The following is a 72,089-nucleotide window of genomic DNA, read 5'->3' on the forward strand; positions in this document are numbered from 1 at the left end:
TACTTTATTGTAAAGAGCTTTAAGTACATGGATCCAGATACCCTGGAGCCTGACCAAGAAAGTAGGCAGCCTTTCTTTTGTGGACACAGCTGGTCCTTATCTTCAGAAAATATCAACATTCTGTTGTGTTAACATTCCCCTTTGCTAAAAGGTCTTAACGCTTCTTGGAAAGGAAGATGAAGTTGTGGCTTCAATTACATCCTCCTACATGTCAAACCTGTAGCTCTGAGGGTGTCCAAACCACTTTTCCTTTCAGTGTCTGAAACTGAAAAAATCAAATTAATTCATTTTTTAAGGAATTAACTCTATCAGGTATGTTCTGAGAATCGCTACTCAAAACCCCAGGAGACAAAGGAGACAAATCCTTAGCTCCTTGATCTTTACTGGGAAAAACACAATATAGAAGCTGAGCTGATGCTGAAAAAAGAGAGTAATGCCTGAATATTTGCAGAAACAAAACTGTAGGTGTTCAATAGACTTAAATGAGTTTTCAGGTACTCTGAAGTGTACCATCCGCATTAGGTAGAACCTACGGGATTGCCAGTATTAAAATTCAGATATAGATGACAAAGTGAAGTCCTACTTTAGAAGTTTGAATCTTCTGTTTGATTTTAGTTGAATATTTGCTCATTTTTGTGGATCTCTAACACAGTAATAAAGAGAAAAACAATAACAGAAATTGAGACCGGGATTATGAATTACAAAATTTGACAGGATGAGTTCATGTAAGTTATCACAGAAAGAAAATTGATTTTTTTCCTTGTTGTTTTAATTTACTTAGTTTTGTAATGACAGTTAGGAAAGTTAGGAAAATCCATGGGGAAAAAAGTCATGAAGGAATCTCTTTTGCCTATTTTGTTAGAAATTGGGTATGTTAGGATCTTTTTATGGAAATCCATCAAATTTTTATTTGGCTTCTCAACAAGAAAAGTATCAAAAATGTAAAAAAAAAAAGAAAATAATTATATGTTGTAAAAATAAACAAAGGTTTATTTTCATAGTACCAGTTTAGCTTATATTATTTAAAAATTAAAATAGCCATAACACAAATGCAGAAAAAATAACAGTATTCAAGGACAGAAAAAGTGAAGATTGTCAATGTCATGAGCTTCACACTTTTATGAAATATCACTGTTAGTTTTGGGTCATAAGAATGATAGCTTCACTTGCAAAAGAGCAATGAATCATATGTAGAAGGCTTGGGGAAAAAAATGAGCTTTCATCTACACATTACTTTATTATTAACCAGAAAAGTTATTGCCTTATCTTGGAAACCTCCACTCCATCTGGAAGCTACTCCATGGTTGAAGGATCTATGAAGATGTGCTTCAGTGGAAGGAATACATTTATGTGAAAGCATCACACCTGATGTACGATGCACTAAGCTTTGATTTCATGGTCTCATGCAGACTGCACAAATATCACTCAGTACAGCTTTTACTAGGAAATGACAGTCAGGAATGGATGAATAGGAGCTAGATATGCTGTAATTTCAAAAGCTTACTGGCTGTATTTTAATTCACTCAGTTGTTTGGAAGTTTTACTTCTGATAGGATTAAAATCTTATTCTAAATGACAATATAATGATACAATTGAATATTTACCTCAAAGTTGTCTTTGGTGAAGAGTGAGTTCAATTTCCTTGAAAACACAGGCAGCAGTTGGATGCTCAAAAAATCTAGATATTTAAATCTCTGCATGAATGAAGAGAGCGATGCTTGGAGTTAACAGCTGAACTACATTTAAAAAAAACAACCAAACAAAAAACCCTACCAAACTAGTTTGGGTCTAAGGCATATATAATACTGATAAGCATTGAAATGAGAGAGAAATTATAGCAAAGTCCGTAATAGTATACCAGTTAATACTTTCACCCAGCTCCCTCATGAACATTGATTTTAAGCTCTACTGTTTTATCAAATTTTGGGTGACTTTTCACAGGATTGACACAAGCTCCCTTTTGACAACTCCCTGCCAAATTTCAGACAAAGGATTGGCAAACCACTTTTGTGAAGCCTCATAGCGCATGAACTTCCCTGTGTCCTTCACCAGAAACAAAGGAATCATCTGTACAGAAAATGCAGGTAACTAGGATGGGCTTATCCAAACAGCTAAACTTTGGAAAAGTTGCATACAAGTGAAAAAAGAGTCTTAAAAATTGGAAGTGCTGGGGTACAGTGCTTTGCCTTATTTATTTATCATGGGTACTACACAAATATAGCAGAATAAATTTATACAGATGCACTTCAGGACCCAAAATCAACACTTTGGGCCTAGCATGGTTTCAGATCAGGACATATAGATCCATACTGTATACCTCTCTTGTTGAAACAAATGAAGTAGGTTATTAATTCTTTATATGGAACAGTTACTAAAGCAGATAAAATGTGCATTTTGTGCCTGGCTTACTTGATTACTAGTTAAGTATAAATCAGATACTGAAGCTATTCCTATACTCTTTTTCTAGAAATAAAAGCTAGAAACCTTCCAGAAATATATTGCCAGGATAAAACATCACTAAAACATTGCTGTTGAAAGATGCAACAAAGCAATTAAGGCTTGGTGACATCACTGGCTTGGGGCCAGTATTCACAAGTCTTCTGATATATCCTTTTATAAACTGTGCTACACACTTCTTTAAACTGAGGGGAATGCTGCTTGGGTTACCTATAATAATATAATGTGATTTCTCTTAGCAGCCTGGAAAAGAGCTTGGATTTGAATCTGTGGTCTTTATCTTACTTTTAGAGCAGCATTTCTTCTCAGAGTTGAAAAGGATTAAACTTACTCTTCTGCCCTAGCTGGAGATCAAATTCTATGTGGAGCCTTGAATAAGTTCAACAGAGGTACAGTATACAAATACATTAAAACATAGAGTCTAAGGTTGCGGCCGTTATCCTTCTAATTATTTTGCTCAGAAAAGTAAAAGTAGTAAAATTTCAACAAATACCATTCATTGTTATAGAATTAGTCAGTTAATTGTGACTGTAATAATTTTAATTTTTCCTGTCTAAAGTATTGGAATGTGTTCTTCCAGTCTTTTCATGGCTTCTCTTTAGGCTTTATCTTAAGAGAAACATAATCATTAATGCAGTTATATTTGGAAAATGTCGTCTTCACTGTTATTGAAAAGTCACATATGGGTGACAGCTAGTTCTACCATAAGTTTGTATCTGGTTTGCTGATACTAAACTGTGATTTAATATCTAAGTCTATCTGACTTGACCGAATCTAGTTAAAGATGAGCAATAGCTTTTAAAGTGCATACAATTCTTAAAAGACTTTGTTGTGATAAATTCCTCCCTGTTTTTTCTATACACATATGGTTTTATCCTGTGTTGTGTTGACTGTCACTTGGAATCGACATCTTTATAGGTTGTGCCAGCCATATGATTTCTGAAAACTAGTGTTTCAGCTTTTATTAACATCACGTAAAAGCACTGAGAATGTGTTTAGGGAAAATTAATGATATGAAAAGTGTTCAATCTCACAGAGAGCATTTACTAAGAAAAAGCTAATAGTCATAGCAAATCTTCCAAATGAAAAAAAAAAAAAAAAGAAAAATTTAAAACACTCTATGTCCTAAAGTGCTATTGACTTTGTATAAATTTAGGAATTTATTCTTTTAAAGCAAGACTATAGTGTCATATGCCAGATTAACAGAGCAAAGTAGCAAATACACATTCTACATATGCTTAAACTAATGAATTAGTTTAAAAAATACAAACTTTTTGGTGATAAAGGCATTAATTTATGTATTGCTTACAGTGGAAACAGTGATATAGATCAGCTTTATCTCTGTTTTCCTTATTCTGTCATAATATCATGCCTTTTACTTTGATTTTCTAGTGAGTACAGAGAATGACACAAGTCTAATAGATGAATTAAGTCTACTGGAAACTTTGTCAGTTATTTTTCACTAGTAGAAAACAGAAAGAAATAATGTCAGGACTATATCACAATTATAATGTCATAATTACTTTCTATAAATGTTTTTTGATAATATTTTGTGCTGTGTTATCATAGTATGTTAGGCTAGCAGTTGAATGAAGTAGCTCGTGGAGGAACTAAATAGTTGTGGTAAGATTTAGAGCCAGTTGTATCTCGTTTTAATACCAGGTTATAATAATAATTATTATCAGTTCTTGCTCTTTTTTTTCTAATAGACACTACACAAGCTTTCCACAGTTGATATATTGATTTATATATCTAAAGAGGGCTGGCTAGAAATTTTAACAATAGATTATTACCTTTACGAGTACAAGTCTGTCAAATCTGAGACTTTTAGTTTTTTAATATGATAGTTTCAACAAAGCATTCATCAAAATCTCACTGGAATCTCTAGTCGAAGTCAGAAGTATTCAACACACTGATAGACTTCAGTGCTCTACATCCTGTAAGAATGCCATAGACACTAGCCTTTTTTTATTTGTGTCTGTCCTCTTCTTTCTTCTTTTAATACTGTTTTCCATCCAGCCTGCAACTGAGCCTGAATGAGCTTTGAAGTTGAAGTTGCCCATTCTCAAAGGCAGTGTTTGGTCACTTCTCTGTGTGCCTGTTTACCTTCTTTTGTTATTTCATTCTGAATTTCAGGTAAGCTATTTTACAGGTGGTAAACCACTTAGAAAGCAAACACACCCCCCTTTTTCCTAATCAGTCTGGAAATAATATCTTTCCCAAAAGGTATTTTAAAGGGCATAAGATCTCTATCATTCATCCTTAGAGTGTCTAACAGATCTGGATGTCCTTTAGTCCCTGAAGAAAAGGAACAGATCAATAGCATCTCCCTGAATGTGCACAGACATTTTCTAACTTCTTTCCAGTTGTGATGGGTAAGTAAACTTCTTATATTCAATAATCTGAAAATCAAGCAGCAATAGTATTAGTAAGGTGCTAAGAACCCTTAGTTTCCTGTGATGCTAAGCCCTTAATTGTTTTAAACACATTGTTTGCAGCCCATTAGCTGCAACTAAGTTTGAAGGCACTGTTGTATGAGAAACCATTTGTACTACAATAGTGAAAGATGTTTATTGAAAAGTATATCTCTGTTGTAAAAAGTTTGCCTTTTATCTGGATGGCATACCCTCTAATCAGGAATATCCCATTTGTAATTCTCTTTTACATCTCTATTGCCTAGCACTTCATGGAGTGTTTTATTCTTTCATTGCCACTGGGAAAATACAAAATGCTTCAGCAGTAGAAAGTCTAGCAGCTATCCTTTTTGATTTGGGGAAAAAATGTGTAAGAAACAATATAAAATTTCCTGTTCAACATAACTGACCACCAAAGCCTTTAAGCAGACTTAAGGTAAGGTAAATAATGTGACCAGCTGCTAACAGTCTTCCTAGTAACTCTTCTTGAACTATTTTAAGAATTGTTTTAAGAATTATTTAATGTGAGTCAAAGCATTTAATTAGATCATAAGCAAAAGGAAGAGAACACTCTATCTCACAAGGAATTCATGTGCTTAGTTAGCTGTTAAACATTTTTATGTACCAGAACATATGGTAGATAGTTTTTTGCCTTCATAAATTTGTTGTCATCTATCAAGAAGTAATAGTACTTTATAATAACAAGGTATTGTATGATGAGTCCTGCTTTTTGGCATGAGATGGCTGCAGTCTAAGAACGCTTAGAACACAGGTCTTCCAAGTCTATAAGATTTTTTTATCATTACTGATTTTTTTTTTTATTTCTTCTGTTTTGTAGCTAAGTCTTTAATTAAACATTACTATGCTTCATCTCATAAGGAAAATTTCTAAGCAAGCAGCATAGAAGTAGTAGATACAAGAAACTGGTCCTCATTAAAGAGAAACAAGACACATTCCTCCTGTAATGGAAAATGATTGCTTTTGTAAAATTCTTTCATGAAAGTCGTATTTCCTTGCATTTAGAATATTTTTTTCAAATATTTTACAGTTCTTTTCATTATTTGTACATTATATGAAATAAAGCAAACAAGTAAAGAATGGGGAAGAATGAGTCCAAGATTACTTAATACACTAAAAACATGTGAAATGCAATAAATACAAGCATATAAACATCATATTATACAAGCACAAGGCACCCATTTATTATTATTTTATTATTTTAAATAATATAAATTACTGTGATAATAGTTTCCAAACATGTAACAGCTGAGAACAAAACTAAAAAAAAAACCAAAACAAAACAAACAAAAAAAAAACCAGAAGAAAGTAGCATGTTACTTTAAAAAGGAAAATTAAAAGCTAGGAATGAGAAATCAATGCCCCAGTTATCACTGTGTACATGAGTGTTAAAGTTAATTAATTATAATTAATTCAACTTTAATTTATATTGAATTACTATTATTAATAATAATACAAGTTCTTTGAGTCAAATTAACATAATGCTCATATGTCAATAAACTCAAGAAGGCAAGAATGAAAATACCAAGGGAACTGTAAAGTTTCATTATTTTCTTTCCAAAGCTAGACAATAAATTTCAAGCACTGGTACTTTGAAACATTCTAGCTGTGTTTGTTTTGCACTATTTTTGACAGTAAATGTCAGTCCCATGCTTGCTGGCCTTTTGAATGCAAAATATTACTTTACAATTTCTGTTGTCAGGCCTCTTACAGCTGAAATAACTTACTAAACACTGACTTGTAGATATTCTTTTAATGCATAGAGTACATGGCTTGCCTTCCTTCAGATGTTCTCTGCAATGCACAGTGAACACAGCTGATGAGCATTGGCTTCAGACAGCTTCCCCTTCCCTATTGTAACTGAGACATGTCAGAGTCAAGAAAGTTACTGTGTCCTCTCTCCTTTTTTAAATGCTATTGAAGCCATCTTAGCCTGAACTGGGGTTAGAGCAGCCTTAATGTAAAGGTTTAGAGAAGTAACCTATAAGGCAAGTGAGACAAGTGAGAGGAGCTCCTCTCTTAGGTTCAGAAGAGAATCTGCTGATTTAGTTGCTGAGAAAATCAGAAGTATTCCTTCATCTTACCTTGTACTATTTTTCAGTCTTGGCTTAATGTGAAGTTTTGCTTAGCATGTGAATTGCTACCTAGCATGGTGTGAAAACAGAGTAACACTAGAAACATTTTCCCAAAGTATGGTTTTGTAGTGAGCAAATGTTCATTGCACTTCTTTCTGGAGGCTTTCTGCCCCCTCTTGGAGTAGTTTCTGTTACTATGTCACCTGGAGTTCAACAGCTCATTGTATTGAGGTGTACAAGAGTAGCAGCGATGAAAAGAAACAGTGGTTGTGGACAGGATTACCTAGGTTATTAGAGTTTCTTCTAATCTTTTTAAGATTATGAGTAACTTAATGTTACTCGAATACTGCATCATTCTTTCTGGAATCATTGAATTGGGTCTCAGATAAATGCTATCATTTGTATAATAAATAGGGCTCAGTAAATAACATGTATGTAATTTGAATGGAAATGCTTAGAGGAGAAAGCCTTGAGTTACTTTAGGACAGTTGCCATTACATTACACTGTGAGAAAATAAGAAATGTCATTTCCCTGGGAGCCATTGAAGGGCCCTTAGCTCTCATCATAGGTAGGTGCTGGGGATGATGTAAGTGCTATATTTAGAAAGACAAGGATTTAAAACAATGCGTTTAGTAAAAATAATGTAGAGTACATTTCAGGGAAATTCAAGACAGACGATTACTGTGAGAAAGTCTGCAAAGTAGTTTTAGCACAATAGTTATTATATTAATCCATGAAAAATATGGTATTTCATTCTTTCATGTTCCACTGAACCAAGGCAACACCTAGGGTCAGTGTTAGGATTATGGTTAGAGGTAAACAGACTAGAGATTATGGAATCATGCTAAACCTGATATTAGAAAGTGTACTCTGACTTGATTTTAGGATGGTGTTCAGGGGGGAAATAATTATGGCTCCTTAGCATGCCAGCCTGCCTAAGATTGCCTTCAGAGTTGGGGTATAAAGGATAAGGTTCTGTAAAGGAACGATACGTGAACTGTACTTGAGTGCCATTTTGGAAAGGACCAATAACTCTTTTTAGGCCAGTTCCCACTAGGTTACTTTGTAAGAAAACAAGAAAAGATTTTCAGATAGGTAAAGTATCTTATATGGACTTCTTACTGAAGTGCTAGTGGGAGGAATATCATTATATAATCATTAGGTTGTGTTCTTTGAGAACATAATGAATGCCACTCTATTGTGCCTTCAAACATAGTCTGAGTCTAAATATACAGTTTGGGCTTCCAAACAAGATACAATGGAGTAAGGAATAGTCACTAATTTTCAAAGCATGGATATAAAATTTGAGGCTTCTTAAATGTCCCTGAACCTTCAAGTCTTGCCTTGCAGACCTTAGTCTCAGCAGGTCTTACAGAGTTTTAGTAAGAAGGAAAAGTGCAATGTAGGTTGAACAGAGTCAGCATGCTCTGAAAAAAAGGTGGGACCTCCTTTTTTTAGGTACAGCTGACTAAGGACTGTGTCAGTTGCAGTCAGTTTATCCTGTAGCAGAGTGAATATGTCTAAGAGGAGTTCCTGTTTAACAAATGCACTCCATTTTTCCCTTTTGCAGGCAACACTGTTTCTCAGTTCACTATCATTCAGGAGGGTTCTCCTTATCACAGAGAAGTACTTTGAACTTCAAGCTAGACAAAAGGCTCCACTTCCATAAAAGGGACTTGACAACTTTTTTTTTTTTTTTTTTTTTAAATAGGAGAAACACTACGCTGTTTTATATTGCAAAATGAGGACAGGCCAGTGTTTGGCAAGGTTTATGCCAGAGCACCTCTGCTTCCCTTACTGAATGAGCACAGTGCTGAGAAGGGTCTGAGCCAAACAGTTTCTTCTCCAGTGCTGCACTGGGCTGACCTTGGCAGTCTTTGTCCTCATCATTGATAGGAGTAGGATACAGTAAGCAGTAGGAAAAGGCTAAGGTATCACAAAATAGTAGTGACTAAGAGTGGCTGCTGGAGGGGAGAGACCCAGTTAGGCTTTGGGCATCTCCTGTTGGGTTACTCCCAGAGAGAATAAAGAATGCTCTTCCTCTTTCTGCTGCTGAACTCCACCTCAGCCTAGGGTTAGGGTTTAGGGAAGTGTGAACTATGGAGTGTGAGAAAGCTTTGGGGGAAGAGTATACTAACCAGTTTGGGACCCATCCCATTAGATTGCTGTGAGAGAATTACAGGAACACTATTTATTCAGGTACGATTGAATCTTGTCTCAGACTTCGCGTAGGGATAGCCATAGGATGTCTAAATGAGACACCATGGTATGACATTGAGACTCATGTAAGGAAATCTACTCCCAGATAAGTTTAGTATAGTATTCTTTACATTTCTCAGGGAGATAAGGAATTGTGGTTTTCCTGTGTGCTCAGTTTCAGTTTGAAGTTAGAGTGTTCAAGTTCGTTAGAATATATGGAGTGTGAGTAGGTGTAACACAGCTCAGGAACCATCAGATTATTCAGTGTGTGAATTGCAAATGCCATTTGAGGGACTATCCTTGAACATTTTCTCTGTTGTGGATTAGGATTGAATAAAATTGTAACAATCGATAGTATGTACCCCAAATTACTGTAGGACAATAATCAATTGTTTTCTTGGGGAGAAACTAGATGTATAGCTTCTCAGTCTAAGGTAGATTCTGGGTCTACTCCTTGAAGTATCTGTCTTTTTGGAGGGTTCCCCACCACACCTGTACTGCTGAGAGTGCTCAGAACTGATCGGGTCTGTATTATGCAGATTTTGCTCTCTGAATGGGACAGACTGCCTGTGTACCAGGCACAGTCTTGCCCTATTATTTGAAAAGCAAAACAACAGGGCGCATGGCAGGGTCATACCTAGCAGTCCCTCCCTTGCTACTTTGCAGAAAATCTTACTCACAGGGTCTCTATACTGTTGTCTCTCCATGTTCTCTGGCAAGTAGAGGCCCAGACACCTTTCACCAAATGAAATGTATTCTGTCTGTCAAATGGTTTCAGCTCTCCCTGAGGGCACTTATCGCTCACTGTAAAAAAGGGCCCAATACAATGGCATATGACTTAAGAGGATTTCTCTGAGCTTCAAGCTGGAATGAAGGGTTCTGCTCCTTTGATGAGACTTTGAACCTGCAACTTTATGCTTGCAAAGCCTGTGCTAGCACCATCACCTCCTCCCCATGCTATGGGTGTGCTTCAGGGAGAGCTAATCCACATTCTCATGCCATGAATTTAAAACTAAGGGGGGCTTGCAGCAAGCGTTAAACTTTACCTTAGGTATTCAATAGTAAAAGAGCATCCATATGTCACTCTGGTTCCAAAAGTAGATAAGGCACTCAGCTGCATTCTTTAATGCAAATCCCTCTAAAACCTTATATGCTATTAGTAGTCTCCTAGTTATTTGATGAAAGAGAAAATTAACTTTTCAAAGAGCAAGGCAAAAAATAGAACTGAGTCTATTACACCAACCAATCCAATATTCTGCACAATGAGATAGTGTTTCTTTCTACTCATTATGCCTAGCAAAAGCAATCAACAGAAGCCTGAAATGATAATTGTACAGAAATGAGATCTGATTAAAAGTAGAGATCGGCAGGTATTGGAAATAACCTACCTATCTCTGAAAGAAAGTGCAGAGTCTATACAGTGCAAGTGTTGGATTGTTTAACTCAGCATTGCAGGCCTGGTTTTCTTTCTAGCTAAATTTGCTGTGGATTAAGACAACTGTGGTCATAATGGACACGTGTCAGTTTAAAATTGAAGTAAATAACATGAGAATTACAGCCATAATGTTAATTCAATTCAAAGACTAAAATGTATGTTAATGTTGTGATGTCTTTTCCACTTATTCTACCCCAAAGCGTTAAGTAAGCTACAGTAAATCAGAAGCTAATTCTGGGTTACACCAAGGTTAATTAGGGAGGATTAAAACGGTATTGGATTTGCCCATAAATTCTGTAGCAATAGTTATTAACCATTTGGTGTTAATTTAAAATTACCAGATAACACAAAACCGTGCCATTCAGGATCCTATATTATAGTTGCATTAAGTGGTGGGAGGGGGGAAGATATTTCAGATACTGTTATTCAGGAATTGCTGGTGAGTGGCAAACTGTCAGAGAAACTGCTCCTTTAAGAATAAATTGGAATAAATGGGAAAAGGTAAGTGTGAGACACTTGTGTGTACTTTTTCACATACCCGTAAGCAGGCTGGAGACTCAGCATGTTCAAGATTAATTTGATAAATAGCAGCTCCTTTTCCAGCACATGCTGCACTGAATCTGCTGAATATAGGAAGGGAAGGAGGGAAAATTCATCAGAGGGAAAAGACAAGAGGGTAGATCTAAAGTGTACCTAACACCTATCTTTCATAATGCAAGATAATTTATGTACACTCCATCTAAACTGTATGCAATGCCCCTTCTCTCTTCCAGCACAGTAACTGCACTTGGAAATGATTTTTGTGTTCATATCCTTTTTTATTCCTCCTTCAGTCTGCCTCTCCCTCTTCCTCTCCACTTCATACAAAGTAAAGCTTTTTCTTCTTGGGTTCCTACTGCCTTATCCCCACATTGCAGAGGGTGTAAATTCCAGTTTGCCACCAAGGAGAGGGAAAGACCTGAGCTCAGAGTATTCATCAAGAAATCATGGGGAATATGGGAAAAATCTCAGATAGCAGGTTTTTCAGGTGCTGAAGAGGCTGAGGGTGGAAGAAATGTAGGAGCATTATGGCCGAGAGACTCCATACAACTGCAGCCTGTGTAGCCACGCTGGTTTTCAGCAACAACAGCAAAACGGTTGTGCAAGCTGGGAGAAAAGCTGCTGAAAGGGTGAATCCTCTCTTTTTAGGCGCTGGCAAATCAGGCGACCTGTTGGCCCCTACAAGCTGCTGCCAAAGGCAGCTGAGTTCTACACCTATTCTTGGTGCCTGTTCTGGAACTGACCCATCCCCCAGGCGGATCTAAGAGAAAACTTGTATTGCTGGTGTGCAGGGAGGGTACAATCCAGCCAACCTCTTTGCTGTGTCGGCTCTGCAGGGCTATGGTGGAGACCTGATTTAATACTGACAGTAAACAAAAAATATTTGTTTGAAAACATTGGTCTGTGAGAAGAGATAGCATTAGCTGTACTGTAGAGTATACCTAGAGCTGTAACATAACTGAGACAACTGTGGGCACAAGTGTATGATTGCTTTTTTGTATGCAAAAAGTGTGTAATGGAAAGTATTCAGCTGAATCTCAACTTTAAGAAAACAAAAGCTCAAAGTGAAGATGTTTCTGTTAAAGAGAAAAGAGAAGGAAAATGCTGCTTACAGAGGTAGAGAGACTGAACTGCTTAGTTAAAAAAGAACAGTTTTCATTATATATCCTATATTTGGAGGAAAGTGCTCTAGAAGGTAAAAATACTGGGATATTTCTCATTAAGTAGGGTGTTATTTACACCAAATGAGACAAGATCTGTACATAATCACTCAGATACAGGAAGGCTTCCACTATCTATAAGTTGCTAATAATTTCCTTGAAGCCATAGTCCTTAACAATATTTAAGTAAAGAGACTAGTCGGGAAAGCTGTGAATGTAACTATAGTAGCAATCAACAGTAGAAATTTCTACAGTCAACAACTCTGTCAGTGAACCAGCTGGAATAACAGGCCTAAAATCTAGATGAACATGACAAGATGACTGACTATGCTAAAGATGACAGAAAAATAGATAAAGCCCTCGTTTTCAGAAAGCCTTGTGTCAAGCAGGAATTTACCTGTGAAGACACTTGATGTAGTGTACATACCTAAGGGCTCCCAGCCTATTGGAAGTGCTGTTTTTGATGTACAGCTTTCTACCATCCCGAACCAACTGCTCCCCACCACAAAATCAGCAAAACCAGCAAATAGAAGTTGTAATCATTAGAGGTGTCCTACAGAGTCAGGCCAATGATCTGCTACTGGTCTAGCCTGATTTTCTGTCTTTGACAGTGACAGTAATGATAGTGATGTTATTTAGGGAGGATATACAAGTCCGACCACTACCCACTCTGTAAAGAAACAGTTCTTTTGATCTGTTTTGAACTAATGTCCTGCAAGTTTCATTGAGTGCAGATGGTTCTTTTATTTTAGGATTTGGGAAGCAGCAGTTCTGTCTTCACCTTATAAAGCTATTTGGAAGAAATGGCCGCTGTGCATATGGAAAGGCAATCAGCTGGTGAGAAATAGCCCAAGTGGCAAGGCCAGGCTTGCTCTACGTACACAGCATATCTGTTTTGCCATGTGCAGGAAGTGATATAGTCTCAGAAATTTCAGGTAAGCTCAGTTTCTTTGGACTCTGACTCGTTCTTATCGCCACAATGGTGCCCATCTCAACATTTTCTCACACAGTCACTGCTACTCTTCCTTCAGCTTTTATCCCAAGTAGGTTATGATACACATGATTATTAATAAAAGTAATTTATTAATGTTTACAGGCATTTAAATTTTTTAATGGGCACACTAGGAGAATTACTTTGTAACATTTGTATTTACTGCTGTCCATTGAAATTTGATGCTTTAATTGGTCTTCAGAGCAGCTGCTTAAAGCTGATCATCCATACAAAATACTGGAATTAGGCCTGTGAGAGATAAGATAACAGAGTGCGAAAGGGATGTCAGTCGTACAAAATAAATGCTGTTCCTTACAAAACTGCAGGAACTAAGGAATGCTTCCCATAAATATTTATTGAGGACCAGAATTGTGCAGTACTTCTGCCACAAGAGACTTGTATTCTAAAAGCAGCGTAGAAGGAGAAAGCTTCTATGCATTTTTCTGTCTTTCTCTTTCAGACTGTACATATTCACGATGACATCCATTTGCTACATTACATTTAATTTACATATTTGACTGATTCATCTGCATGAATCTCAATTATCCATCTTTGTGATGACTTGCCTCATTCCAACTCTTCTGAAGGAACTATAATTTTAAGAAGGAAAGAAACGAAGGGGGAAAAAAAAGTAAATTAAGGTTCTAAGGTCCCAAATGCAGAGTAATCCTGATTTGACATTCAGGATCGAAAATAATCTTTCACAGGCTATAATTTTAAGGTTACACAGTTTGTGTCGTTTTGACCCTTAGAGGTGACGATTTTATATCTCTGTAAATAAGATAAAGTCCTATATAAGCTGCAATACCTATCTGTGTTTGGTACTGAGATACTGTCTATTCTACTTTCATTACTACTTTATGCCTACCATCTAAATTGTACTGGATGCCTTTTGACAAACAGACGTGTGAGGAGGTAGAGAAGAGTTATTTGAAACAGTTTCTGAGGTTTCTAAAAAAGATAAAAACTTAATTGGCTGAAAGATTGTACATATTTTTGTGACTTTTCCCCCCAATCATGATTTTTGCTGAAAAAATAAAAATCAGATTTAATATGTATATTTTATTTTGTATTAATTTTATGTGAGTTATAACTATCTTCCCATTTGAAGTCTGTAAAAATAAGCCAATAGTAATTATTTTACCTGTTTTTAAAGGGAAAAAAAATGGAGAAAAAAAGTCACAGGGGTTTGATTTTTGTTTGTTTGTTTGTTTGTTTGTTTTGAAAAAAAATAGTCATAATGCATATTTTCCTGTCTGTGGAGCTTCCAGAATATTTAAAAAAAATCAGCAAACAAACAAAAAACTCCCACATACCCCCCCCCCCCCCCCCAAAAAAAAAACCCACAGAAAGTGATCTGAAAGATTCCAGATTCCAGAATTGTTTACCCTCTTTAACAAAGCGAAATTACCATACACGTTACTGTATCCTATCATCTGTCACCTGTTTGTGTTACGTTACGGTCATGAAAAAGGATAGGAATTAAAAAAGTAATCTATTAATTTTATATCTTGGTGAATACTAATTATTTTATACTAATAGTATTTGTTCATCCATTATTTGAGTACTACATCGGGCTTTATTATTATTATCTGTGAGAAAGAATAATTTGTCAAAGTTAAATACTTATGTCAAAAATGGTCAATTACACCTATAGCTTCTGTTTCCTTTTCTCCAGAAATCGCACAAAAAGTATGGGTACAGTCTGCCTAGTCAATCTCCAAACTCTGCATATTGATTTTAAGGCCACAGTTCTACAGGTTCTTTCTGTGACCTTTAACCTTTTCTCCTTGACTTTACTATTCCCTGAAGAGACAACACAACATAACTTACATTTTCACTAACTGTTTTTTTGACTCTAAAGGTATTATTAAACCAAAGACTAAATCAGCCCATCTTACCTCCAACCAAATGCCAGCCGTACATAGTACTATACAAAATATATTAAGAATGAGTAATCATTCTTTACTTACTAATGCAAGAATAGAGCTGGAAGAGAATAATTTCACAACCCTAAACCCTACAACCCAAAGAATTACCAGCTGTGATAAATGTATCTGAATAGTAAAACGTATACCCAGTAAACATCAGGATGTGAAGAGCATAGACAGAACAGCCCACTGATATCTCAATAACCGTCAGAAGTGTTGGCAGCTAGTCTAAAAACAAACCAATTTTAAGTCACCTCTTCTTATGCGAGATGTAGTGCCCCATTACATGACACTCTAGAACTGGGAAAGTGGGTAAATAAACAAGTAAGCATCTACCTAAGTAACCCCATCCCACATGTGTCTGTGTACCTATGTAGAAGTACACAAAGACATATGCCAAGTTTACATGCACAGTGTTCGGGCCAACTCTATTAGTACTCTTAAATTTCCATTTCTTCCAGTTTTCCATGTATGTCCACAAGTAGGCAGTCAGATTCTAAACCCAACATATGTTTTGTTAAAATAAGCATTTTCCAAGTTGTCACTGGATACTTCAGAAAAATGCATTATGATATATTTTTTTCTGTAGAAAACTGAGGTATGCTGCTTCTTACAGACAGTTGCATTTTAATGTAATAGAGGTAGCCAACTGGCAGCAAGGTCACAAACAGCCATTCCAACTTGCAAGGCCAGTTGCCAGCTGTAACAGATTTGTCTTTCATGGGATTAATGTTCTACAATCACTTGTACTAAAGCAGGTAATTGAAAATACTTTTTTTTTTTTTTTTTTTTAAACAATTATTTTGGCAATGTGGATTCCTATCCTAGTTTTAGCAGGCTCGTATTCTATAAACATTTTATTTTTGTGTGACACACCAAGGATTAAGTGGAAGTACAATAATTTTCTGTGGCATTAAAGCACAAATGGACTTTGCTAGGAAAGCTGTGTAAACATTGCAACAAAGATGGTTCCTGTGCAGGAATGGCACAGAAACAATGCATGAATTAGTACGCTGTGCACTACTCTTCTTGCCAAAGTAGTTGGGGAAAGGTGATAAAAAGGGTAAAATTGAATACTTTTCTGGTTTTAGTTCTGATGGATACAGATTAACATACATGTTAAGGTCTTCAGGCTACTTTGAGACAGCACTGCCTAAGGAAGGCTGCAGAAGTGTACTTTATTTAGGCAGCATCCTTGAGCTGCAAAGAAATAATATCAGAAAATCTGGCTGTATAGGCTGTACATTCTAGAAAATCTTGATTGCACTGCCTCTTCACTGACCACTCAATGTTGAAAATAACTTATGCAAAATCTTATTTTCGATACTCACGGGGAACATAGTTAAATATGATGAATCATATAGTCTTAGCAATTACTGTCAAAGTCTTGTCATTTTGAAAGGAGAGAGACGTAAAATACTTGCTTAAATTTACAAATGAAAAAATAGAAATGGAAAATAAAGAAAAAGCCATTTCAAAGTAGTTCCTATGAAATCAAATAAAAAGAACACAGAGGCAAGAACAACAGTGATGGAGTTTTCCACCTTCTTTCTTTGCTATGAGGAGGTCCGTAGCAGTTTAAAAATGCACTGACTCAGTCTTAGCCTCAAAGAGAAATCAAGGAGAAAAGAACATGTATTTCCAGGCTAAAGGCAGAATTTCATCCTCCAGCCCTACAGTTTGGATAGATTAAGGAAGCAGGGAGGACAGAGCAGGTGATATGCAAGCTGTGGGCTTTATGATTAATCTGTCATCTTGAACTTTCTGTTTGCTACTCTAACAATGCATGTGCTCCAGAAATCTATGTACACAAGCATGTTCAGCTTCAGATGTTCAACTTCGGAAGAGGTGACCATTGCAAATAGTATGCATAAAACCGTTTTGTTTAATATTTTCCTTTTCTTTATCCAGATCCCTTCTGATGTGGTTATATTTTTAAATTCTGCAGTTCAATGCAGTCATGAAGTCTGATTCTGATTTCACTGCACTGTTGTAAACTGGAAATAATAACATAAACTAATTTGAGCTTACCTGAAAAACCTGCAGCTGAGAGTAGCTACGGAGATCAGAGCTACAAATGTATGGAGACAAGCTTGTACAGATACAACAAGATTTAAATCAATAAAACATCATGACACACACTGGCTGAGGAAGAATAAAGCCAAGGACATTTTTGTATCCCAGTACATGCTAGCGTGGCAGCAGGAAAATCCTGAAAAAGCAAACAGAACCAGACACTAGCTTAGTCAAACTGGGAAGCCTCGGGTCACCTTATCCAGGGTCAGTCAGCTACTGTACTGCATGATGACAAGTAGTAAGGCTGTCAGTCTTCTTGATGTGGTACTGAAAATAGCCACTCATGCAAAAGCTGAATGTCCAAAGATCAGTCAGTGCGATGAGAATTTGAGAACCTAAAATTATTTGGAAAGATGCCAACGGCTATCAGTGCCACTCACATGAATGCATTTGTTATCTGGTGCTGACAGATCAGGAATACATAGAGTAGAGGACCTAGGGCTTTCTGCATGTCCTGAAAGTGAATTGGATCACAGGCAGAAGCATGGAAATTGTTGATAAAATGTGGCATAATGATTGAAAAGTGATAATAAGAAATACCTGTGGTCAGATTCTCTTCATTATATAAACACTCATCAACACTGTCAGAAATCTTTTATGCAAGAGAAGAAATGAAGAAGGAACTGAGGAAGATATTTTGTATTTTCTGGCAAGACAGAGGTGTGTCATGGGAGAAGGGCATAAGAATGTGAGGACTTCATCCTAGTTCATATGTCAGTGCTGCCTCTGAGAAAATGCCAAATTTTCACTAAGATTGTGGACAAGCTATGCTAAAGGCTGACCCTTTGTCTATTCCCATGAACAGTTTCTACCATTTAATATAAACATAAAATTAAAATTAAAAAAAATAACAAATGTTTCTGGTAGCAAAACTGATGTTGTTAACACTAAGCCAGACTAGAAAATGTAAAATGGTTTCTTAGACGCATGCAAGTAGTTGTGTCACAAGTGTTGGTTTTTATCTTTTCTCCTATTTCGCCAGGCCTGTTCATGTCTGGTATATTATCCTTTCTGTTTCTTCATTTGGACATGCAACAGATTTGTAGTTATGGTGGACGCAGGTAAGAAGTCTTGGGAGATGATACTCTGATTTTCAGCACAAATCCATTTCTAGATTACGTCAATGTTTTAGGGCATTTTTTTATGGTAAGGTGTCTTTCAAATGATTGTGTCTATTGTCTATGGTTGCCATTGATGGCTATAAAAAGAAAATCACTACGTTTCAGTGAAGTAACAGTATTTTGACCTTAATTTGAGATTGTTTCTTTTGTAATGAATGAACTATAATGAAAATTGGAAATAATAATCTTATTTTTACAAAGTATTTGACTTACAAAAGTCAATCTGCAAGGCTCCAACTAATACTTTATGGTGTATGGTCAGTTATTAACTCAGCCTCCTATCTACCCTGGATGTTTCATTGCATTTTCACAAACTGTCACATACTGATTCTGCTGGTTGTAATTGATTCCTTCACTTTTTAATGATCCAAAATGAGTTGCGTAGATCTAAAATGGATCTAAAAGAGCTGTTCATTGCTTTTATCCTCACATACTCTCAGATATAATATCTCAATCTATTAAAATGGTAATTTAATTTTTTGATTAAACATAGATGGAATGTTATACTCAGAAACAGGAGATGATAAAATACAGAATAAATTGATAAACCTCTATTTAAGGTAGGACACTGGGGTTCTCTCTGAATGGTATTGATTCATTCATTTGCAGCTGGATTTGGTGGTTTGCAGTGACAATACTGGTGAATATTTCTTGGGTTACTGAAAATTAAACTGCAGTGAAAGGAGTCCTTAATAGGGCTCTGCTCATAAGAATATTGAATTTATGTTAAAAGGAGGAAGGAATCTATATTAGGAGAAAATGATGTGAATGAGCTACAGGATGAGACTTCAAATGTGTTTTTTAAATTACTTCTCAAACTTGGCATGAAAATTTTAGCTCAACATTTTAGCTTCTTTTACAAGGAATCCCTGGGAATATGCATAAAATATTTGAAATAGAAGATCTTTATATTCTAAGCACTTTAGATGTTTACATTGTAAGCGATTGAAATTTCAGAAGAGGATTTCCTTTTCTGTGCATAATGAACAACAGCAGACGATACTTTTAGAGCTAAATGCAACATATATAATTGTAAAATGTCTTTAAATTATTATATGTCCATATTTAGATATCTGGACAACTGATTTGACCAAAATACTGAGGATCATGCTTTCTTTTCTCAAAACCAGGCTACTTATATATACTACTAAAATGAATTTTTACACCTAATGATGAACCGTTTCGATGATAATTTTCAGAATTGCTTAAAACTGTGAATTACTGAGGTACAGTGTTTCAATACACTGGATTTCCCTGTTGCAAGCAAATGATTATGTTCTGGTTAAATATACTATTAAGACAATGTTACTATGCAATTGTACTTTAATATAAAGTTGAACCTGGTAATACCAACTCAGGAAAGCATTTTGTTTCATATTTAGGTAGATAGCCCACTAACTGTGCACAAAGAAAAAACATGTTAAAGAAGCAGGTGCTGTATATTAAGTACTGTATATATTCTAGATATTTGCAGCAGAGTTATCACTACTCTCGGGATCCTCCAGTGATCTAGAGTAGGACAAGACAGTGGAATCAAACATTCCATAGAGCTTTACTTCCTTCCTTGTTGCACAGACACCACATCAGGAACAGAGCCTGATGATGTTGAGAACATTGAAAATTAAGCAGAGTAATGTTAGGTTTTAAGATAGATCTATGTCCGTTAGCTAAGTCAGGTTATAAACCTCCCCTTTTCAACTGTATTGGGGCTGCATGCATGAAATTCAAATGATGAAAAATAAATCTTTGCAGCCAGTACTGCTGACTGAAGCTACTGGAGGAACTAAGTTTTCTTTTGCATTTTTTATGCATTTTAAAATGGAGAGTATATCTGTAACTGATAATCTCAAAAGAGAGGAGGGTTTTTTGTTTAATTTTAGTTTTAATTTAAAAAATATACATGCCACTACAGCTGGGAAAATATGACCTTTGAAGTATGAATGTCAAGACAGAAATGACAACTAATTAAATTAACCTAAGCAATTTCTAAATATATTTAAATAAATAAATAAAAACATGCTTTCCTTTACTGAATGTCAAGATGAAAGAATGCTGTGTCTCAGCTAAGACATCAAAGCCTTGAAAGAGTTTGGAGAAGAAATGGAGTGCTAATTCTTATTGAAAGCAAAAGTATTCCTAAGGGAGCCACTTCTTCTAAACCATATGTCTTTGACATAAACTGGCAATAAAGGAGAAAACTACTGCTGAGAATGTGAGAAATGCAGCTGAAACACTTGCTCCTTTTCAGAGATACTCAAATAATTTGACCTCATTGGAGATACATTGCACATCCTTATTTTGAGGCTCATATAATCTGTTGAATTGAGCTTGGCACTATTCACTGTGTTAGAAGAAATGGAATACATTTGAAAGTAAGCTATAACAATAAGATTATAGTATTACTAACTGGAATGAAATCATCAGCAGAGTTCACTTGGAGTTTATTTGGCACCTATTCTAAATGCAGGACTCAGGAGCGTTGTGGTAAATTCCCAGATCTGGGTCTATGTGTTTTGGTCTATTATGTGTAGATGGGGCACTTAGGGACATGGTTTAGTGGTGGACTTGGTAGTGTTTGATTTATGGTTGGGACTCGATGATCTTTAAAGATCTTTTCCAACCTAAATGATTCTATGTGCATCTTAAGTCCATGTGACAACTAGACAATCAACCACTCTTCCTTAGTCCTGTGGTTACTATTCAAAAGATACAGAAAGTTTTGGTTCTTTTTCAGGTCTGTCATGCAGTTTGAAAGAGATTCAAAGCATACTCAAGCCAGGATCCTTCTCTCAGTGTTTGGGTTGGACGTACCCAGACACTGGGATTTCATCCTCCATTATACAATGGACATAGTCTCAATTTCTTCTCATTGGTATAATGCAAGAAAACCTTTGCTAGGAAATGCTTACTGCTGCTCTGTGAGAAAGTGCACCTAGAAAGTAACATGCAGGAAATGCAGTAAACAAAAAGATGTATGATGAAAGAAGAAAGATTTCTGCCAAAAGCTACAGAGCTGTAAATAGTAGAAATTTAACAGTCGAAGCTGCATCATGTAGTTAAATTATCACATTTCTCTGGCCTTCTAAGTAACTAAGTTTTATTGCAACACCTATTACCAGTTGCTAACTTTTAAGAACTGGGTTAGAACTGAAACATTGGCCATGAAACATTATGTGCATTTGTAGCTGAAAGAGGCAGTAAATGATAGATCCAATGAGTGGCTTTAGCTTCTTTCCAACTTCTGTGTAAAAACTCCAAAGCAATTATATTTTGTATATTATGTTTACTTTTTAATATAATGGAAATCTAGGTAAAATCCTTATTGTACTATTTCTGCTGTAAACACTCTTATTTAGTGGGTAAAATGCAAAATCTTCATTGTTTTAGAGACCTGAAGACAGCTTTTCCTCTCACCCCATTAGAGAAATTCCATGACCAGTTTTGTTTATACTCCCTCTTTCACCCACTGAAACTTGTATTAATTTCTGCACAGTAGAATAACTTTAAAGGAATCAGCTTGTTCCTTCTCTCTTGGTAATCATCCCATAGCCTTTCAGTAAGGGTGCTCATCTTAGAAATAAGATGAATATTGGAACTCAAATATATAGGCAGTAGCCATGAGGTTTCTCCATCTACTCAGGCTTGATTTTAGAAGGAAGTGGCAGTTTTAACTTTATTTTGCCTGGAGTTTAACCTGGTGGGCATCTGTTGACAATGTCTATCATACCAACCTTCTTAGTGTACATAAGCGTTCCTTAGCCTAATTTATATGAATACAGGGATGGTATGATCTGAAATATCAGTCAGAGTACAATTTTTTTACTGATTTACGGTAGTTCTGCTCACTAAATGAGGTATTTGTTTAAAATTTATGAATGCACAATTTGTATATATTTAGAAATCTGTATGATTTGAGTGTTGTAAGAGAAGTTGCTGACTGCTTAGGACTCCTAAAAATAGACAATCTTTTTTTTTTTTTTTTTTTTGCTAAGAAATTCAAAATCCAGAATTTCCCACTGAGCCCATGTATCTACATGTGCCAAATCACTCCTTTACAGAAAGGTATATGGTAAAATATATTATGTAAAAGATGAAATAAATAAAAAACCTCCTTTCTTTGCTTTTCCTCTCACATACCTCCTTTAGGATTATATTTAAAAAAAATGGTGTTATGGGAGTCTTTCTTGTAGCATTTGTCAAAGCCACAATACTGAATTGTTATGCCATGATGCAATGACATAGATAATACAACACACTGCTTTCTCAGCTAATTACCCATGTTACATTTCAGATGAGAAAATTGCTAAGTAATGAAATGGATGTGTTATTCCTATACAGTTTTGATAAGCTGAATTAGTTTTATCTTTATCAGTACAGTGTTTGGAAACCTTATTTCTTCTTCCTCTGACTACCTTTTTCTGTTTGGTAAAGACAAAGTATTTGTCATATTTTCCTATTATCCAAGAGTAAGTAAAACAAAAATATTTAAATTAGTGTATCTTTTCAAGACCGAGCCCACAGGGCTTTAGAAAGTAAGGATGAAAAAAAAAAATATCACCTACCTTCAGTTACAAAAATATTTTCTACTTCTGATCTACACCTTATTATCAGACTTTTAATTAATTTATGTTTTTATAGTATTTGAGATTCTTGGATAGAAGTTAGGACATTGAACAGTATTTTCAAATGCCAGACTGGGTGCTGTTAAAATACGTTATTATGACTTCTTTTACTTTGAGATTGTGTGCTTATTTTGAACCTGAATCAAACAGGCCAACTGGAACTCAGGACTGGTAACCATTCTGACCCCCAAAATGGAAAAAAAAAGTGTTGTCACTTGAACTCCTCAGTAGTATGTTTCATACAGCTCCAATCCATAGTCAAAAGCAATAACAAAATGACAGAAAATTTAGAGAAAGCAAAGGCAAGAAACCAAAGAGCTTGTGTCAGGAAAACAGAAGGACTTGAAGGAAAGCAAAATACTTTTTTCTGTTCATATGTGAGCTAACTCCACCATTTTTGTTTGCAGCTTTAGCAAACACACTTCTATTTCAACAGCTACAACAGCTAGCATTCGTCCTATTTGTTCCCTCTTCTAATTATTATTTTTCTTGTTTCACTGAAATAGAAGCTGAGGAACAAATAAGATTACAGTGGCGCAATCAGATTGATGAATTCGTTACATTCAAAATCTTGTTATAGGCAAAAGGAAACACAGCTTAAATATGAAGTCTAGAACTTCTTGTTCATTAAATTAATGCTGAAATGATCTAATAAAAAGATACAGCTACATATTACTATTGTTAGTCCAGTTGCAATAGTTAAGAACACAATTAAGATGACCATGTACATTCCTATCCTCAAATCCATCCCTTTCCCGTGGTGTTATGCTCACCACCCAAGACTTCCCTGGCTCCTACAGCTTTCAGTTGGCCTGAAGGAGAAGGGGGTGGGGAAGAGGATGACAGGCCGTCATCAGCAATGCAAGTCCTACCCCAAGAGAAGTACAGCTCACACTAGAGGCTTCTTCCTCATCAGATTTGAGTCTGCTTGAGGGTATACTTCTGTTTTCTAGCACAGTCTGTTTACTTTCTTCATCGATTCCCAGCTGGTTTGGCTCTCTTTGCCCTTTACCTATTAGACAAAGTATCACAACAGCCTCCCCCAAGCCCCAGCTAACAGAAGGGCTGCAGTTAGTTATTCTGTGGCTGTGTAGGTTTGTTAGACCTCTACTGTTTGTATTTGGTATTTACAGGGCTAACCTAGAACAAGTTAGTAACAGTCACTCTGCTATCCTTGCTAAAAGAAGCTAAAATCAGTCTGCCTAAGGCAGGCTCAGGTGACTTTGATACCTGGCACAATCAGGTAAGCACAAACGGGTGGTTTTTTACTAGTGATGGCAAAACTATATTCACTGGGCTACAAATTTTCTGTTTCTCAGACCAGCTCTCCAATACCTTATCTGATGATTTGTAGGGAAGCCACAGTGTCTCAAGTAAGCTATGAAATTCAATTTTTAGAGAAGATTTAGGATTCGTTTCCTCTTTTCAGAAAAAAAAAATATGGTAGAAGAAAAAAATATGGTAGAAGAAGTTAACAAATTGTTATTTTTTTGCTAGAAAAAAAAGATCTTAGTTGTTGAGTGCTAATATTCATTTTAACAACATGAGTGTTGGGAACGGAATTTTAAAGCAGTGGATTGTTCAGAGTCAGCACTAGTTCCCTTAGTGTCTCCAGCATGCCTGTTTCCAAGACTTACATCTACATGCAAATGATGTTATTCCCCGCTCAATAATGCTAATATAAATAAAAATAAATATTTACAAAAATTTGGAGTGAAGGAAACGCCTAAGCTCTTTCTGTATGTATTTATTCTTTTCTTGACAGCAAGGCAAATTTCAAGATTCTAAATTCTGCAATGAGCCTTAAGGATAGAAAAAGCCAAATTGAATTGTTGCTTTCTTGAATGTTTACTTAATTGCTTCCTGGGCACTATGCAGTTGATGTATGCTTTTTTATGTGAACTTACTTTTACTGGTGAAAGGCAACCAGATTTTGAGTAATTTGTAATTTAATAGTTACAACTACTGATTAGAATTTAGGTGTCTGTGAATGCTCATACCTATATGAGTATGGAAGACCACCATGAACTAGTGGGAGAAAAATACTGGTGCATTTTCTGGTTCTTCAGTGCTATTTACTGGTAGAAATAAGCTGTTGATTTGGTATTTTTTTGCTTGTTTGTTACTGTTTGGGAGTTGGAGTTTGTTTTGTTTTGTTTTTTAGAAATTTTATCCAGCATTTTAATATATTGCTGTATTGTTTTACAGAGCTGTACTTCAAAGGAACTATGATCTATGAATAATATTTCTTTAAAGAAGGGCTAAAGTAATTTTCCTTGTAGCTTGAAATCTGTGTTCACATTACAGTAACTTTCAGCATATTAATTAAAAAAACATAATTCCCTTTACTCTTCCCAAAGTCTTACACTTTCAACTGTTCCCAACAGTAAATTGAAGCCCAATGAAATCTAATTGCCTGGTGCGCAACCTGAGAGACATTTAAAGAGAAATTAGAAACTCTAATTATCTGCTAACTTTCCTCCATTTATGTTATGTTTGCAAATTTAACTTCCCATACCTTTAATTTTCTGTCTACTGCTTTAATTTTGGCTTTTCATTATTAGCAGCACTAAACTGCTGTCTATCTGCATCAATATACTGTTAAATTTTCCTAAATGAGCATAAATCAGTTTGTTTTCCCTGATGTTTATGTTGCAATTGGAATTCTCAGAAGAGGTTCATTCCATGTTATTATAGAGAACTTTGTTACAAAAAGATCAAGTAAAATGACCCAAGTATTAATAGAACATTAAGGGACATACTCTTTCCTGATGCAGGATTGAAGGTAATGGATTTTACCCCCAAAGTCTGTTTGGCTCACTAGCCTTTCAGCTGCTGTTATAGCTAATGAGAGTGTTATTTTTCTCAGTTTACCACACACTGCAGAGGGTGTTGATTACAGACAGATTTATTTTCTTTGCCCATTATTTAGGTTGTATTTTGAATGTAAATTGTGATGTATAGTGAAATTACATTTTTTAATTAACATTCCAGTGGTGTTTCCCATGTATACGGAATATATTTGAACTTTTAATATCTTCAGTGTGTATATATGTATACACACACACACGTGTGTGTGCATTGACTTCCGTGGAACACTCAAAGCACTAACTTAAAGCACTTCAGGTTTGTAAGGTCAAAATGTGAGAACACAAGACTGTACAGATATCAAAAGTTGCAGCTAGCCCAGTATCCTGTGTCTGACAGCAGCCTACAGCAAATGCTTAGGAAGGAATGAACAAGACAAACTGGTAGTGCTCCTTTCCCCAGGTATCCTCCCATCCTCCAGAAAACAGCAGTTCAAGGACCTGCTCAGCCATAGATAGCTCCCCTGTGCTTAGCAGCCCTTGGTTTATTTCATAGAATCATAGAATCCTTTAGGCTGGAAAAGACCTTTAAGATCATCGAGTCCAACTGTAAACCTAACACTGCCAAGTCCACCACTAAACCATGTCCCTAAGCACCACATCTACACATCTTTTAAATACCTCCAGGGATGGTAACTCAACCACTTCCTTGGGCAGCCTGTTCCAATGCTTGATAACCCTTTCGGTAAAGAAATTTTTCCTAATATCCAATCTAAACCTCCCCTGGCGCAACTTGAGGCCATTTCCTCTCGTCCTATCACTAGTTACTTGATAGAAGAGACCAGTACCCACCTCGCTACAACCTCCTTTCAGGTAGTTGTAGAGAGCGATAAGGTCTCCCCTCAGCCTCCTTTTCTCGAGGCTAAACAATCTCAGTTCCCTCAACCGCTCTTCATGAGACTTGTGCTCTAGACCCTTCACCAGCTTCATTGCTCTTCTTTGGACACTTTTTTTTTTTTTTTGGGGGGGGGGGGGGTGTTGAGGGGGCGTATAGCATTCACATTTATTAAGAGAAAGCTAGTAACTTTCTTCAACCTCTGTAAACTTTAAATATCAGAAAATCCTATGGCAAGGGCTTGCTAGATTAATCGCAAGTTGCTGAAGATGTGCTTTCTTTAGTTCTTTTCGAATTTGCTGACAATTTTATGTGATACACCATCATTCTTTTATGGAGAAGAGTATAAATGAATCCACTGCTTATATGGCAACCTGAATGACTCACCCTCTCAGTAGACAGTTCATAAGAAGATGAACCTTGCCCATTGAGTGTGCAGCTGTTTATTGGATTAGAGTATGACACTGGAGATAAAGCTCTCTGGGATTTAGTCCTGCTTTTGGGAGGTGTTTTTGTTCAAATTTTTATAGGTAACATTTACAGAGAGAACAGAGAAGCTTGTTGTTCTGGTTCTGTTCAGACAGAAAAGTTAGAAGAAAGAAATATTGTCTTAAAATTAATTTGATCTGGGAAACTCAAGCTAATACTGTAATCACAAGGGTCTTCCATGACACCACAGTAAAGTACAGTTAAAGTAGTATTAAAGTTATTATGTTTAACTCCAATTTTCATGTGTTGAAGCTAATGTCAGCGTACTTAAGCCTACCTTAATTCTGAATTTCTTTCATTTTTACATTCACTGTAACAATGTTTTACTCTTAAATTCCTGTATTACTTGTACATAGTCAGTTTTTTCCTTATTTAGAAATATTTATGTTTCCAAACAGTCTGAATGGTTTAATGCTGAAGGGTGAAGCATTGCTGAGTCAAATGTGGACAGTTATGCATTTTTTTGCTCATTTACGTATTCATTCGAATAACTATGGTATGTCAGAGCTGCACTAAGTGCTGAGACCTCTGAGCTGTTTCCAGTTGAGCCTGCTTTAGAACCACTAAAAAAAATAGCTGCCTAGTAAGGCAGAGCTGCCAAGTTTAGATGCAGTGCTTTGTTAAGCAGCTAAACTGCTTAACTGTTAATCAAGTTACTGCCACTATACAGAATCTGTCATGTGGATGTGCTTTCGTGGGACCTCTGCATGGCTCTTTGTATGGAATATAAACGTCCTAATTACTCGTTTGTCATAGATGTACAAAGACTCTATATAGAAAATGATTAAGTGGCTATTGTCTGTACACAGATGTCTTTATCTGCTTTTATTGAAATCTGGTTTTGATGATCCTCAACTTTGTTTCTGCATGCACATAAAAGAGCTGTATATCTTGTGCTTTCTGTAAGGTATATAAGATACATGAAATACCTATAAAAAGTATCATTTTTAGGACTTGAAAATCTGGATACCTCCCGTGATGTTACTGGAAGTACACTAACAGAAAGTAATGCCTTCTTCTAAAAAAAAATTATTATTCATACATACTTAAATCTGCAAATTGAAGATATATCTTTCAAAGTTGTTCTGTTTCAAAATTACATTCCTGCTAATCCACACATGAGCTGTGAAAATAAGATTTCAAATTCTACTCTTCTTTTGTGCTTATGTAGGTTTTTCAAAAAGAATTGATTACATGACTGTGTGCTAGAAAGCTTGCCTGATTGTTCCCCATTATATCAGCTGGTCTAATAAAAGATATTGCTTCTGCCAACAAACCTCATTTCTTCCTTCTGAAACTGCTTTAGAAACTTCTCTGCTTGCTTGAAAAATATCAGAGAAATGATGATTACCCAGCAACCAGTCATCTAAAAATGATGCACCTAATGCTAGAAAATGTATCGAACATGAAATATGCTGTAAGTTTATATCAGTGATGGAATAACTTTGCACCATTTAGCATCATAACTGATGTGATTTTTTTTACAGCTTAGTGATAGAAAAGTAAATTATTAATAAATAACAATATCTGCTTAAAGGATTAAGAAAGTCACAATGACCACTAAAATTAGAACCAGTTATACAGTAACTGAAATGCCTCAGCAAATAAAAATAAACTTGATTTCTATTTCGGTATTTATTAGGTGCGATTTCCGAGCAAATAGTCTACTAATACAAATTTAATGATATTAATGCTAGGAGATTAATTTTGTGTATGCTATGTGATATAAAAAATACTTTCAAAGGATCACTTCAGTTTTTCACTGAAAATTATTACATCTAACCAATTGCAGATAATAAATGAATAGGACAAAAGCATGTGGTAAAAACAAAGTGGTCATACCCACATGTTGTAGACTGAGAGTGAACTCTGGTCAAAGTGAAGGTATTTTGATTTACAGTAGGATCTGACCTTCATGTCTTAAATTTTGATTCTGCAGTCTTGTCTACTGAGGAAATCTCCCCCACTAAAGTTTTTACATCCTTGTGTCAAATATGTATCTGGATGACATTTACTAGACCTCGAACTTTGGGACAAATTTGAAAAAGAATTTAGATGTGTCTCATTTTTAGGTATGCTGTACTACTTTTAAATACCTCTAATTTCTCAGGTCTGGTAAGTATCACCACATCAGTAGGAATTTGATGTTTAGCTGGGATCTATAAATATGTCCTAAAAATAAAGCAATGACAGCAGCCATTCTCTTTTAACCAACAGGGTAGTGGTCCAAAAAGCTGTTCAAGGACAGAGACCAGTTGTCACATTCACGAGAAGGAATCGCAGCTCCCAGCACAGGGCCGTACCTCCCAGTTTGTCCCACAGCAGCCCCCCCCAGCCACAGCTACCCCACCTACCACCCAAGCACCCTTCTGGGAAGGCAGCACATGGACATGCAGTAAAAGTCAGCTGGGTAAGAGTCGTATTTTTTATTCCATGCACCAAATTTTAATCTGATTCATTCTGATTCAGATTCAAAATCCTTCCTTTGCCTTCTCATAAGATTTCTTACATGTCTTAATCTCTGATGGTATCTGTCTCTACGCTAATCATTCCAAGTGTCTGTTGTAATCAGTGGAGTTCTAATCAGTATCATCTAAGGTAATTATTTGCATCCTGAAGTAGATATCTAAAAGAAGCTAAATTAATTGCATCTTGAAAGTGGCTATTTCTTGCCATTTGGCCACAAAGAAAATACAAAATTACTAACCTAGTGTCTGTAATCTGTATTATAGAACCCTAAAGTTAGCTGAGATGAATTGTATAATTTTTGCTGTAAAGCCGTAAAGCATTTTTTTTTTAAAGTAATCTTTAGAAGTACTTTGAAACTGATTTTTATAACAACAGAAGTAATTTGTATTACTTCCTCTTGTGGACCCTTTAAGCCTCCATAGATGCCACAGAAGAATTTGGCTTGGGGTTTTTTTTCCATCTTGTTATCAAAACCTAATTTCAAAGTTATCTGAAATTTCATATATGAGGCTGAGACTGGCTCGGAACTGATTACAATATTTAAGTTCATGTTGCAATTATACCAGTTTTACAACTCTCAGTATGAAACTATCAGCTGTACTGTAGTGAGACTTGTCTTCTACTGGGACCTCCACAGAGAAGTGATGCCTGGAATGAAGCTTAGGCGCACTCTATTCCAGTTTACAGTGATCTGTGTACTTTGCCTTTTATGATCCGACAGTATCATCAAGTAGCATGTCCCTTTTGCTTGCACTGGAGAACTTCAGTGTGCTTTGCTGCCTGTCCTTGCTCTTTAGGAAGACTGTGTAAACAACATCTTAGTGGAAAATGAGCTCATCTGGGATTCTTGCTGCTCTTAGTTATACAGAGGTTTCAATTTAATCTTTTGTGGCTATTAAGCCAGGTTCTCTCAACAAATGCCCACGCTGCTTCATTGTGATGTTTTTGTCAAGTGAAGGGCCTCAGCCTTTTTTTTATCTGTGAAAGCCCTGTATCAGAATGTATGGCAAAGTGTTAAGGTACACAGAGACTTACCTCAGCATTGTGTATTTATGTCTATCATAATGTGGTTTCAAGGACATGTTGTGTTTAAAGATTAAATGATGACTGACCTTCCTCTCATGGCCATCTTGTGAAAAAAATAATAAAATCCATTCCCTTAAGAATAAAAGAAAATATGTTTCTACTTTAATTCTATTTACTTAGTACCTTTCCAAATGTCCATTACTGAGCGAACAAAATACTTTCCTATTTCACTGTAGCTAAGCACTGACATAGCCCATAATAAATTGTTCGTCCTAATACTTAAGACACGAGGATGCTGTGGTGGCCAGCTGTTAATTCTTGACGTTACAGAAAATATGGTTGAATAGGTCAACAAATTCACGTGTTTGTTTATTCTGGCTTGCAATCATCAGTGAAAAATGTAACATCATATTTTTGTAAAGATAGTGTGAGTTCATGTGTCTGCTTTCATTTTAAATTTATTTGCATAATTAAATCCTCCCTTTTGTGGGTCAGTCAAGGCCTAACAGCCTGACCCTGCTTTCCCACATTTACATTGACATGTCCTGTTACTTGTGAACAGTTCTAGAAGAATTCACAATATATAATTATGTTAACAAAAGGGCGTTAAAATAATCAGTATTGAAATTCACACAAGGCAACATGTTTCTTCAGCCAAGTTCTTTTTTTTTTTTTTTTTTTTTTAAGGCTAAAGTGTTTGTTTTTATACACATGAAAAAAAGCATTCTTTGGCCTAAAATTTCTCCTCTTCTAGAGTCATTCCTAAGGTGCGTTTTGGGGGTTTTTTTGGTTTTAGGAGTTTTGGGGTCTTTTGAAAGAGACTAAAATACAAATAATTTTCTGGGGCTGAAAAAATGTCCTATTTGAGGACTTTAGGAAAGCATTCATTTTTCATATGAGTAAGCTATTTGTCGGTGTATTCGCTTACATTTGCTCTAGGAAACTATGTTCTCATCTGTATGGGTATACGCATCGGGGGATTTAAAATTCAAACATATCTTCAGGTAGAGCTGGAACTATAAAATAAGGTGTTTTTCTAAAGCAAACGCAAGTATTCGGAAGGTTTGTCCGAATTCTTGACAATAAAAGCGTTTAGCATATCAGCTGAACAGCATACCCTTACGTGTAGGTTACTACCACCCTAGCTTGCTCCCTATACTCCTCAATAGCTTGCTTAGCATGCTATAAACTCCCCAATATCTTGCTGTCTCAGTACTGCAAACCTCCTGACTTACCCGACTCCTGATCTTGGGATCTTGTTGACTTTGTTATTTAACTACTTAAGATTTCCAGTCCCATAAGAAATTGTGTGGTTTCAACTGTTTTGTCCTGTTTCAGAATACTTTCTTTTCCCTTCAAAACCCTCTTCTTCACAGCTGAAATTCTGCTTTAAGGTCAGTTCTGGGTTTAAAAAAAATTAATTACATTTAAACAATGCATTTGCATTCTTTGCATGTCCTTAAGCTAGAAACTTTTAGCAAAAAATGACCTCCTTTAAAAAAAAAAAAAAGCATAATTGGATTAATTTTTTCTATATAGATAAAAAGGGATAAAAAGAGACAAAAGATTCAAGAGTCAGTTTGGAAGCCCCTAGGTCAGCACAGCAGCAGCTGCTATCCCAGTAAAGGCTCCATGGACAAACTATGAAGGCTTGTTCTCTGTTTCTGCTACAATGTATTTTGCAAAAGAGGAATTACAGTTGAAAGTGAAATGTCAGCATTGTATTTGCTTTACAGTTACAGACAAATAACAGGTGTTATATTGACTGTAAGTTCATAGGGACAGAAGATTATTTGTTTGTTTGCTACATGCTGACTTCTATTAGAAACACTGCACACAATTCTGCGTTGTCTAGGTGCTTTTTTTTTTAGAAGCTTCATAGTATGTGTGATTTTTTTCACTTTCTTTGCACCAGAGTATACTACATCTTCAATCATCTCCTGAACTGTTCACAAACTTAGCGTCTAAGAAACTCTCAGACTACTCCTTCACTTCTGCTCTGTTTAACCTAGAAAAAAAGATAACATAAAAAAAACCCCAAACAGATAAGTATACAGTGAGATACAGATATAGAAGGGATGACAGCAAAGCAGTGTGCAGAAGGGCTTTCAAGTCTTCAGCTAGATCCTCAAACAAGTGTGAAATATCTTAGGTTTGTTGACCTGGAGAATTTTTTGAAAGGCTCTTCTATTTGTCATAAGAATCTTGGGTTTGGATTTTTATTCTGCTTCTGCACAAGAGTATTGAAAACAAATACACATACAAAAGTGTTTCCTTTTTTTAGTCTTGTTTGTGGTAATCAAGCAATAGCCTTTGGCCATCTGGTTAAATGCTTTGCCTGTATAAGAAGAATAAGGTACTGCTTTCTATTCTATCACTAAGGCTGAGTATAACGTATGGCAGCACAGGTTTGTGGTAAGACTGTGAAAGAGTAAATCTGCTGAACTGTTTAAAGCTTTCCCTGTTTCGAATGACCTTGGAAAAGGCCTTCAATTTCCATAATTAAGAACATGTGGGTTATACACTATTCTTTTAAACTCCATTTCTCAGTGAAACTGTAGCTTTCTTGAGATCTGGAAAGATTTAGAAAAATTAAGGACCAAATGAAATGATCCTAAGAAACTGGCTGAAAAGCATTACTTAAACTAGACATAGTTAAATTCAGGAAAAAAAAAACCCAAAAAACCACCCCAACAATACATAAGTGTCTAATCACATATATTAAGCACAGATATTTCTTTCAACTTGAGATTTGCAACCATCCAGATATTTAATCCAGGCCACTATGTATAGGTTTCCCATCCCTTTCAAAAAAAAAAAAAAAAAACCAAAAAAAAGAAAAACAAAACAAAAAAAAAAAAAAAAAAAAAAAAAAGAAAAAAACAGTCCCCAGAACAACCAGTAGTTGCACAGTTAAGGCACTCTTACAGAGATATTCAGATTTTGACAAGAGGACTAAATTCATGTTGAGGGTACTCCCCCTCTGGACTATAAAGTAACTCAAATTTTGTTGATACAGCTAATGTAAGAATTGAATAATGAAAATTTAAAATATACTTAACAAAGATAAAATAAAATCAGGTCCAGACTCCTAATAACCCTCTGCACAGTGGAGGTTCATAGTACAAGCAGTTCCTAAGCCTGTGCATTGCTGAACTTCAGAAGACATGTGATGTCCTGCGAGACCGTCCTTGGCACCCACTGCTCTATGTCATACTGAAAGGGTCCTGGTTAAGACCTGGACATCAATGCAGTTTCCTCTTCAGCCTTGTCACATGTCTTTCTCAGCGCACCCGTGGTCATTTTTGCTCGGTGGCTAACCACAGTGCTGCTCTGCAGACTCCAATGGGGAGTTCTTGTGGTACAGAAGTGTTCATCCTGTAAAGGTGAACTGCATGGGATTTGTAGCCAGGTGCTTCAATGCCTTGTGTGTGTGTGTATATGAGTGTGTACACTGATAATGTTCTGTCCATGCTCTAAGAGAAACAGACTCTTCTAATTAAATGAAAGCTAATTTCCACTCCTGCCCCAATCCCTCCCCCCCCCCCCCCCCGTTAATTACCTTACTCCTTCAGATCGGTCATAAATTGTATTTCTCAGGTGACTAAGCAAAGAAGTCTGTGTACTTTTGAGTACTTGGACTTGGTAGTTCTACTTGTAAAATGGTATAATGACCCTTCTCTAATTTTCAAGCATGTTGTAAGGCTTGTTCTATTAGGTTCTCAGAGGGCTATGGTACTATAGTGTTGAGTGCCTTAGAACTGCCTGTGCATAAATAAACTTCAGAGGTAAGGCCTTGAGTGGGATCCAAGGGTCCTTGGGTGTTCTACATGTGGTGAGCAATACACAGGGAGAAGCATGCACAGCCATGGGAAAGGTTATTTATTTCTCTTGCTCAGCATCTCATTATAATTTTATTATGAAATACAAAACCAACAAAATGTAGAGGGCCAGCCTTTGAATCCTGCAGAATGGGTGTGCTGGTTTTGGCTGGAATGGAGTTAATTTTTTCCGTATTAGTTTGTATGGGGCTCTGTTTTGGATTTCTGCTGGCAACAGTGTTGTTAACCCAGGGATGTTTTGGTTACTGCTGAGCAGTGCTCACACAGAGCCAAGGGCTTTTCTGCTCCTCACCCCACCCCACCAGCCAGTGGCTGGGGGGGCACAAGGAGTTGGGAGGGGACACAGCTGGGACAGCTGACCCCAACTGGCCAGAGGGATATTCCAGACCGTATGACATCATGCTCAGCATAGAAACTGGGGGAAGAAGGAGGAAGAGAGGGACATTCGGAGTGATGGCGTTTGTGTTCCCAAGTAAGCGTTAGGCGTGACGGAGCCCTGCTTTCCTGGAGATGGCTGAACACCTGCCTGCTGATGGGAAGCGGTGAATGAATTCCTTGTTTTGCTTTGGTTGTGTGCGTGGCTTTTGCTTTACCTATTAAACTGTCTTTATCTCAGCCCACGAGTTTTCTCACTTTTACTTTCCTGATTCTCTCCCCCACCCCATTGGGAGGGAGGGAGCAAGTGGCTGTGTGGGGCTTAGTTGCCGGCTGGGGTTAAACCACAACAACGGGTTTGCTACCTGCAGCGAGATCCATTTGCCAACGACCTGAACAGGTTCCAAGCAATTTGGAACATCTTGCTGTTCTTTAAAGGGATAAATGGTTTCACAGCAGCTGGGATGAATACATTTCAAATTTGAAATGAATATTCTGCAGCTGTGCCAGTGGGGGAAAAAAAATAAATTACTGTACACCAGTTTGTCAGACATGACCATCAGTGCCACCACTACAGTTAAGCAAAGCCCATTCTGACACCAAAGTGTTAGATAACTAACAGATATAAATAACTTCCTAGAGTATTTTTTCACAAATAGTACAGTAATATTTTCTGACTGAGGTATTAAGAAATCATGTCATTTTATGAAGTCCTTGGGAACACTCTCTCAGCGCTTTGATCCCAGTTCTCTTCCCATGGCCATTTTCATGTTTCCCACCCTACTTACTTTATGAGCAGTGCTGACAATCCAAAGCTTCAGATGTGTGTGATCTGGAGAAATGCAAAACAAAACAATATGTTACCTCTGATGGTGTATTTCCATGGTTTTCGATTTGTAGACCACAGCCTCCTGATGGGCTGGGAGATATTTTCAGGAAGTCAGCTAAAGAAAAGGAGAGAAGAAGTTCATCTGCTATCATACCTTGTGACATTTGAGGTTTCAAGACACCCCCCCAGTGTTTACAAATCAGAAATGAAACTAAAAAATTCCAGTGCAGCCAAAAAAAGGCTTGATGGCTAGATGGACAACTGGATACTTTATTAAGCATTTTCCAGTGTGTCCAAGAGAATATATCAGGTTTTAACTTCCCATAAACTAAGTAAATGTTAAGGGAAAATTATGGTGATTGTATAAGCTAATGGTCCTGGCTTCCAACTTGACATTTAGCTGAGACCGTAGTGAAGAATAGCAGGAGTTTTAAGAGTATCGTTGATTTCAGTAGGCATATACAGGGATACGCTTGTCTGTCATCACTTTCAAGGTTGGTCTGTTGTTAATATCCAGTCATAAACACGTAGTGGTGGTTGTCAAACTGAAAACAGAAAACACAATTTTTAAATTGGGTGGACCCTCCCTCCCCCAAAAAACTAACCCCTAAACAACTGCACTTTTCCAAACCAAGGTGTATCTATCTGTAACGGCTGTTACAGGGTTTTAGTAGCAGTGGGACGCGGCCAGTTCCAGCCGGCTCCGACGGACCCACCGCAGGGCACGGCTCAGCCCCTCGGCCCTGCCGGTGGTGGCCTAGGGAACTTGTGTTTAAGAAAGGGCAAAAAATGCCAGAGAAACAGAAGGGGGGGGGGAGTAGGAAACAGCCCTGCAGACCCCCAGGTCAGCAAAGGAGGAGGAGGAGGAGGAGGAGGAGGTGCTCCAGGCTCCGGAGCAGAGATTCCCCTGCAGCCCGTGGAGGACCCCCCACACTGGAGCAGGTGGGTATTTCCTGAAGGAACTGCAGCCTGTGGAGACTACTCCACGCAGGAGCAAGTTTATCCTGGAGGACCGCAGGCCGTGGGAAGGACCCACCCTGGAGCAGGGGAAAAGTATGAGGAGGAAGGAGCGGTGGAGAGAAGCTGTTACGGACTGACCGCAGCCCCCCATTCCTCATCCCCCTGAACCACTTGCGGTGGCGGGGGGAGGTGGAGGAGTCGGGAATGAAGGTGTGAAGTTCAGCCTGGGAAGAAGGGTTGGGGTGGGAGAAAGGTGTTTTAGTTTTCATCTTTGTTTATCACCATCCAATTCTGTTTTAATTGGCAAGAAATTAAATTAATTTTCCTCAAATTGAGCCCTTTTTTGTCTGTGACAGCGATTGGTAAGTGATCTCCCTGTCTTTATCTTGACCCACGAGCTTTTCCATCTTATTTTCTTCCCCTGGCCTGTTGGGGAGGGGGAGTGAGAGAGTGGCTGTGTGGGATTTTGTCCCTTAGCCAAAGTTAATCCACACCACTATCCAGAGACAGAAACAGAGGTGTTTGCTTAAGCTTTTTATTTATTTTATTTAACTTCTGGCACTGTTTCAGATGTCACTTACTGTCTTTTCACTAGATTCGCAAGTCTGCTGTTCCAGAGCAGAAAGATACACCTCTAGTCAGGACACAGAGGGAGAAAAGATACAGGTATGGTTATTTTAAAAAAAAAAAAAAAAAAAAAAAAAAAAAAAGCTACCTTTAAATTTCACTTCAGAGTTTTGCTGTTTTGCCTTTGGTTTATCTTTTTTTTTGAGGATTAAGAACATAAATTGAAATTGTCTGGGACAGAAAATGTATCTTGGTCAAAAGAATAATGACTGAGCAAATTTTGTCTTTCTATAAGGTTGAGATTTTTCCATTATGGCTGAAGAAGTGGGAATCTCTATTGCAAGTCAATGAGTTACCATATTGTAGAAGAAGAAAAAAATGCAGTTAATATATCTGGATGCATTAAAAATGGATTTTTAATATTTCCCTTGAATTCTATTAAATGCTTTGAGTAGAATTCCACAGAAAAGATAATGGCTTTTCTTTTTTCAAATCTACTAAAATCAATTTACTTCTACATTTGTAGCCTTCCTTTTTATCTTAAAATGTATGGTATGACTGTTGAGACAAGGTCTTTCTCCTTGCTATCAAATAATCTGCCAGTTTGTCCACTCTATTTCCTTTGTTTTTGCAGAGACTCTTTAATTATGTAGAGTCTTTGATATTCTTCTGATTGATAGGTGTTAAGGAAGGTGTTGCACATACATCTTCCCAATACCTGCAGTATAAGAAGGATGTATATTCACAGCCTTAAAGGCACTTTTAATATGCTCTATGGTAAGTACATAACATTTTTAAAAAAATCTCTTTTAATATATGCCTATGACTACTCAGTAACTCTAACCATCTATGTAATCTTGCTCTGGACTTTCTTAACAGAGGTTTGTATATATCTATACTATACGTATGTATACATGTGTGAGAGTATGTGTTTGTATATCTATATATGTCTGTATCAAATTTAATCTTCTTGAAGGAACTATTTTTTTACATATGTTAGGAGAAATTAACTTCCAGAAGAGCTCCATGTTCTGTAGTTTATGAAGAAACTTCCGTGTCCTAAGTATTCTTCTTTAGGATTAAGTGATCTGCTACCTTGTTGTGTGTTTAATATGCAGTCATATATTCATTATTAAGCACTGCATGAAACATCATCACTGCAAACCAAGTACATTATTTCAGTCTGGCTAAAATTAATGAATTTTCAGTTTTGGCAAAACGAAGATCAGTAAAATTAAGCTGAGGATGAGCAATGTTCCTTGCCCCTCCGGAGGAAAAGTAGAAATTTAACTCTCTATTTCCATTTAATAGTACTGCTAAACCATGCTATTTAAATATATATCTGGCCATATTCCTACCTCCTTATGACAACTAGTGAAAGCATCTACTGTTCACCAAAAGCAAAGAAATATTTTTAGGTGGATAACTAATTTCTTGTTTTTATGGTGATTTTACACAAAACAAAACCTTGCACAGCTGCTCTTTGGAAGATAAAAAGGATTCAAATTGCTGTAGCAGACTTGTGAGTGGAAATGTTTTCAGATGTTTAGCGAATCAAATCGCATGGGGAAAGGGCAGGTTTTATTTGCTGTAGATTGTTTGCCTCCAGAAATATTTTATCCTTTACTTATTCTTAATTGATTAGCTCTTCCTCATAGGTAAAGGTTTTTTGCTACTGTAGAATGCATGGAATGAAAGAATAAATAGTTTAGGAAGTTCACCTTGTAATCACCAGAAGAGACATCCACAGTGAGAACTTTGCTGAGGTAACAATTAGGAATGGTTAGCTCACGGGTGTTCTGATACTGGTCTGGTTTTATATCCATGATTTACTTTCATTATCTACCAAGGCACTTACAAAGTATCCATCACCTTACACAAACAGGTCACACAGCTTTCTTTGAAGTAAACTTGGATGTGTGATAAGAAGACTAGTATTTAATTATTAGCTATAGAACTAAGTATTTCGTTGTTAAAATAAACTGCTATGACATTAGAGAAGTGCTATATTGAAGGGAAATACAACAAGTGAATATGAGCACAGATAAGAAAAGAACTAAGAAGGAAAAATAGATTTTATTTAAAGGAGTTGTGGAGGATTTTTTCTGCACAGAATCTAAATGTGCTATTTGAAAGATTGAATTTTCTTCAAAATTGCTGCCCTATTCTGAAATGAATGTAAGGGTAAGCTGAGTTTCTCCTCAGATTCTCAAAATCACTCATCATCTAGATTTTACAGTGTCAGAATGATGGGGACTATTTTCAGGCATTTCTTCTCACTGCTTGATTTACTAGGAGACATGTCATGAGATTCACCTGGCCTGCAAATCGGATCTGAAGAGGCGGAGGGGGACAATGACATGACTTCTAGCAGTCAGTCATTCATTATGTAGAAATATCCTTCAAAAGATCTGTGCCTGCCTCGGGTGAAATAGATGTCAAATTTGCCCGAAGGATATGGATCAAAGACTACTGCCAACTCATACTACACACATAAAAACAGCCTACAGCTGAATTGCCCTTTTTCTACTGAAGCAAAGTTTCTCCTTGCGTGGGTGTTGCATAAAATACATATTTTAATCAGTTTAAAATGTATTTTAATTATTTACACTGACCTCACAATTTCCTCTATGGAAAAAGAAATATTATATAAGATAATTGGCAGTGTTGGACTAATTCTTGCTGTCTCAGACCTGTGGGAAGATACGAGGTTTAATCAGTCTGCAGTTGTTTTTTTTTTAACTGGTCAAGGAATTGTTTGGCAATAACTTGTACTTTTCAACTATTGTTTTGCTACTGATTCTGTCTGTTAGGAAAAAAACCCCTGTGGTCAGATTCTGCCTTCTGCAAAGTTGGTCCTATCTTCTTACTACCAGTAACTTATTTCTTTCAATTCTGCTATGAGCGTTCCAGGCTCCTTGGACGTGGGAGCAAATATTCCCTTACAGTTACAGAAATTAGATTCCAGCTTTGGCTGTTAGTGTTTCAGGAGATTCATTCCCTTAAAAAAAAAAAATCTGATTTTGGTTTGCTAAGGAGTCAATGCATCTGGGTCGACCTAATATTCATTCTATTTATCTATTGCTAAAAAGTAGGCTTCTTTTCAACCTCAGCCAGTTTACCAGGAAGAAGAGGTCTAAAGCATGCTAGCTTTATAAAAAATATACCTGCTAAATGGTTTGCAGCCATATTTCTCGGATAACTCGAGTACCTTGCAAAATATCAGTCTCCTAGAGCATGTACGATTTTGTCCATGAACTTCCTTTACTTGCCCATGGAGGAAGACTCTACTCCAAACCTGCCTTGTAATGTGGCATTTTCAGAAAAGTTCAGTTAATAGTAGACAAAGGTTCTGGATGAGACACACCAACCTCAGTTTCTCTCTCCCTCTAGATGGAAAAAAAACCCAAACAGATCTACGGTTGTACCGCAAGGAGCGCAAGACAAGTATTGGATCATCCCATGCCACATTTCCCATTTTAAACTGATATGGAATGGCCTTCCTGGTGAGAGGCCATCAGGCATGGATCTCACCTCTTGCTGAAAGCATCATCGCACCTGTAGGTTGATGCATTCGTTCCCTTTCTCTGAAGAGCAGATGAGAAAATTAGGACTGTACTTCTAACTAGGCATCTCTGAGATGTCTCATCTATATTTGAATACCTAATACCCAAAATGCATTTTCCCACACACACTTTTTCCTAGGTGAGCCATGAGAGTTATTTCTCTACGCCAAAGTAAGAGGGACTGCCTACGACCAAACGGAAGTTCAAAACTGTTAGTTAAATGAAGGTACAAAACCTCTGATGCACAAATGCTTTTGTTTGCGTCTACTTTCTAATGGAGGTAATTCATTGTTCAGTGATACTGGATATATTACCTTTCAAAACAGCATAAATTATTCAATAGGTTGAAGTGCCTTTTGCCAAGTTCTTTACTGTACAACACTGACACTTTTATCCCTCCCACCACCACTAGAAAAGCCAGGAAAGGTAAAACTCAGAAGCTTTGTGCAAAGCTTTATAATTCCTCTGTTTTATCATTCCAAATGTTGTTTTTCCTAATGTAGACAAAATATTCTTCCCAGTTCAGAAGGTAAGACTATCATTCTTCTATACACAATGCCATGAATAGGGAAACATTTAAGAAATTAAATGGAGATCATTTTTATGGTAACGAAGATCAGAGCACCCAGGACTGTTTTGAACATTTGTTGAAACAAACTAACAAATGTGAGAAAAGTCTGTCCTAAAGCATTTCATTTTGAATTTTGAGAATAATTTTTTCATTTAGATTCTCGTGGCTATTTCATTCAGTCATGTTTATTTTAGTTAGCTCTTGAACATGCAGGAAAAAAAATCTCATGCTGCTCTTTGCCAGTTCACAATGCCCTTTTACTTTTACCAAGTATGGCATGTATGAGAAAAATAGCTGAGTTCCTTGATTCATCCAGGAAAGCCACTTCTAAAATGAAGAATTTTAAGTACAGAAGTTGTTCCATTGGTTTTTGAAATGCTACTCCTGTAGTCGAACTAGAGCACAATGCTTTCCTGGATTAGGTACATTGTTCAAAGGAGCAGTTCTGAGGACTGCCATTGCTCCTACTCTGAGAGATTAAAAACCAAAGGATTATTTCCAGCTAGGATTACTACCATCATTGTGAAAATGCCAGTTTTCATACCTCATTTAACCGTGTTAACATATTAAATGCTTTCATTCTCTAAGACTTGGAAAATTTCATTCTCTAACACTAATGAAGATCGCTGAAACAAAGAGCTTCAGACACTGTTTTTGCAACGATTTCTCCTGCTGTAACCACTGATCTTACAGTGGTTGAAGATCAGAGTTAATGTTAGATGTTTTGAAAATATATATTTAAATAGTGAGTAACCACTTTGTATTCATGCTTGGTGTATTGTACTTTTGGAAATTAGTATGTTCTGATATTTTTGAGGCCAGGGCTGAAATGGTGGACCTTTCAGTCTTAGCTGCTCTCTACACCACTGTCAAGGAAAGATAAGAGGTGCATCAATGGTGACCCTCCCACTTTCTAGCCCTGTGGTTTCCTTGAAGCAGCCTCGATGTGAACGCTGAAAGGGAACTTTGTCAAAGGGGGCAAGTGTCCCGTCATGGCCGAGTAGATGAGGTTGCAGTTTCTTTGCTGTACAAGCGTGTAAGGACACAAGTCTGCTAAGTATTTCCACTGTAGCATTGACCATGAGTTATCCAAGGATTAGAGGAGCAAAAAGGAAAACCTTGCATTTCCTGAATTTAATTTTGTGCAGTTTAGCCATGGTTCACTGCCTGACCTTGTGTTTACAGGATTTCATCATATGAAAACATTACCCTTAGGAAAAGGTCTAATAGAATTTAATAGAGATTAATCCAGAGGCCTTAACCAAATTACTCTAACAAACCTTAATCTGGAAGAATATTTTTTTTCTCTGGATATTCTTGAAACAGAAGAATCCTTTGTAAAGCAGTGAGGAAAACTGTATGGATATGAACACTGTAGATGTACATGCTAATGTAGGAGGGCTTGCAGATTTGACATAGAATAACTAATGTCAGTTACCACAATGTAACAAAGTACAGCTTTCAAAGAAATATTTACACACTTAAATAACTGTAACATATTTAAATAACTGTAAATATTACAGTTCATGATCTTAGGGCATAAAGCTGTAGAAACCTAGGCATTTACAACCAATATTATAGAAAGTAGTAATGGCAATTATCTAGGAAAATTAAATGTGTTTAAATAAATATTAGAATAAATATGAACTTCAAATAAACTGCAATTTTGCAACTAAGCAATTATTTTTTACGCTATACTGCTTGAAAAATATTTTTGCTTGGTAGGGTGCCATGAAAAGTAGAAAGGGGCTGAAGAAAGGGATCTGATAATACTCTGCACTCTTTACTGGAACATGCTATCTTATGTTATGGGTGTATGTATCTTATGCAATGTGCTATCTTTAGCTATGTATTTCAATTTCAGTCAAATGTCAAAAATTAAAAAAGAAAGATATGTTAAACTTTTTATAAAATGTTTTTGTTAATTAACACATTCCTGTGAGACAAAGTACATCTACATGCTGCAAAGTAGTTCTAAGTTGAATAAATTAACAGTGATGCCAAAATATGTGAAAACCAGGATATAACAATAACAAAGATGAATTAATTGATGGGTTAAGATAGCTGTAGTTCATTTTTAATATACCCAACCATACTTTGACCCCCAGTTTTAAATTCTAACAAGTAGCTATGAAGAGGACCTAGCGTAATTTTAATTATATCTGTCCTATATTCCAAAGAATCTTAAAATGCAAAAAGCAAAGCTACTGTTAGTTAACTGACAGTAGGCAAATGTTTTTGCAGGGCAGCGTATTGGTGACGATACTAGAGGCCTAAATAGCAGAAAGTGATGGATAAGTTTGTTTCTTGCCATCCTGAAGACAGAACAAATGGTTTTGACTTCATCTGCAGGGTATCACAGCTGTGCTCGGGGGTGAGGGAGGAGAAACTTCTGCAGGTTGCCGTGGTTTAACCCCAGCCTGTAACTAAGCAGCATGCAGCCACTCATTCACTGCCCCCCACCCAGTGGGACTGGGGACAGAATCAGGGAAAAAAAAGTAAAATTCATGGGTTGAGATAAGAACAGTTTAGTAGAACAGAAAGGAAGAAACTAATATAGTTAATAACAACAATAATAAAATGACAGTAATAATAAAAGGATTGGAATATACAAAACAAGTGATGCACAATGCAATTGCTCACCATTCGCCAACCGACGCCCAGTTAGTTCCTGAGTGGTGATTCCTGCCAGCACCACTCCCCCTAGTTTATATACTGGGCATGATGTCACATGGTATGGAATACCCCGTTGGCTGCTTTGGGTCAGCTGTCCTGGCTGTGTCCCCTCCCAACTTCTTGTGCCCCTCCAGCCTTCTTGCTGGCTGGGCATGAAAAGCTGAAAAATCCTTGACTTAGTCTAAACTTTACTTAGCAACAACTGAAAACATCAGTGTGTTATCAACATTCTTCTCATACTGAATCCAAGACATAACACTATACCAGCTACTAGAAAGAATATTAACTCTATCCCAGCCGAAACCAGGACAGAGTAATCTGTCAGGGAGTGAGAGGGATGACACTGAGATATAGCATTACTCCTGACACCATGGAAAAGTAAGAGCAGCATGTTTCTTCTGCTCTCCTTTGAATGAGAGTTTTTGATCACAAGCATTCCCCTGAGGTGTCTGGGAAAGAGGCTTGTGAGAGAGCTGTCCCGTTGAAGTCTTTCTGTGCCCCCTAAGTCTGACCCTGCCTATACCCACAGCTGCCATTGCACCCTTTTCCACAAGAACGTTTTGCCGAAATCCCATCCTGAAAAAGCCAGATTTGCAGAATGGCACTAAAAAGATATGATCACATGTTCAGATCCAGAGCTAACTGAAACTAGGTTTGTTTCTCCTCCAGCTGATGCACATTTAGTGCAAATCCTGTTTGTTTAGAGGTGATTTTTTTTTTTCTTTCAGCACAATAGTGGGTGATACTACATTGAAGTAGGGTATAGGAAATGGCATAATGTAGTGAAAATACTAAATATTCCATGTGACTGCTAAAATGGCTGGCAAATTCATGTTACATAGAGTTTAGCAAGGCTTTAAGTTTTTTTTTAATAGGGAGTCCTGGATGCACCATTTATTAATTGCTCTTTTTTGAAAGGTATTTGTTCCAGTTACTAGCAATGCACTATTCACAAACTGTTCAGTTCTGCATGAACTGTGCAGCTGAGTTTCTGAACAGCTAGGATTTGGAGAATTGGAATGCACTTTTCATTCAAATTCAGAAGCTAACCTAAAAGCCAATGAAAAACTGCAATAAAGGATATTCATAGAACTCTTCTTAAACTGACACTTTTAATATGATTTTATTTATTCTTTTCTTTCAATGTATAAAAGATACAAAGACTCCTATGTGTAGGTGTTAACAGCTTTCATCAAATATCCTTTTCATTCTGTGTTAAGACAGATGGGTCAGTTTTGACCTTTTCACAGTTCTTGTTAGGATCTATTGTTCTGCCAACTTTGGCATCGCTGATGCCCAGTTTATTATCAGAAGTCAAAAGGGACAACAGAATGTTTCTAGCTCTGTTTTCTTTATAGAAATTTAAAGCCTGCAATTTAACACTTTTTCACAACATGCTGATTTTTAAAACTGATCAGAATGTTTGTGTTTTGCTGCTTTTTCCACTTGAATAACAAAGATAAGATTTGTTTGTTGGGTTTTTTTAAATATACAAAGCTAATACTATTTCCTTTAACTTAATTAAACATGTAAATTATTTGCTTACATAATGCAAGTTATCGTATTGGCAAGTATCCATGTATTGTTTATATTGTCCTATGGCACAGTAACCTCACAATACAATATTGCTTCATTGTTTAATCATCATCCTACTTGCTGTCATTCATGTTTGGGATGGAGGAGCATATCAGTTTCAGGATCCACATTAGACTGTGCATAGACATAGACGGAATTACTGTAAGCTGTCTCTGCCTCTCTGTCACAAGCACAACTTGATGCTTGATATTTTATTTCTCTGAATTAATATGCACCATTTTTTTTTTTTAGTTATAAATTCAGTATTGAAGTCAATGCTTAATGGATTGGTCAATGGAAAAAGTAATGTAAAATAAAATAGTGCTTTTTTTTGTCCTTCTTCTGTCCAGCAATAGCAATCTAAACAGCTGGCTCTGTCCACATTTCTCTTGATACAGAACTGTTTGGAAGGAGTAAAAGGTGTCTTTTGTGTCACTTGGCCTACCCTGCTATGCAATGTACTATTTTTCTTTGTGAAATCCTTTCTCAGGTCAGATGCTGAGGTTTTGTTGCTACATGGAGATATTATTTCATAAAAAGTGAGTTAAAGTAAGTTTTGTATGTACTTTGTGGTACCTTGTCTTGGGATGATCCTCATGGAAAAATGAAGCTGGATGCATGTATCAGCTTTGCATGGACAGAGAGTGGTAGGAGAAAGAGTGGCCCAAAGTGTTAATTCTCTCCTGGTAAAAGCCAATGCAATCTGCTGATCACCATGAAAGAAAATATAAGAAAAGATCATGAGGCTGAAAAAAGTGGCTTTGAATACATGTATTTATTAAATGTACCGTATCGCTCAGTATGAAGGCAGTTAAAATGAATAATGTGAAATGCTGAAAGAAGCTAAGCATTTTTGTTAGGTCAATAGGACATTCAACATCTGTGAGAGTAAGGTCATTTAATACTACATGGAAAGACTTACTAATTCTCAAGGGTCTCATTAATCCTTACAGGACTAGGTATGTGCTAATACCATGACTAGAAAACAGTCACTGTGTAGCACCTGGCTTGAATTACCTCACTCAAATTGTATTCATATTTCAGAACTTTGTGTTCAGGTTTTCAAAGCAGAACATGCCTTCTTTAATGGAAGCCTAATCTTGTTTACCTTCATGGAGCACTTAGTGTGGGCAAAAGAAAGTGTTCTTCTGCCTCAATGAGAAACTTCTGTGTTTCGCTCCAGATTGTGCCAAGTCTTCAACTAATTAGCTCCTGTGCAAGTGAAGGAAATTCCTGCAAAAAATTAATAAAGCTCAAGTTACCTATTTTACAAGTGAACCCAGAGTTACTTCCTTAAATGGATAAAAACTCTGCAGTAGTATTCAGAATGAATGGCAGAAGCATAGTTTAAAGAAGCAGGTAGCAGTGACCCGTTCTTTAAATCCTTTGCCCCCAAAATGTGAGATCACCAGTGATCTTTCTGCTGCAGTATACGACATGTGTCAGAGCTACAGGACCTGAGGTCTCTAGTCTTATTTTACATTTTCTCCTCACACTGGACAAAGTCATTCTTCAACTCAAACTAATCTTAGAAGCTACAATAAGGCATATTTTAGGTTTCAAATGTAGCATATTATTTAAAAGGACTACAGTTGTGAACATTTGTCTTGCTTTGACATTTTTAAAGGACAAACAACTGACCTAGAAATTGATCCAGTGGAGATGGTACTGAGTATCTTTTATCACATTTTCCCTTCACAGTTTGTGGCACTGCTGAGGAGGATTTTTTCTGCATGTTACTGTATTTGACCTAACACAGATATTACCATGTAAGACATAAGTCCTTTATGAGCACACTTGTCATCTCTGCTAATACATTGAAAGAGCACTGTGATGATTTTAAAAGGGATGTGACTCAGAGATACATTTTAGCAATTGTACACCTTGATTTAATCAGCAGACCTTATTGTTAGCAGGCTAGGGAATTCTATATGTCATTAATCACAAACACAACACAATTCCCTTTCCTCTTCACTTGGCTAAATAGTCTAAGTTGTTCTTAAATTTGAGGTTAAGGTAAAGTCAACACCTTCCATTTTGGGCAGATGTTACTCAATATGCATAAATGCTGAATGGAAATAGTAAATAGGTTGTATCCCTTTTAAATGTACACTTAACATTTGCAGTGTATATATCCGCAAAAAAATCAATTTCAGTCTTATGTTCCCATATCCAGTGACAGTCCAACATGGAATAAAATACATGCTTTAAATTATTGGTCAAGTACTGTTCTATACTGAATATTGACTCTGAGGAGAATGACTTGAGTTTTCCTTTTTAGTTGTCTCGGACATTTGTTTGAAATCCGTCTTGATTGGAAAGAACAAAGATTTATGATCTAATTAGTGGACCTGAAAGTTAACTTGAAATCAAAAAAATAGTCTGTGATCTTATACCGAGAGTCTGCAGAAATGATACCTTTGGTTATACTCTAGTAATAGCAGCTGCCTTATGCAGAAATCCACTGAAGGAAATAAGGCATGTGGAGTTACCAAAACTTCTCAGCTGTGCTGAAGAATCATATTTTTTTCTTCTGCAGCTAAACTACTTCTCTACAACCAATGAAAAATTAAAAAAAATTAAAAGCTCATTGTAGTTTTTAAGTCATTATAATTAACAAATACCACTTGTGACAACTGTGTGCCTTTCTGTCTTCGGGGCAGTAAAGTAATTACAGCTATCTTATCACAACTGTATGCTAAGATATTTTTCTACATATGGCTTAAGTGAAAGGAGGTTTGCTACTACTTACATATAGCACTTCATGCATAACTGTATAATGAAACAACACTTTTATACAACAAATTTTTAATGTCAGAATCACATATTCCTTACATGTTAACTTATTTGACCAGCATTTTCATATTAAATAATGAACTGATGTCAGTAATTCCTTTCTCAGGACCTATAATGAAAGATAGAGTAGTGTTCAATTACTTGATGTACAGCTTGTGGCCCCTTACAAGTCCTCAATTTATACTGTTTTCTCACCTGATAAAAATAGTATTAGTCACGATCGAGGATTCTGTATTCATTTTGTTATCCCAGAAATTAAAATAGTTATAGCAGGAACAATTAATCAATCAGCTGCTGCTGCCAATTAATGGAATGTACTGGGGTTTATTTCAAACTTGCTCTTGTTACAATGATAAATTATTCAAAATGGTTATTTACCTCATCCTTGTGGAAGTTCCTAGTACAACTGTTGATGGTTGCTCATTTGCATTTGGGACTTTTATCTGAAATTTTGTTTGGTCTCTCTATATTTCCTGCCAAACAGATCAATGGCAGTACATAGCTATAACTTGGTGTATATCTGTAATCTGGTTATTTATTTTAAATAAACTACCTGTTATCCTTTCCTTTATAGGACTAGTTTTCCCATCATTTTCCTACGTCTTTACTTCTTAACCTACTTGGGATGCAGATCTTATGCCAAACTAAATGTTTTACGACTAATTCTACGACTCAGGTAATGTAAATAGAGGATTGTGTTGTCTGGAGTCCTGTCTTTATATTGCTTAGAGCAGTGGAAGATCCATGAAGTAGGGTGTGATTAAACAAACTCACTCTAGTTTTGGCAGGTGTGCTTGACTCACGTAGTGTGTGACCCAGGGGTTTGCAAGATTATAGGAGCCAGAAGCTCATGCAAGTTTGCTGCACATGAGCCGAATGTACTGCAGAGGCTTTGTGGTCATGGCTAACGCCCTTCTCAAAATAACTGCAGCTTCATAGCTTCTGATTCACAACTCCCTTGTTCTTGGTTGGATAAGCATGCAGGCAAATAGATAGATATTTCCAGAGACACTCTCAGTCACTTTGTCAGTTATTTTTAGAATTTTATGTCCCTAAGGGTATATGAATGTATATGAAAGTCTGTTTAGTTTCTCTGGAGTGGTCCTTTACTCCCTGCAAATGCAATGGCTCCAACTATGTCAATTCACGTGCAAAGCACATAAAAACCATTTGCTGTCCTTTAGTTTTCTTAAGGGTGTGGAATCCACACTCTTATCTCCAAAATCTGCCTGTGCCATTCTAGTGGAAACTATTATAAACTGCTTTATGCTGCTTACTAACCTTTCTGCTTTAAGTGCTGGAAAGCTGGTAGGGCTGGTTTTTAAGTATTGATATTGAAAATATTCAAAATTCACACAAGAAATGTGCATTTTGTTAGCAAGATTTCTGTCAGTAAATACAATTTTATTAGAAACCACATATTTTCTAAATGTTTGAAATAAAGATCCTCTGTAATGATGATTATCCAGCAATGATGAGATAAATGAAAACTCCGTTTTAAAAGCTTGGTCAGTCTTCTGCCTTATCACTAGCATTTAAGTACACAACGGTTTCATTGCCTGCATTTCTTTGAGGAGGAAAAATAAGTAATAAGGAGAAAAAAATCTTCACAGAGGATATTTTTCTAGCATTGTTGTCTTTAGCACATTTGTAAAATCTTCAGGGCTACAATTCAAAATAATGTGCTAACTTTTGAAAGGGTTTAGATTGCTGGTGATGCATTGCCTCATCTCTGTTACACATGCTTGAATTTCTGCAATTTGCTTTTCTTAGCTGTGAAACTGTCACCTTTGAAATCGACACGTCTGCCAAAATACAGATATTATGAAAATAACATAAGTGAAAACTTGTTGCTTAACTAAAGGATTTTCTGGGCTGTAGCTAGGTATCTACCCAACCTTACTTGCTTGCAGTATAATAGATGTAAACACCAAAGTTCGTTTGAGAAAACATTACTAAAAAAAACCAAAACTTTTATGTTGTATGTGGGTTATCTTTTTTTTTTTTTTTTTTTTAACCTGTTATATTGCAGTGGTTAGCTAAAGAATGTAAATATCTGGAAACAACTCTACTTCCTAAAGTATGCATTGGAAACCATGTTAAGTTTTAAATCTTACTGCCAGAATGGAGTGTAATCTGCGAAGTGGCACTTGGATGCAGAAATTCAAAACACAATTGAAAGCATTTAGAGCTAATAAAAAATGGATAGCTATGCAATTCTAAATAAGAAATTGTGCTCTGAAAATTTCTGCGTGCTGACTCTGTAACCACATGCATAAAAACATTTGCTGTAGATCATCCTGTTTTTTTCACTTATAGCGAATACATGTGATTAATGCTGTCATTTATAAATGTAAGTCTGTGTTGCTTTTAAGAAATAATTACCTACCTGTGCTTTTACATTTTTCTTTCAGTATTACAGAATAATTTGTCATTAGGAATAATCAGACACTGTTCATTTTCTTCAAGTAAGTTGAATATTTGAAGTAAGTGGTAAATGATTTCACGTTAAGCTATATCAGAAATTCTTCCCTTCCCTCAGTTTCTGTCTTTGTCTGCCAGCCCTGTGGAATATACAGAAGTGTCCTAATCAGAAAACATATAGTTTGTGTGTGAAAATCCACTTAGGTGCTTACCTGCTGCAGTTAAAAAAATAATTAAAAAACAAACAAACAAACAAAAAAGTAAAAGCAGGATCCGACTGCATTATTTTATGAGTTTGACTTTGTAAAAATGCAGCTTAAAAATCAGGCTTCTGTGGCATCCTTGTTTCTATCTCCTGGGGTTTTTTTGTTTACTTTTCAAGAATGTTTCAAGACATAAAAAGATGAATGATGCAACTGTATTCAAATCTCTTTGGCTTGTGCCTATACTATGTATGCATTAGATGTTTAAGTGCTGGACTTTAACCTCTAAGCCTAATGACCTGCTGCTATCACCACTGGGGTTGAAGGTGGTGATTGAAGCTTATCTTGGTTCAATTTGCTTCCAAGGAAATCCACAGGAAATTCCAGATACTTGTTTTTGTGGAACTGACAGGGGAATTTGCAACTGAACACACACTTGGGTGGGAAGTAACCAGTACTGTCACGGTTTAACCCCAGCTGGCAACGAAGCCCCACACAGCCACTCACTCACTCCCTCCCAGTGGGATGGGGGAGAGAATCGGAAGAGTGAGAAAACTCCTGGGCTGAGATAAAGACAGTTTAATGGGTAAAGCGAAAGCCACACGTGTAAGCAAAGCAAAACAAAACAAGGAATTCATTCACCGCTTCCTATCAGCAGGCAGGTGCTCAGCCATCTCCAGGAAAGCAGGGCTCCGTCACGCCTAATGGCTACTTGGGAACACAAACACCATCACTCCAAATATCTCCCCCTTCCTGCTTCTTCCCCCAGCTTTATATATTGAGCATGGCATCATATGGTGTGTTGGCTTTGTGTGGCAAGGTTTTGGTAGTGGAGGGGTTACAGTGGTGTCTTCTGTAAGAAGCTGCTGGAAGCTTCCCCTTGTGTCCGACAGAGCCAATACCAGCCGGCTCTAAGACGGACCCGCCGCCGGCCAAGGCCGAGCCAATCAGTGATAGTGGTAACGCCTCTGTGATAACATTTTTAAGAAGGAAAAAAAGTTGCTGGGACAGAGAGAAACGGCAGCTGGAGAGAGGAGTGAGAACATGTAAGAGAAACAGCCCTGCAGACCCCCAGGTCAGTGAAGAAGGAGGGGGAGGAGGTGCTCCAAGCGCTGGAGCAGAGATTCCCCTGCAGCCCGTGGGGAAGACCATGGTGAGGCAGGCTGTCCCCCTGCAGCCCAGGGAGGTCCACGGTGGAGCAGATATCCACCTGCAGCCTGGGGAGGACCCCACGCCGGAGCAGGTGGGTTCCCGAAGGAGGCTGTGACCCCGTGGGAAGCCCACGCTGGAGCAGGCTCCTGGCAGGACCTGTGGCCCCGTGAAGAGAGGAGCCCACGGAGCAGGTTTTCTGGCAGGACTTGTGACCCCGTGGGGGACCCACGCTGGAGCAGTGTGCTCCTGAAGGACTGCACGCCGTGGAAGGGACCCACATTGGAGAAGTTCATGAAGAACTGCAGCCCGTGGGAAGGACCCACGTTGGAGAAGTTCGTGGAGGACTGTCTCCCGTGGGTGGGACCCCACGCTGGAGCAGGAGAAGAGTGTGATGAGTCCTCCCCCTGAGGATGATGAAGTGGCAGAAAACAATGTGTGATGAACTGACCGTAAACCCCATTCCCCGTTCCCCTGTGCCGCTGGGGGGGGGGTTGGCAGAGAATCCGGGAGTGAAGTTGTGCCTGGGAAAAAGGGAGGGGTGGAGGGAAGGTCTTCTGAGATTTGGTTTTATTTCTTATTACCCTACTCTGGTTGATTTGTAATAAATTGAATTAATTTTCCCCAAGCTGAGTCTGTTTTGACTGTGACGGTAATTGGTGAGTGATCTCTCTCCTGTCCTTATCTCGACCCACAAGCCCTTTGTTATATTTTCTCTCCCCTGTCCAGCTGAGGAGGGGGAGTGATAGAATGGCTTTGGTGGGCACCTGGCATCCAGCCAGGGTCAACCCACCATATACGGTCTGGAATATCCCTCTGGCCAGTTGGGGTCAGCTGTCCCAGCTGTGTCCCCTCCCAACTCCTTGTGCCCCCCCAGCCACTGGCTGGTGGGGTGGGGTGAGGAGCAGAAAAGCCCTTGGCTCTGTGTGAGCACTGCTCAGCAGTAACCAAAACATCCCTGGGTTATCAACACTGTTTCCAGCACAAATCCAAAACAGAGCCCCATACCAGCTAATACGGAAAAAAATAACTCTATCCCAGTCCAAACCAGCACACCAGGACTTGAGTGGCATCAACGAACAATTTCTCCAGTGATTCCTCATGACAATCCTGTTCTTACCCTGTGTTGCTGTCTATGCACTGACTGTCTGTCTAGTGGCAAACTGTGAAATCCAGAATCAGGACAACTATGGACCAGACTAAGGATATAGATGATACAAAGCCCAAATTCACATGTTAACTTAATGTATAGTATTCACACATCTTTCTCAAACCTGGCAGCGTTAATTTTTTCTTTTTTTCTTTTTTTCAGCTGTTTTTAAAATGACATTGATTCTTGTTCATTGTTTTGAATTTATATACCAGAAACTGATTTCATAGATCATTGTACGTTGTTAATGGATCTACTCAGACTCAGAATGTCTGTCAATCATCAGGTAGGAACTGAAGAGATTTTCACATCTGCCACTTATTCTTATTAAATACAATTACTGTGGAAACTAAGTATGTAGTGATATAAACCTGGCCTGGGAGTCTGTGTCTGGGAACAGGTGAAGATGTATTAAGGAAGTAAGGAAGTATACTTGTGTTGGATAATTTTATTAATGTAACTTTAATTTATGATTTTGTCCTACTTCAGAATGACTAAGAAAAAGGTGGTAGTTAAGCTGGAAATTAATTTTATTACCTGGTTAAACAAGTTATCATTTGGGTTTAAATTATAAAGAAAATTAAATTCTTACATGAATAGCTATGATCTGTACTTTTAATATTGTGATAAAGGAAACAGCGTTTATAACTGAATAATGGTCACATCTGCATGATACGCATTGCCACAGAGCAAATATTGATAGGAAAAAAATATTTTAAATCAGTATCAGAGGTTTATTTTCAAAGCTGTTATGGCATATATGCATCTGGTGAGTATGTTCCTTCTTTGGTGAATGCTACTGTATTATCACTGTAGACAGCTCTGTGATCCAGAAACACTTGATCTATGACCAGAATGAGACCATTCCAAGGCATATGAGTTCTTGTAATTTTTCCTTGCCCTGAGAAAAATGGCTGAGTGTAACACACACTCTGTTAAAGCAGCTTTCAGCTTCTGGCTTGATGACAAGCTAAAATCATTTTTGCCAACCCTAGCTTATGATCTGAACAATCGGGCAAGTGCAGACAAAGGTAAGTCATTAAAGGAAATTTTCTCAGCTGTCTCCCCTGCTCCCAGAATGCCCATTCTCACTGCAGTAATTAGCCAGAGCTGACTTCCAGGGCACCGTGCATTCACTGTCTGAGATTTGTGCTAACTTCTTCAAAAGTAACCTCGACTAAGCTGTACTTTCCAATATATGCGAAACTTCTCTCTTCAGTGTGGGTCTTGATCCTTACTCCGTGGTTTGGTATAATACCTTTCTCCATTCTCTGTTATACTGTGTTTCCACGGATAGAAACTCAGGGTATACATAGAAAAAGCCACAGCACTCTACAACCGGGCATATTGTTTTGATGAGTGGGAGACCAGAGTTTGGGGGAGAATGCTACAGAGTATACCTATTTTAAAATTTTGACAAAGCCCCAAGTTAGGTATCTAGGTTTCCCATACTGTGTAGGGAGAATTAAACTTCATGTACATGTTGGTCTGAAGACTGCAAGTTTACATATTAGAAACCTAAACTGAAAGGCAAGGTTTAAACACCAAGTCATTAGTTTATTTCATTACCTAGTAAATCACTCACAGCAGCAGTATCCTGGAGTTACTTAGAATAATTTATTATTGTTCAATATAGTCATCAGTCTGTCTGGACCCCAGGGGTCCTAGTTCAAAAAAATATTTAGTCCTATATGGAAGTAGATTTCTCTTCACAAAATGATTTACCACGTACAGACTTATGTGGAACCTAAGCCTGTGCTCCAGATTCTTCATGTGTTTTCTTGATAATTTCTTGAACTGTTATTTGGTCTAGTGCTGAAACTTTGCCTCAGTGATGCCTGAGATACCCTCACATGTACGTGATGTTTCACTCAGTTAAAAGCTGCTCTGCTCTGTGGAGCAGACTCTAAAAGTTACAGCCGTGCTCTCCTCAAGGGCTTCTGAAAAAATGTCTTCATCTTCATATGTCTATGAATGATAGAATGACAGAAGAGCAGAGGTGAACTAAGTGCTGATTAAAGCTCAAATGCTCTAGCTTCTATGACTGGTGCTATGGAATACATCGTAAATGACTTTTTAAAAAAAAATTAAATTTCAGGGTAGCAAATCGATACTTTCAGTTAAGTCAGGCATCACTTCTGGCTGAGTGACAAGTGTTAGGGCAATACATGAATAATCCTTTTCATCAGTAATTTCTAGGGCACATTGGGTTGACTACTTTTAAATTCTGTATACCGTTATCAGTTGAATGTTACTGGAATTTTGATTTCTGCACAGAACAGGGGGAGACAAACTCTTTGTCCAAGAGCATACCTATAAATCTATCAATAATGTTCAAACATAACACATTGAGTCTACAGGAGACTGATAATTTATGAAGATTGGTGTGTCTGTATATACATACATATTATATAGGTATGTCTGTATGTATAGATTTAACAACACTTCTTTGTAAGTGGGTTACATAGCAGACCAATACTTCTGGGTAAAAAAAGAGCTGTAGTGTTAATTTGACACACAAGGCACAAAGACAAGAATGGGAAGAGGATAGAAAGTTTTTTAAGAGTGTTGGTTGGGTAGGAGTAAATATGTGAAGTAGGAGAAAATGAAGGAATTCGGCACAGAAATAAAGTCAAGCAGGCTTCAGAGTCTTTCAGAGATGAGGATTAAAAGCTTCAAGCAGATGCACAATGAGGGGCTGGGGAGGGATGCTAGAGGCGGTGAGGAGACAGTCTGAAAAGATGCAGAAGAGATGTTCATAGAGAGGGTTTGCTGTAAGCCAGGACAGAACTATGTTCATTCACCTCTGCACCATTTGGGGTGCAACTCCCACACTTCTGTGTAGAAATAAAACTGATAAAACTGAAGTGTTATGAATATTACTAGACAAGGTAACACCTGTTTTGGGTGTGGGGGGGTTGTGTTTATTTAATAGCAACAAAGCTTAGAGTGCTGGGTTTAAAGTTCAATACGTTGTGTATAAGACACTTGAGGTCAGTGTCTTCTTTCTTGTTAGATGCATGTTATTTCTGTCTTCCTTATATTGTGATGTTTCAATGGACAAATAATATAAATTGCTCAGAGGACACTGGAAAAACTAACAGTGATATAGAGACCTTCCTTGACTCTTCAGTGCTAATACAGAGTATTTGGAAAAATCAATGGAGCTTGTCCAGGATATCGGTGAGCGTCTCATCTGTATGATATCCTCCAGTGCTCTTTGAAAAGACAGAGCATGTGCTTGGTATCTAAAAGGCAGAGAATATTTTCAAATACCAGAAATGGAATGACTTTGTCTTGATAAGATTTCCAGCTGCCCAGATACTATATTGCATTACAATTCTATTTTAAAACCACTTTTTTGCTTACTGCTGTTTATGAAATCCCAGACAAAGAAATTGAAATGTTTCTTCTTTTCATTTTGTTTTGTTTTTGGTTTGGTTTTTAAATTTGGCCCTTAAATTTGTTCTAATAAATGGTGATATGGAATCCTGTACTGATCTTTATTAAAGAGATTTTTTTTTTAATTAATTTTACCAATCTAGAAAATGAAACCAGACAGCTCTTGAAAAATAGGTATTAATCTGTGTAGCTCTCAAGTTCCAGCGACCTTGGTTGCCATTTTTGTTTTGAAGTTAAGTAGAACTTAACATCCATTTATGTGACTTTTTCCTGTATTGGTTTACTTTCTGAAAAAAGAATTGCACACACATACACACACATATGTACACTTCCACTTCTTTCTCATTTGCCTTATGGTATTCTTGCACCTAATTTTTGTGGTTTTTTTTTTTTTTTTAGATGTGAGTGAGACAAATGTTTATGCAAGAGGCTAACCGGTTTCTGTAGCTTCATTCACACACTAAAAGATAGGCTCTTGTCTAAGTAGTTACTTGAGTTGTTTTTATTATAATAACAGGTGTTCCACTCTTTAGATTCTGTGGTTTTAACCACACACTTAAACAATGGAATACCAACATTTTATTTAATCTAGTTTAAGTTTTTAAAAAGAGAGCATTGAGTTTATATTGTTTTAGTTATTACTTCTAAATAATATTTTCTTTTCTATTGGGCCACAGAACAGACGAGAGGCTTTTATATCTGCAAACAAGTCATAAGCTATTTGTATTATGCTGATAATCACTTTAGGAAACTTTGTTTACACAGGCTGCAAAGTCAGAATTCATAAAGAAAATGTTACTAGACTGCACTCTTTAAAAGAGTTTGAGATTTTATTTTTCCAATAGTAATTTAATTTTTGTCAAACTAACCTTATTCATCAGTTTTTTGCTCTGGGAGTCCTTTATCCTGTGTTACTGCAAAGAGAAACAGATTTATTTTACTTTATATTCAAAAGCATGTAACTCTGTCAGATTACATGCAAATGAATGAATCAAGGGCTCACGCCCACTCCCCTGGAATAAATTGAATATATGTCACTGACTTTATAAAAGGTAGGATTGAGTTTAAAAAATAATAATAATTTATAGAGCTGATTATCATGGATTGTTTTAAAATATGCTTTTTTGACCAGCAAATCATATTGTATTATTTTATTTGAAGATGAACAGTGTAGAGACAGGAAAGAAAGAGGTTGGATCAAATGGTGAAAGAGAATTTGGTATCTAATTAAAATAATCAGGTCAAAGGTGTTTTACTTAGAAATGCCCTTCAAAATTCCAAAACCTTCATAGTGTCGTATTTTCTTCTCTTATCTGCAAAAAATACATATTTTTTCAGTTTTATTTATTTTTATTATTACTGTGCCCATGCATTTTTAGCTTGCAGCTGTGTTTGATTTGGTGTTATCGTGTTGGAGGTTTTTGTCATCCAGACACTTTAGAACGGACCTAGTTCAGGAAAGTGTTTAAGCATGTTAACTTCAATATTCAATATAACAAGTATATGAACATGCTTAGATATGCATGTTATAAGTGCTTTGCTAAACTGGGTATTAGACTTCTACAAGTGAAAAAAACCCTCTGAAGTGTGTGTTACATAATGAAAATTAAAATTCACTGAAATGCAGAGAAGAAACCAACATTAAAACCAAACATTCTGTCTTTGGTATCAGAAAATTGCATGTTTGGGCAGTTGTTCCTGGTTTGCTATTTTAACTTATGCCACAATGACAGACTAAAGTTGAATCTGAGAAATATTTAGATAGAAGATTGTCTCAATTTGTGTATTTGTTTCATTAAATATATATTTTAATTTTTACACAGGCCAACTGCTGGTTGAAGATATCTTGAGTTTGGAGACACTAGAGACTGGGAAAATACACTGGAGAAGTTTCTCTGTCTGCATACCCTGCTCTTAGGCTCTTCCAATGGCCACTGTTGGGTAGTGGATTCAACGGACCTTTGGCCTGCTTTGGTAAAACTGTTTTTATGTATACTTAATTAAAAGACAAGGCCAAATGGCTTTCTCTTGTATTCATGCACAAAAGGCCATGGATGTCTTGGGCAGTGGTAACACAAACAATGTGAGAATTCTCAAATAGTTTCTGACATTTTTGTGAGACCCCAGTACACAAGTGACATCTCAACAGAACTTGTACTTTTCCAAACACTAAGATGCTGCATTCTCTGTCATGCTTTATTAATGGCTTCATATTTTATGTGAATCGGTTATATAGTAGCTTGTCCTAGCCATGCTCATCTTAGTAATTAAGACAAAAAATTGAACAAATACTGAGAATATATGTTGAAGACTTTAAATCGTCAAATACAAACAGTGGTTTTTAACACAGTAAAAACACTGATATATTTTTATGCCTATGATCCATGCTCAGTCCTTTCAAATGTCTTACTTGAGCATCATGAAAGTGAACATATTGAACTTGACTTATCAAGTGCCACCATGCCACAATATTCATCTTACACAGACTTGAGTTACAAGCAAATATCACCTTGGGGCTTATGTGTTCTACAAATCCTACATGATCATGACATATATGTCAGAATTTAACTTCTGTAGCGCTGCCACCTTTCTTGACATATGCAGGCCTTTTTCTAATTTGTCTAAGTGTGGAGTCATACTTTGGAGAGCGCTTATGCAAAGAACAACATTGTATTTGTGTTTTGATTATCTCCTCCCAATATTTTTACAATTACAGTTGATTACATTAGTTATTTCATCTCCAAAGTAGCCCCTATTTTAGTATAGCCCAGATCTTTAAATAAAAGTGCCTGGCTTAGCAATCCTCATTAGTTCACGTGCATATGGATTTTTTTGTAAAGTAGAGGTACTTCAGATGGGCTTCATTTCTTCATCCTTTTTGAAAGTTAAATGCTGAGCTTGTTCTGTTATAGAAATGCAACTCTGTGAAGTCAAAGTGAGCTACGGAAGCATTTGGCATGCTCTGGCCTCAGAGATATTTTAATCAGAAAATTCCTTTTGAAGTCTCCGTTATCAAAGAAAATGGTCTTTTATATTGTCTTACCTCCATACATAGATTTCCAGTAGTGATTAATAGAGTTGATCAAAAGATCCTCCCAGTGTCCCTTAAGAAGCATCCCTTTTAGTCCAGTGCTGTAGCAAATGTTGCTAAAATCAAGAGGTGACTGCCATAAAAATGTGAAGCTAGACCATTTGCAGTCTTATGGAACCTCTCAATATTAACTGTGAAAATTAAAAAAAATAAATAAAAAGCTCTTAAATAACGTCTGTGTAATACAAATCCCCCTCCCCACCTGCCCTTGTGTGTGAAGCTTGGGCACAAGTGTAACACAGGAAACACATGTAACACATAAACCCAGGAATTTATTGAAAATAATTTAACTGAAGCCTTAATAGTCTAATGCAAGAATCATAATGCAAGAATCATAATTAGTCCAGATACAAATACAAGTGTACAAGAAAGAACACATCTATGCAGAAAATATTTCAGTAACTTAGTTTCTACCCCTTTTTCTGGTGCTATGCTTACCCTCCTCCAGCTCCTCTGGGCCATAAGGTTGGAGGTTTCATGCTGGTGGACAGCAAGTTGGGAAGACATGAAGTCCTTCATGAGGATTATGATGTGCATGTAAAGGACTTGTTCTTCTTCCCCTTAGGATCCACTGGGGGTCATTTTTTTATGCTCACTAACACGCTTTTACACCTCCCTCTTTCTTCATTGGTCCACACCCCTACATAACATCCAAATTTACTATCTATGTTGCCTTGTACTTATGTTAGCTACAATTTCTTTGTTCTCTTTGTCATCCCTAAAACCAGATGTGTCCAGGTCTAGGTCTGCCTGTCTTTGAGTGACTGGACTGTGAGGAGTTGTTTGTAACTGTGGGATCTCCCATGCCTGCACTCATCTGTGCCGTGTCCTGTGCCCCCAAGTCCCAAGGCTGCTCCCTTCTATTTCTCTACACTGCCTCATTTTGTTAGAGCCGTAAGTATCCCACGCTATGCAGAATAACTGCTTGTTACTGTTATCTGTGTAATCCTGTGGTTGTACCATGCAAAGATAAACACAAGTAGTATGAATTAGCCGTTGCCACCTGGTCAGTTAGAGAAATTGCTGTCACAGCTCAACCAAGTAAAGCAAAGCTGCTGTAGGTCGAGAGAAGTTCAGACAGAGCAGATCTGACAAGCCTCAGTCCTGAGGCCTCGCAAATTCAGTACAAAGCTTATGGCCTGTTTTTAGCTACTGCAATACTGTACTGCAGGGCTGCGTGGTTAGAAACCATATTGCCTTATATTTGTATTTGGCTCTAGCTTTTTGTCTTGTATTTTCTGGAGATTTTGTAACTGAGGAGAACCAACTATTAGTAATAGAAAATGCAATATATAATAAGATTTGTTTGTGAAGTCAAAATTATTATTAGTTCCATTAACGTGTTTGGAATTGATTAAACAACTTCACTTTTGAAATCATATTTTCTTGCTTTGTATTTATTTATATTAGGAAATTGGAAGAATGCAGAAAAGAACTGTGAAGATAAGTTAGTCCTGAAGTTTAACAAAATAAGACTTACATATGTCTGTACCATCTGTCTCTTGCTCACTGTTTTGTGACTATAGAGGTTTTAAAGGTAGCAAAGTATCATTGGCGAATAGTTGTAGATAGTGAAAAAACTTTGCTTATGGAAACATCAAAATTCAAAGCATATTTTCTACCAAACTACAGATTATTTTCTGGCAATATTTTGAGGTTGGCAAAATACTTGTAAAAATAATTTTAAAAGTTATTTTAGCACTGTGTTTAGCCTATTTTTCAAAGTAAGATCAAACAATCTTTTTAATTGTTTCCTTATAAAATACTAAATCTTCGTCTCATTGTATGATGGAACAGTTTTGATAGGGTCTGGGTTTTTTTCTTTTTTTTTCTCTTCGGTGTGAATAGTGCTTAACACATTCAGGAACTGAATGCTATGTCCTTAATTCATAGCAAATTTTTATTGGTGTGGTAAATTCATTGAAAATTGATATTTTATCTATGCTTTTTTGAAAGTAAGAGAAAAGGAGAATGTGAACAGTTTCATTGATGAGGTAAGAAAGAACATTTCAGGTTCGCCATGAAAGCCTTGGACCACCAGGAATAAAGCTGGTTGTTTTACAAAAGGTACTAGAAAAATCAGATGAAATCAGGAAATCTAAATTGGAAATCACATAGAGGCTGTTGGCACCATCTTGTTCAGCTTGTGCGGCTGCCAGTTTCCTTGAATTTCCCTCCTCCCTTGCAGTTCACTTGGCACATAGCATAGAAGCTGACCCTGAGACTCTCTTGCTTAGTGACTTGCTGGCCCCACCACTCCACATCAGACTTCTGAAACAGGAAGAGAAAAAATGATTTATTTTGAATGTCATTTTTCATGGGAGAAAATATTTGTTTTGCACACTTTTTAAAGCTTGTGGGTAGCACGGTGAAGGTCAGAGGACAGCACTAACATAGTAGATTGCCCTAAGTTATGGTGTAGGAAATGAAAAGATGCTACATGCCCAGATAACTGTTAGTGCTCATTCTTGTTTCACATCTTCATAACCCAGCACTTAGGTGTCATCAGCCTACATACCAGGCAAAACTGCATTAAATGTTTGACAGATATTATAATGGAAGGGCAGAATAAAAAGGCTGTCTGGAGCTGCTGTAGGCGCTATGCTGGGGTTTCATTTGCACACTGATTCTGCAGCCAAAGAGAAGGGAAGGCGCACGCTCCAGAGTACTCACACAAAAGAATTTACAGCACAGAAAAATTATCATGTACATGAAGACGCTTTGGTCAAGGCAAGGCTTAATTTGCAGTCTCGGTGATGTAGGCAGAGAATGAAAGAAGGAAAGGCTATGAGAGAAAAGAGTGAGCTTGGACTCAATGTTTGAATCAGAAGTATTAATGCTGTGATTTACCAGTAGCTGGTCTTTAAGGTTAGATGCTTAAGTACATGTTTTCCTGGTGTGCCTCTTAATTTTTTTTCCCACAATTTTTTTTGTGTCAGTGGCTAAAGGACAACGTACTGGCTTTGAAACACCTACCACGTATTGAAACCCAGAAATCTTTAAGAATACTTTAAAAATAACCTGAATGACTATTAGTTTTCGAGATCACAATGATTCTTGTAAAGTTTTAATCTCGTGTTTAAAAATGCATGGTATACAATATGAGTTATTAGATTTGGAGTTATTTAAGGGTTAACAAAAATTTGAAAGTAAAAATAATGATCTGACTTAAAACTATAGAAGGTGGGAAACATAATGTCTAGGCTTAAATTGCTATTTTGACTAAGGTAGATTCTAAAGTCCTTCAGATTTGTGGTCCCAAAGAAATAATATAAAAGTTGAAGGCCTAGTTGACCTTCAGCTTCAACTTAATTATGCCCTTAGATACATGCTTCTTTGTATTGTCTTGGTTTTAAATATTGATAGATGTCCTGTTGATTTGTAATGAAATAGCGGTTGCTTAAACAAAATCATAGCTTTGTCTTATTCCAGAGAACATTGCTGATACTGAGATTGCATTGTTTATAAAACTATGCTTTGATATAGGACCAATGGAAGGAAGCAGCACGAGTCCAGTCTATAGTGGAGTTACTATATTATTCTCAGCCATTACGTCCATTCTTTCTTTCCTTCTTGAGCACTTCTTCTACTTGCGAAAGTCAGCTAAAAGGGTCTTACTTACTTACTTAAGCAAGTTAAAGTGGAGCTAGAGTTGAAAACACCAAACATTTTTGTGCAGCCTTTCTTTCATCCGTCACATGAGTAATTGTGTCAGTGACATCTAAACAAGAAACTATGTGCCAAGGAAACTCCCATATCAAACAGAAGACTTTTGTATAAGAAGGCTCGCGATCTGGCTTACTTTAAACTTCTCCTAAACTGGTAGGTTGAGTATTTCTGCTGAAGACAATCTCCTTTCCTGAAACTGTAAGAAATTAATCATATATAGATTGTTTATTTAAAACTTTCTTCTATATATTGCAAAATAGCTTCAATTATGGAATCAAAATCTTTTGCTGCTGTAATGTACTTCTTTTGCCTAGCTCTTTACAGTAATTCTGCTACTGTCTTCCTAATGCTGATTGTAAATGTTTCGGGGCAAACATTTGTGGCCTCTTAGTTACAGTGAAGCAACCAGAACACTTCGGGGTAGTTTGCCAAAAACGTTTTGACAAATGGTGCTGGTGGTTGCTTCACTAGTGGGTGAAGATTATCAGTATGTTAGGGGCCAATTCAACGTTACTAAGATGGCTAGAGATGCAGTATGGTAACTATATCCACATTTGCTTACAGACATCAGTGAAAAATCCATCTAGCAGGTGAAGCTTACAAACACCTTTTCCCCTGCCCCTGCTATTTGAAAACAGCAAGGAATGACAAAAGAAGAGTTGTGAGGCGTCCGTTGGCCTTTTGAACATGTGCTAATGGGACATTTATTTCATATTTGCTTTTTCTTCACAACATCTATTCACTTGGACTCTGGAAATAAACTTCTGTGGTACCTGCTATCTGCAACAGCTAGCACATTGCAGCTGCACCGTAGCTATGGTTCAGGTCTCTGTTATCAAACAGAGAAGCCTTTACAGCTTCAGCTTGAGAACCAGGCTCTGGTTGAGCTCTGTAACAAATTTTCTTTCTCTGCATCAGGCATAGAGGGTGATATGCAATATGCACTTCATGAGATCTTTCTGGTCTTGTTAAAAAATTACTGTTCATTTTGGCCAAGCGGTGGGAAATGAAATCAGGTAGAATGGGGGGGACCATATGAGTACGTAGTTAGAGTTACATATAAAATACTGTTCTAGTTTTATTATCCAAAGTGATATAATGAGATTACTTTTAATTTGAAAATATGAAACTATTTCTTATAAATAAGAAGGTGATAAGAGTCCCATTTTAAAAGGGAAATATAATGAGCCACAAGAACTTTAATCAATTTACCTACAATGAAACAATGATGAATTAGAAAACAATATTTTGCTGCTTCAGTGTAGGTATAATTTTATATTTGTATTCCCTTTTATCTTCTTATGCTGTTTAAAATACTAACCTTTTAACTTGTGGCTCTTCTGTTACTTTTGCATTTTAAAAACAGATTTGGCTCAAACTGAACCAGCTCAAAAGCCTGAATTCTGCAGTTTTTACTGAGCAACTGAAACACTGGAAGACTTTGCATGCTGTTTCCATGAAACCAGGAATGGAAAACTTAAGTTTGGATTGAGTATGCACTATTTAAGCTAAATTAATAGCCTTTAAAAATAACAAAATAGCTTAGGTTTATTCTCTCTTGCGCTATACATGATCAAAAAAGTTTCTCATTAAAGTGTGACAGTGCTTTATATTGCCTGTACATAAAACCTCCATGGTTATTATACAAAAAGAAAAGGCAAATGACAGTTGGTGTCAACACTAAACAGCTTAGGGCAAACTATTTTCTCAATACGTATGTAATTTAATTGAAATGCAATATTTCATGAATATTAGAAAGTGAGGCTTTATTAAAAATGGCAAGGAAAGTGAAAGCATGACTGTTTAGAGTAACAAGCAGCACAAATTTATTCATTCAATACATCACTGAATTATTTAAAACTCAGCTTAAGCACAAGGTCATGGAATAATTTTGGCAAGTACGCACTTTTGCATGATGCATTTCCATAATTCCACTGCATCTATAAAGTTAATCACAGCTTTGGCATGCAAGCCTGCTTCATGTACTAAGCTGAGCCAGAAAAAGGCTCTGAATTAAAACCTAGGAACAAACCAAACTACTGACACTACAAATGATTTGTGATAGTTTAGAGCAGATGTGAGCTCCATAATACTAGCAATTCTTACAAATATTTCATTTACTAATATCCCATATATATTTGCAATACATATTTACAAGTGAAAACATGTCGCTGGTCTGGAGACACATCAAAATTTATGTGTGTGCACACACACACTTAGATGTCATGAGTCTTGAGGACATACTCTTTCTGTAAGGAGTGAAAGCTGACAAAAAGGTGTTCTTTGGACTACAGGGAAGAGAGTGGTTGAGCTACTCTTCAAAAAACTCCATGGAAATTGAGTTAAGTTTATAAGGTGACAACCAGTATTCAGTTGTCCTGAGTCTAGACTGACTGCTAACAACTCCTGGCAGACTACTAACCCAGAGAGGCTTAATGTGTGTAATTTTCCAAATTGCATTGTCGTTTCTAGGCTCCAAGTAAGACAGAATGATATATGTGAATTGCATAAGGCTTAAGGCTTCTTCCCAGGGTATATTTAAGATTCTAAGACAAAATTCAGGGTATTTTGAATTTTGCAATAGATTTTGTGCATCCAGGATTTTGCATCCCATTTCCGTATGCCTCCATCAGTTAATAAAGACATTGTGAGTTTAAGTAAGTTTCAGTGGACTCCAATAATCATGATACCAGCTTGAAGATAATCTCTTCTATACTAATTCTGATATATGGCTAATTTATAATATCTGGTATAGTTGTTAAATGATTATTGCTAAAGCTTAGGAGATTGTTGTTATTGCAGTCCTTACCAAATAATTTGTGTAGTTCCAGACTAGCTTCCCAGCAACTTGGTTGAGTCCTGGTGCCTCATGGATATCAGTTGCAGGAGTGCACTATCACTTGCAGAGGTAGCATAGAAATTACCACTACGGAAACCTGTAAGAATGAGATGTGTCAGATACCGCAGCAGTAGAATTGCCCTGATAAATGTGACTCTGCGTGCTAGGCAGAGGACCACCGAATAGTACAAACAATAATCTAGATGCAGTGATATCCCTCTCTTCTTTGCTTTGCATGTTTTGAAAGAACTGTATGCCAGCAGGGAATTGCTGGACTTATTTGGTGTTTCCCCTACACTGCCTTCACACACACAGAGAAGTAGTTATGGATCAACCAGACTTTCAACAAGAACACAATTTTCATTTGAAGGCTTGGTGGACATAATTTTCATTTTAGATAATTTGCTCAATTTATGTATTGTGCAGCTCAGTTTTTTCCAAATTAGTCCTGAAATAGATGTAATTTATCTCAATATGCTCTCAGACCAGTGCGCAAGTGACATGAAAGATACAGCATCTATATTTTGAATACATGCAGCACGCTGAATATATTTTTTCAGCACCGTTTATCCTAAGAATTGTTTAGTTGTTTTTGAAGAAGAATGCAATATTTAAAGCAATAATTTTAAAAGAGTATCCTGGTTCTATACAGGTTGTTTACAATTTGGTTGACTTCCAAAGACTTCTCCGTTTTATTTTGCAAAAAGTAGAGATTTTAATCTTGGTACCCTGTTCTGCTCTTAAAGTGGGTCTATATGTAGCAGTCAGTGAGTTTCTGCTGAGGTGATGCATATAGATAACTTACCCAATCACTGCGCTGCCTTTAAGAGAAATTGCTTTATAAATTGTTTTGGACCTCTCTGATTAATAACAAAAATCAATGAGATTTTTATTATGTTGTGTTTGTAGATACTGAAAACTGTATTATAAGTTGCAAGCGTGTTAATAGTTGTAAATTGCTATAAATCAGTTCTTGAAAGAATTAACATCTTTAGAAATTGCTGAAAGTTTCCTTGTGTTGTTAAATCTTAAAATAGTTTTCTTAGTGGAGAAACAAGCAGGAAAAATACTAGAAGGTTAAGATGATTTTTAAAGTATTTATTTGGAATAATAAGCAGTCATTTCTTCTACACTTTTGCATGTACTGAACAATGTCACTCAAGAAAATAGACACATTAGAGAATAACTCTGTGTTCTATGTGCGAACTTCATTATATAATTTCATATCACTATAAATTTGCCATCTATTCAAAACTGAAATAGAAATTGCTTGAGTACAGTTAAAAGAATTTGCCATTTTGTTTGGTGAATTTGTCTGCAGAGAACCTATTCATATTAATCAGTTTCTAATTCCAGTTCTACACAGGACAAGTTGCAAAATGACTTATAATGCCACAGATGACTATATTTGTGTAAGCAGAGAAGATACATCCCAAGGATTTAAAAGGTTTTCTTTAATATTTTAAGGATGATATGTTACCAGTTTGACCATGAATTACATATTCAGTGCCACGGACCTATTTTCACAAGCCAGTAGGACTGGCTGTATTAGAGCCTGCTGCAAGACAGAGTTCCCGCCAGAAGGGGTGTCTTGGATGTCAGTAGTCTGAGAGGTAAGATCAACTTACTGTTAAGTCTTGAGAAAATGATGCTTGAAGAACATAGTTTATCATTGAATCAGAACTGGATTTGGTGGTGTTACTGTACCCATCTTAGACTTCTCCTGTCGGATAGGTGCAGGAGTGCACTTTTGAGGAAAAACTCCCAGTCATCCCAGTTACTGTGCTTTGGCCACTATGACTCGAATTGGATTCCTTTCGGGTGAAGTTAAGCTAGAAGGTAACTCTTGTGGCCACATCAGTGTATGAACAGGTGGGTTTGGGGGGAAAAAAAAAAGTTTGCATTTTTGGTTTCTAATTTTAACATTTAGAAGAACTGAGAAGAACAACCTGTACAATTAAAATCAGATATTGGCAGTCCAAAGAGTATTGTTAGAGCTCTGAAACTGAGCCCTAGCATGATTTTCACTAGGAATTAATTCTATCTTAAAAATGTCGAAAGTGCAACTGTGTCTGTCAGTTCTTGGAAACAGTTAAGTGGAGGTGACCTTCTGCCTAAATCTGTGATCAGCTTATTGGGGATGGTAGCTAAGCACTTCATGTATACAGTTCCATATTATGATAAACAATAATATTTAGTAAGATAATATCCATGTAATTATTTTCTTTTTCTCCCCATCAATCTAATCAAAACATCAGCACTTCCAAAATGCTTGGCATTGTTGTTTTAAGTACCATGGTCACAATAATTAATCCGTTTATTGTATCATCTCTTACTGGCTTAAGACACATGAATAATAATTACAGAAATTGAATTTTTTGAAAAAAATATGGTTGTTTATAAAACTCCACTTGACATTGCAAGAGAAAGCTCACCAAAATTCTGTGGAGCAGAGAATGGGTCACTCTTGATCTCTCTTTAACTGCATTATATTATGTGCCTTATTCATTGGCACTTAAAAACACTCACTTGGATCTTTATGAGAGGACAGCAAACATCTTCTGTTTGCCTTCAGCCTAACAGTTTGTTGTTGACTTTTCTCTCTTCATTTAGCTGTAAGTACAAAGAAACTGTCACTCTGATGTGACATTTTTACTCCAGATGTTAGAAAAACAGAAAATTATGCCTGCCAAACATGCACAGTCTTTGCTGTCACAAGCTATGCATTGTCTTAAGACAGACTCTTTTAACTGTATTGGCTCCAATGGGAAATCTCACTGCAAAGACACTGTATGAGAATCTAATATATAAATCATGGATTATCTGATTTTATTGCCCTTTTTACTCATGAGTCTTGCAAGCCAGACAGTTCACAGGAAAGGGACCAAGAAAAGATCTAAAAAGATTATATCATTTTTCTAAATTACTCTTTGGCTGTACTTAAGGGAATATGTCCTATCCTTAAGCAACTGTCTTGATGTCATTCCCTGAAGATTCTGCTAAAGTGGTTCTTGTGTGACATAACAGATAATAGTGTTGGGGTTTTGAGATGCCTGTTCTTCTCACCATAATTTAAGTAGTCTTAGGAGGAGCACAAACTATGCTATTTTTGTATTTAGTGAAAGCCTTTCTTTAAAGGTGAGTCACAAACAGCCCAGCTATTCTATCTCAGATCATCTCCCCAGTGATTTATGCATGCTTCTTCCTAAAAATAATTCCCACTGAAGCAATTAACCCAGATAACCACCCTCCAGAATCAAAGCTGTGTTCTCTTGGCTCCATTTCTCTCCTTTTCCAGACTCTGCAGATCGCCAAAGAAGAGCAAGAGACAAAGAGGAAGAATAATAGGGCTAGACTCAGTGGAGAAGTCATTGTTGTCCTTCAGAACCAAACCTTAGGTGAAAAGGATAGTACAGCCTTTTCTGCTGATTTTTCTACACAGCTGTTCCACCTATGCTCAGGTGTGGGTCATCTGAGCAGGCTATTGATTGGACAGGGCTGAAAAAAACTGTCATTACTTTGAAGAGGATATAATGCTGGGGCAGGAGCCACTGTAGGCAGCTTTGATCTCAGCCTCCTGGAAAATCCAGTCCTTTGGGAATGGAACTTGCTGCCTCCTTGGCCACAGGAGTGAAGTTTTTCCCCAGAAGGGTCGTGTTAAGATTCCTTCATGTGCTTTTACAGGAGGAGAAAATCTGAGCCTTGCCCACAGAGCTGCCATTCCCACAGATAATGACCAAGTGGTAATTACGGAAGTGAAGTTGTGAAATACTGGTAACTGCTGGGAGGACACAAATGCCCTCAGCACCACTGCTAATGAATGATGTACAGGACCATGGGCCTCTCTGCGGCATCTGAAGAATGTTCCTGTAAAAGGTTGTAAGCAGTGTGTTCAACTTCAGAATGGAACAAAGATGGGATTTCAGCATGTCAAATGCAATGCAATTCTCAGTCTGTCCACATTTTAAATATGAAGTCTAGGGTGTGAATGCTGCTATATTTAGTTCTGCAACAAAATCCTACACATTAGTGAAAACAAGCAATTGATTTTATGGTCTTGTGCCAACACAGAGTTGTATCTCTGTGCGTAGGTTTGTTGTACTCTGTGAAATGAAGAACTGCTCATCTTAAATGCCTCTCCAGACATTCTGAAGCTACAGATATTTCTGTGAGATAAAATATAACAGAAACAGAACGGTGGTCTTGCTTGTTAAAATGTTATGGAAGATTAAGCTGTGAAAATACTTTCTGTGACCTTGCTTTATGAATAAAACACTGCTTGTTCCAGTGGTGGGTGAAATTAGAAAATGCAGAAGAAAGGAAAATGACAGCTATCAGTTCTTATGAAGTTATGTCACCATTGCAAGCAAATTGTAACCCATGCTATCCAAATGAAGACCATTTCAATTCTAATGACCAATATGAATATGCAAATATTCTAAATAAAAATCTTCCCACTACAGTAAAGTACAGATTTACTTTGGAGAGTAGCAGACATCCCATTTTTAAAATTCCTTTTTATCATTTGTACCTCGAAGGCCCTACATCACAGTTCTTTTGCTTACCGTTTGTTTTAAAAATAGACTGTTTTCTCCACTAGCATGTCAATGACACTGCTTCAGTCAGCAAGATTTCAGATTCCCATTAGTGATCTGTTTCCTTCCCTAGAGATATATGGCCTCCTTGGCACTGCTAGTCTCTGGTTGTGGCTCCCCATTAGGCACTGCATTGTGCTACCACTAGACCACGATTCTAGTTGGCATATGCTCGTTTTACTCTCCATCATATGGATTTTATGTCATTAGAATGTATTAGTGCTCTTAATATCTTCACCTTTCTAAATAGCTAAGCTGGCAGATTGTTCTGTGAATTTGTTTACAACTTGCTTCCTTGATGGAGTTGGATACTCTCAAGAGCCAAATGAAAAGAAAATGTGTTTAAATGTCGTGGGCACCCCAGTGGCTGCTGCAATACATTAAAGAAACGTAAGGAAATGCAGTTAACATTTACTTGATTTTACATGCAGTTTACATGTCTTCCTCCATTTATGGCGAATGAAGGTGACTACATATGTGTATTTTAAGTGAAAATGTTGAACAGATATATTACAATCTCATCATATGGTATTCTAATAACCCTGATGTATAATTGTTTTTAAAGTGACAATTACTTTTTAATGGTTATTGTGTTATACACAAAGTTAAGACGAACCGCAGAGGAATAAGCTGTATTTATAAGTACTAACTAATGTTACGTGAACAACCACCACAAACCAAGAAACCCCAAACTTTCACAAAATACCCAAATCTTCTGCTTGCTCTGCTCTGTACAAAAAAGTGAATCAGAGAGAAGTAATGAAAGAGTATTTCTTTTCAAACAATCTGTCTACTTCTTTATGTTCAAAATAATATTTTATCAGCCACAATTCTCTTGTTTTATTAGCATTACCTACAATCTTGGAGTGTTAAAAATGTTTAACAGTTTCTATGTCTCTGTCACCTAAGTATTGTACTTTGTTAATAAACTTAATAGAGCTCCAAGCCCAACATTTTTATTACAGCTAAAGTAAAGCTCTCCTGCAGAATCTGGGGGTTAAAGCTAATTGACCTTCTGACTAGAATTGTTTTTCAGCTCTTTCCTTTGTTAGAAAGGAAAATGGTTGCAAATAGCTGGAAGATT

The sequence above is a fragment of the Aquila chrysaetos genome, chromosome 1 (assembly GCF_900496995.4).
Source record: "Aquila chrysaetos chrysaetos chromosome 1, bAquChr1.4, whole genome shotgun sequence".
Lineage (NCBI taxonomy): Eukaryota > Metazoa > Chordata > Aves > Accipitriformes > Accipitridae > Aquila > Aquila chrysaetos.